The sequence below is a fragment of the Ursus americanus genome, unplaced genomic scaffold, assembly GCF_024610735.1.
Source record: "Ursus americanus isolate L20-20 unplaced genomic scaffold, mUrsAme1.1.p SCAF_83, whole genome shotgun sequence".
Classification (NCBI taxonomy): domain Eukaryota; kingdom Metazoa; phylum Chordata; class Mammalia; order Carnivora; family Ursidae; genus Ursus; species Ursus americanus.
Window position 1 is genome coordinate 193369 of NW_028273665.1, and position 72089 is coordinate 265457.

The 72089-nt window shown below is 38.8% G+C and overlaps 1 long non-coding RNA gene across 1 annotated transcript; it reads right to left on the reverse strand.

Moving 5' to 3' along the window:
* Positions 1 to 39370: 39370 nt before the first annotated feature.
* On the reverse strand, positions 39371 to 59439 carry LOC148106722 (uncharacterized). Its single transcript, XR_015723596.1, has 2 exons — positions 59378 to 59439; positions 39371 to 41413 (listed from the first exon to the last, which is right to left on the reverse strand). It is a non-coding gene; the product is annotated as an uncharacterized LOC148106722 (long non-coding RNA).
* Between the last annotated feature and the right edge of the window lie 12650 nt (positions 59440 to 72089).

The window sequence follows — 72089 nt, forward strand, 5'->3', positions numbered from 1 at the left end:
CCCCGAGCGCAGGGTGGCGGCGGGGCAGCAGCGTGATTCCAGCGCTGGGGCTCCGGGGTCCCCAATCCCCGGTGTTGCTACGCCAGACCAGTTGTGAGGTGCCCCTCGGGGACCGACCTAGGGTTAGTGTTAGCCCCAAGGAGGCCGGCAGGCACGATCCGCCAGCGGTGCGGCGAGCGGAGGGGCGGGCCGAGGTGATTGCGCTCACGAGGGGGAGCGTGGGCCCTAGCGTTTTGGCTCCAGGGGCCTTCGAAGGTCCCAGGAGGCTCGGAGGGCCCTGCCCGTTCTCCGGCCCTGAATGACCAGCGGTACCACTAGTGGCCCGGGTGGCGGTGGGGCGGCACAGAGAGCTCGGCGCTGGGGCTCGGGGGTCTTCAATCGCAGGCATTTGGGTGCCAGGCCCCTTGGGAGGGGCCCCCCGGGGGCCGACCTAGAGTGAGGGTTAGCACCAAGGAGGCCAGCAGGCCTGATCCGCCTGCTCTGCGTCGAGTGGAGGGGCGGGTCGAGGTGAGGGCACTGTCGAGGCGAGCGTGAGCCCAAGCGTTTTGGCCCAGGGGGCCTTCGAAGGTAATCGGGGGATCGGAGGACCCTGCCCGTTCTCCCGCCCTGAATGACCGGCCGCACCCCTAGCGGCCCAAGTGGCGGTGGGGCAGCAGGGTGAGTCCGGCGCTGGGGTTCGGGGGTCCCCAATCCCCGGTGTTGCGGCGCCAGGCCCCTTGAATAGGCCCCTCGAGGGCCTACCTAGGGTTAGGGTTAGCCCCCAGGAGGCCAGCATGCCTGCTTCTCCAGCTGCGCGGCGAGCGGAGGAGCGGGCCGAGGTGAGGGCGCTGGCGAGCGGGAGCGTGGGCCCAAGCGTTTTGGGGCGAGGGGCCTTCGAAGGTCGAAGGGGGCTCGGAGGGCCCTGCCCCTTCTCCCGCCCTGAATGACCGGTGGCGCCCCTAGCGGCCCAGGTGGTGGCGGGGTGGCAGTGTGAGTGCGGCAATGGGGCTCGGGGGTCCCCAATCCCTGGCGTTGCGGCACCAGATCCCTTGGGAGGGGCCCCTTGGTGGCCGATCTAGGGTTACGGTTAGTGCTCCATTCTAGTCGGCAGACAGTGACCCTAGGTATGATGAGAGGGAGGGGGTAACAGGGCATTTCATCTGATCGCCCCCCCACCCCTCTGGCCTCCTCTAGCTTCGGATGCGTCCTCTCTTCCTGGGACGAGATCGGCGGAGCCCGCGAGCAGCGGGGCATGTGAGTGAGCTTTGGCTAATGCAGAGGGCCCTTCCTTCTTCGAGAGGGCAGTGAGGGGACTGTGTTCTGGGGGCTGCTGGACCCTCATCCCACACATCTGCAATTCCTGTGAGAGGGTCCAGGTCTGAGGGCTGCTTCTGCAGAAGAGGAAAGGGGTCCTGAGGAGCCCTGGGTGGGCTGTGGGCACTGTGGGAGAGCAGAGGGGGCTGGAGGGCAGCCTCAGCCCCTAACAGAGTCATTCCCCATCCCCGCCGCCTCCCAGCCCTGTCTCTACCCCAATCCTGGGACCCAGAACAAAGGGCATGGCTTCCACACATCTGGTGGAACGTCGACACTGGGTGCTCAGCAGGTACTCAGGAGACCCAGGGAGAGCTCGGGGACTGGACGTCCCCCACCCAGTGGGAGATTAGCGTCCACGGAAGGACACCCTCTCCTGGCACCTACTGAACGAGGCAGCACGTAGGCACGGGAGGGGAAGTGGGAGGTATCGGGAGGGTCCTGGGAAGGCCAGGGATGGGACAGAGTCCCTTTGTTCCCTCCTTGGTTGGACAGTCACAGAGCACTAGTGTGCCCTGAGGGCAAACACCACGGCAGACACGCCACCCCTCCCTGCCCACATGCAGTGGAAGTCACACGGCAAGTGGGCAGGGAGACTGAGCAGGGCATCCAGCTTCCGCTTGGAGGACAAAAATGGTCACACCAGGGGTCAAGGGCTCCCACTCACAGAGGCTTTGGGTCAGCCCAAAGGTGGACATGGAGTAGGAATGGGCTCTGACAGCCGGGAGCCGGGGACCCAGGGGCCCAGGTTCCCACAGGGGTTCCCTGGGGCATCCGTGTGGGAGGTGCCCTGTCCTCTGACTCCTCTGCCCACCTGTCTGTCCCCAGGGCCATCTCCTCCATCCTGGGCACCTGGCTGGGCCACTACCCTGAAGATTTCTTCCAGCCCCCAGAATTTCCCTGCCTAAAGACACTACTGGCATACGTAGGGCTCAACGTGCCAGGCTCAGACCTGGAGCAACGTGCCTGGCTCCTCCTCTCTCGGCTGCGACACCTCGAGCCCGCTGAGCCGGAGGCTGGGGGTGAGGAGGACTGGGGGTGACTGATGGAGGGCTGTGGAGGGGAGAGAGTGGGCCACACAGAGCAAGCCTCCACAGACTGCAGTGTGGCTGGGAGCAAGGAGTGGTCTCAGATCACTGTCCCCATGGGCTACAGTTTGGGGAGACCACCCAGGGACGGGTTCTTAGACTCAAACAATATTGAGTGGTGGGCAAAGTTGCCTTCATTTGGAAGGGACATGGAAAGACAATCATGATGACCATACTTTCTCTTCTTGGAGCGACAGCAGCAGCCCCAGAGCGAGATCCAGAACCGCGCCGAAAGCTAGTCCCAGCTCCCACTGTGGTGCCTGCTGCAGCTTCAGAGCCTGAGCTGGAAAATCCCAACACTGTTGCTGGAGCTCAGCAACTCAAAAGAGCAGGGACGTCACCTGCCATGTCGGGCCCAGTGCAGCTGGTGGTCAGAGCTCTGATCCACCCTGAGGACGTGCAAGAGTCACCTGCGCCTTTGGAAAGCCAGGAGCCTCAGCAGGCCCCAGCACCAGCCATGGAGGTCCCTGAAGAACCCGTGATGACACCTCCCATTTCAGAGCCACGGCAGGATATACTCACAGCTCTGACTCCCTGTCGGGAGCTTGAAGACCCCCCTGCACCTTGTGCAGCCTCGGTGCCCGCGCACACTGCAGCACTAGCTATGGAGGTCCCTGAAGGGCCCCTGATGCCACCTGTCCTGTCAGAGCCAACGGAGGTTACACTCACAGCTCTGACGAACGGTCATGAGCTGCAAGAGCCACTGGCATCTATGGCAGCCTGGGCGCCCGCGCACGCTGCAGCACTAGCTATGGAGGTCCCTGAAGGGCCCCTGATGCCACCTGCCCTGTCAGAGCCAACGGAGGTTACACTCACAGCCCTGATGAACGGTCATGTGCTGCAAGAGCCACTGGCATCTATGGCAGCCTGGGCACCCGCGCACGCTGCAGCACTAGCTATGGAGGTCCCTGAAGGGCCCCTGATGCCCCTTGCCCTGTCAGAGCCAGTGGAGGATATACACAGAGCTCTCACTCCCTGTCAGCAGCTTCAAGAGCCACCTGCACCTTTGGCAGCCCCGGAGTCCAAGCAGGCTACAGCACCAATTATCGGGGTTGCCGGAGGGTGCTGGCAACCATTTCTCTCAGTGGAGCAACTGGCCTCGGCCCCGGAGCAGCAGTTCCTGCTCGCTGAATCCCCAAAGGATGGCTTTCCCTCCCCTGTCATTCCAGTGTTTCTAATTTTTGCGTTGTTCATGCACCTATTTCATAGCTTAATATATTCTGGTCTATAAATAAAGATAAATTGAGTTTTCATGGAATTTTACTCTGATCCTTTTAAATTGTACATCCAGGTGTCATTCGATACAGAGTGTTTCACAACCTTGTCCTTCTACAATATTTCCCTCCAGGAGACTCCCGTGCCACTCGTCAGATACTGCTCATTCTCTCAGCACAGTCCCTGCAGCCACAGCTCCCCTCTCTGCCTCTGTGAGTTACTTCTTCTGGGTTTTCATGTGTGTGGGATCAGACAGTGTGGCCTTTTTCTATCTAGCTACGTAACCTATGAGTGATTCATTTATTTTTTTCAGGTTTCTTTCTCTTAACAAACAAACAAACACACAAAAACAGAAACAAAAAAACCCACCATTTTACTACAAAGGAATATTCCTGATACAATACTGCGCAGGTGAAGCCCCAAAATGAAATGTTTTCATGATCTGGGATAGGCTTCCCTTTTGTAAGTGTGACCCAAGAGCCAGAAATACCTGGGTCCATGAGACACCTGCAAAATCTTTCATTTTCCAGGATAGGCCAGGTTTCAATGATTCTAATGTGCATATTATAAAAATATTGAGACTGCATATTAAATCTTCCTCTTTATTACAAACATATCAGGTAATTAAAAGGTTCTCTAAGGTTTTAGCCAGATTACGTTTTGTTAGTAAAATAGTGATGTAAATATGAAGAAAGGAAGACATATTCCTTCTACCTTCTACCATGATAGCCCATAACGCATGGCGTCCCTCTTCCAGTCCTTTCTCTCGGAGTGTATGGGTGAGTGTGTGCGGGGGAGGGGGTTTGCCTGTGTGTGGGACAGGGTGGGGCAGGGAGGGTTTCACAGCTGGGCTCTTGTTCGGCCTGAGGTCCCCACAGTGGACAGGCACTGCTACTCCTCTCCTGTCCCCTTCTGCATTTTCAGGGGCTACACATCATTTACTCAGCAGCACCACCTGCCGAACAATTGAGACCTCTCCAATTCTTTGAGTCTCATCCTTAAAGTGAAGGGTACAATGTGCCGTAAATCTCTTTGGCTTTAGGACTGTTTCCTAAAAGCACAATTTCTGGAACACACTTTAGTCCCATTGTTGCAGTATTGGCTGCAGGGTCCTCTATCTATACTCTCTTTCTTTCCGTGGAGCCTTGCTCGGGAAAGGAGGGTCCCCGGAGACTACAGAGGAACCCTGAAATCATGAGGAAGACAAGCCAGCAGTGAGGCCATCAGGCTACCTGGGCGGGACCCATGAAGCAGGGAAGAGCCTGTCCATACCGCCCTCATGGATCCTCCCTCCACAAGCATCCCTGCCCCACCACACACACACACACACACACACACACACACACACACACACACCCCGCCCTGGAACACCCCTCATCCAGACCCCGTCCCAGGACACACCCCAGCCACTCCAGCCCCTCCTGCTCTAGAACTCAGCTTCTAAGTAGAGCAACCAGGTCCTGCTTCCAGGCCAGCAGAGGGGCGTCGGCCGGGCCACACTTGTCTGCTTGCTCCGGGTCCATCCTTTTTGGGCCCTCTCCTCCCAGGAAGGAACCAACCTCTCATGGCAGCTCAGGTCAGTGAGTCACAGACATGACCTGAATGTGTTCATCCATATGTCCACTAGGTGGCAACAGCAAGAACTGCTTGAACCTCTGTGAACAGGAGGGACCTTTACTGAGGAGGGAAGAGAAGGCTAGCTGAGGACAAAGCCGGAACTGACACCCCACACCCACCCCCCACCATGGGGTGTACGTGACATTCCTCAGGCACTCCTGGCTGCCCTAAAGGACAAAGAAAGAGTTAACCTATAGAAACCACAATCCTGCAAGACTTAAGTCTCCCTCAGTTTCCCAATGTCTTAGCAGTTTACAAGAACCAAGCATTTCTATCAATAACTTAGCTTCCTGAAGGGAAAGCAGATACAACGAAATGTCCTTATAATCTGCAGCCTCCAGGAAGTTCCCAACCGTCTTAATGTTCATGCCTTGCTAGAGGGCAAAACCACTTTCCCTAGACAATGGCAGGGCCTCTGTACCTTGTGAGTCTTCTTTAACATATGCAAGTATTATCTCAACCTCCCTTTTTCCTTACCTTCCCCCAACCCCATAGTCTATCATCAGCCAGCCCTCACAAGCCAGGGCAGCAGCTCTTTCTGCCATCTGTCCTGTCATAAACCACCAATTTTGCACCAAAGACGTCTCGAGAATTCCTTCCTGGTCGTCGGCTGCGGATTCCACCCCACTGAACCTCACCTATATTCCACAACCTCCTCATTTCCAAAGCACACTGGGTGCTCATGGAAGCTGCAGGATGGACAGAGCCTCAACCGGCGGCTTTGGCACTGGGCATAGCCCCTCCACACCACTCAGGCTCCTCCAGCAGTGACCCCCTGCCCCTGCCAGCCCCAATTCTTAATAACCCTCCAGTTCAGTTGTTGTGACAGCAGTGCCTACGCTTCCTGCTGCAGACACAAGTGAGGAGAAGGGAGAGATCCCTCTCCTTGCACGAAGTCACTTGACGGGGAGTCCACTTGATCAGAAGCTCTCCATCTGGGAGCCCTGCAAAGGACAGGAATGCTGTGACCCTCCGCCTTCCCCAAGGAGCTTTGGTGTGGGGAGCACCGCAGAAGTCTACAGAACTTGGCGCACAACAGCATCACACCTCCACGCCTACAGATGCGGGCAGCCATTTTTATTCTCACCCTCTCAAGAGGTGAGGAAAGCCCTCTGGGCACACAAGACACACAGAACAACCAGCTGACCCTGAGCCCCACCGGGCCCCCTGACGGGGGCAGTGCATCCCCGTCTAGGCAAAACCACCTGAGAATCAGCGCACTGGGCCCCTGCCCCCCGAAAACGAGGTGAAAGAACAAGTGAACAGCAAGTTTACAGACCAAAGAGGACGGCCAAACTCCAGTGCTAGGGGAAAATAGCACCTAGAACTCGAGGCTTTTTCTCATGATTCATTTCTCTCTCCATTCAAAATTTTCCATTTCGTTTTTTTTTCTTTTTTCCCTTTCCAACTACCTTTTTTAATTTTAGCAACACTTCAATTTTCAATCTTTTCTTAACTTTCATTTTTTACATTGACATTTCATACATATTTTCTTCATTTTTGGATTCCTGTCGCTACATTCAATTTGATTTCTGTATAATATGAGTTTGGCTTTCTTTACAATTTTGGGATTTAGTGACTTCCAACACACAGACCAAAAGATACTCGGGACCATGTGGCTCACCCTGTTTTGTCCACCCCGTGAGATCCTAATCTCTCTCTCCCCCATCCATTCTTCTCTGGGAAAAGTGACTAGAGGGAGGGATTCACAGCAAAAAAAAAAAAAAAAAAAAAAGAGCCAGAGGTAACACTCTCTGCCACTGATCTAATGCATAGGGTTTTAAGTAAGAAGTCACAGCTGGAACTCAGGATGACAATTACAAAGTTGCTAGCTGGGCTTGAAAAAAGTATAAATGACATGAGAGACTCTCATAGTGCAGAAATGAAATCGAATCAGGCCCAAATTCCAAAGGCTCTGAGATGCAGTCTACATTGGATGTGCATGCTGTAACGGCTAGGGTCAATGAGGAGAAGACAGAGTCAGTGACACCAAAGACAAGCTGATGGAAAGGAAGGAAGCTGAGGAAAAGAGAGAAAGCCAATGAATGGACCATGGGTGGAGGAGTCGAAAAATCAGTGATGCCACAAAAGGAAACAATATTGGAATTACTTCTGGCCCCGAGGGAGAAGACACAGAGGGACAGAAGATCTGTCTGTGTAGATCATAGCTGAGAACTTCCCTAATCTGGGAGGGAAACAGGCATTCAAGTCCAAGAGGTAGAGAGGACTCTTCCCCAAATCCATAAGAATAGAGGAATACCCTAACATATACTAGTGACGTTTGCAATTTCAGACAGAAAGAGAAAATCCTGAAAGCAGTTTGAGACAAGAGGATCTTCACCGACAGGGGTAAGCACGTTAGACTAGCCACATACCTATCCACAGAGTCCTGGCACACCAGAAAGGGCTGGTGTGATTGAGTCATTGTACTAAGTGAGAAAAACATGGAGCCAAGAACGCTTTACCCAGCAAGGAGTCATTCCGAATAGGAGCAGAGATAAAGAGCTTCCAGGACAGAAAGAAACTCAAAGGATTTGGCCGCTAAACCACCCTGCAAGAATAGGAAGGGGGATCCTGTAATTGAAGACAGACTCCAAGAGGAACACAGACCAGAAAGAAACAGAGACCATCTACAGAATTAGGGACGTGACAGGTAATGCAATGGACTCATCTCCATCTGCTTTTTAGATTTTTTCTTTATCATTGGTCTTAAGCAATTTTATTGGGATGTAGGTTGATAAGGAGGTTTTTTTTCATAATCCTTATGTTTGGGGTTTTTGTTGCCTGGATTCCTGAATTCTTAAAAATATGGGTGTAGAGGGTTCATACAATTCAGATAACAATCAGAATTACTTCTTCAAACAGTTTTTTTCTGTACCTCAGCCAATTTCGTATCTACCAGGCCACTTGAAATTGCTACAAAGCTCACACATACTCTAGTGTTTGTGTGCAGGGCGTGGTTTGCACCCTTCCTTTTCTCTGCTTTATTCTGGACAACTGCTATGATCATACATTCAAGTTCTCTCTCTCTGTCTCTCGCTCTCTTTTTGCTATTTAGTGTCTAACGGGAAAGAAAGCCCATCTACTACCTTTTTCATCTTAGACGTGCCACTGTTCAGCTCCAGAAGTTGGGTTTTCCTTGTTTTCATATTTCCTATATCTCTGTTTCACTTCATCCTTTGTGTACATTCTTACGTATATAAAACGTCTTTCTAACAGTTGTTTGAATGTCCATGTGCAATACTTCCATCGTCTTTTTCATTTCTGGGTAGGTTTCTATTGTTTAATCTTTCTCCTCAGTACGAGGTGAACTCTTCTCCTTCTTTGCATCCTGGTAATCTTTTGTTGGAAGACAGGTATTGTGAATTTTAACTGTTAGATATTAACTATGGCTTATATTTCTACACATACTCTTGAGGATTGTTCTGATGGTGAGGTAGGTTCCTGGAAGACGATTTTATCCTTCCAGACTAGCTTTCCAAAGGTTTGTTAGGTGGTATCACAGTAGTCTTCAATGTATTTTGCTATTGTTCTGTTGGTATTCTGAGCTCTCTTTGCAATGTCCCACGAATTACGAGGTTTTCCACTCTGCCTGCTGCTGGTAGCACAGACTTTTCCTGATTGTGTGTGAAGGCTAGTGACATTTTCCTCTCTGCTTCCCCTGGGCTATGATTTTCCCCACACCACATAGGTTCCTCACACACGTGCCCTACTGAGGAATTCCATGAAAACTCAAAAGTGATCCTAGATGGCTTTCTGAGGTCCTCTTTCTCTGTGCAGCTCTCCTCAGTATTCTGTACTGTAAACCACAGCTATATTGACTTCTCCAAACTTCCATCTTTCTGTCTCCAACTCATGGAAATGGCTGAGCTTCGCCTGTATTCTTCATCCCTGACCCGTAGACTAGAAATGAAATCTCTTTAGGCAGTAAGTTAGGGAAATACAGAGTCCCCCATGTTTGTCTTCCCTCTTGCACTAGTCACTTCCCTGCATTGCCTGGAAATATATCGACAGTGTTCTTTTGCCAGGGTGCCTGGGTGGCTCAGTTGCTTAAGCCTCCTACTCGTGATCTGGACTCAGGTCACGAACTCAGGGTCTTGGGATCAAGACCAGCATTGGGCATCACACTCAGCACAGAGTCGGCTTGAGATTCTGTCTCCCCTCTCCCTCTATCCTCCCCACCCCCCACATTCTGTCTCTCAAACCAACATAGAAAATCTTTCAAATGAAATAAAATCAGTTACGTAACAGGCAGCCTCTGCAACGAGGGGAAGACCCCAGCAGGGTCCGTGCCTTGCCCAGAATCACAGGCTGGTAAGAAGGCAGAACCAGGCCTGAACCCAGCTCTCCGAGTGTCCTCAACGTTGGGGCCCTGGCTGAACCTAGTTACTCACTGGGAGCTCGGGAAGAGGTTGTGTTTTGGAACTGGCTTATACTAAGATTCAAATACTGGTCTAGCTCTGTATTTTTGTTTGTTTTGGGCATTTCTACCCTGGGAAAATAAGGAAACAGGTTTATAATTGGCTCCAAATTCACAGATTATAAGAAATATAAATTTATCTGTTAAGTTATTTTTTTAGTAAAATATTTCAAGTGAAAGAATGTTGTCATCTAAAAATGGTAAGATTTATCACTTTTATTACTTACATATTAACCAAATTAAGTCACATCTGCTTTTTAAATAGAAGTAAGTAATCTAAATATTAATATATCCTTGTTTAATCAACGTTTGACATCAGATTAAAAATAATGAATGTGAAAGATGACAATTTTTAATGATGCCTTCTCAAAATTTTTTAAGAACATGAAATATAAAGAGAATTGAGTGCTGGAAATATTCTTGAACAGAATAGAGAAATACTGAATGAAAAAAAAAGCCCCCTTCATGATAAAAATCCTCAAACTAAGTTTAGTGGAAATATATTTCAACATAATAAAGGCTATACATGAAAACCCCACTGCTAATATCATACTCAATGGTGAAAAATGGTGAGAGCTTTCCCCCTAGTTCAGGAACAAGATGAGAATGTCCACTCTCACCATTTTTATTCATTCTAGTATTGGAAGTCTTAGCCACAACAATCAGACAAGAAATAAAAAAACTTCCAGATTGGTAAGGAAGAAGTAAAACTTTCACTATTTGTAGATGGCATGATATTATGTATAGAAAACCTAAGATGCTACCAAAATACTGCTAATACTGATAAACAGATTCAGAAAGGTTGCAGGATACAAAAAAAAAAAAAGTACAGAAATCTGTGGCATTTTTCTATACTGATAATGAAGTAGCAGAAAGAGAAATTAAGACAAAAATCCCATTTACACGTGCACCAAAAATAATAAAATACCTAGGAATAAATGTAAACAAAGTGAAAGACCTGACTGAAAATCATACAATTTTGATGAAAAAAGTCACAGACAACACAAATGGAAAGATACTCCTTTCTCATGGACTGGAAGAATAAATATTGTTAAAATGTCCATACTACCCAAAGCAATCTACATATTTAATGCAATCCCCATCAAAATAGCAACAGTATTTCTCACTAGAACAAATAATCCTAAAATTTGTATGGAACCACAAAAGATCCAGAATAACTAAAGAGATCTTGAAAAAGAATGACAACCTAGACGCATCACAATCCCAGATTTCAAGATCTACTACAAAGTTGTAGTAATCAAAACAGTATGGTACTGATACAAAAAAAGACATATAGATTAATAGAACAGAATAGACGGCCCAGAAATAAACCCTTGAGGAGCTGAGCTTTCAAAAGGGATGTTCTCCACTTCTCCCAGGACATTCAAATACCCCCTAGACCTCACTCGTCTAATTAGAGATTTTTCTTTAGGCTCTCAGGACATTGTAATTCTTAGAGAAATTCTTCTCAGAGTCTGGAAGGTAATGTTTTTGCTCATTGTACTTCTTTAATTTAGCTAGATGCCCTTGTATTTGGAAGATATTCTTATAACATCTCCAAGATTATTTTTTAATAGATTTTCTTGTCTGTTTCTTTAAATTACTTTTGCTTACATAAGGGATATCAGAGAAGATATAAATATTTTATTCTTCCAGGAGACTCTGTGTGTGTGTGTGTGTGTGTGTGTGTGTGTGTGTGTGTGTGTGTGTATTTAGGCCATATATTTAGTTCATTAAGATTTGTACAGATTTCTAGAAGAAAAATAATCACATGATCACATGATTTAGGATTACTTATAATCATAAATAGATTTTTAAATTGGAGAGGAAAACGGATAGCTAGTAAAGCATGAAACCCTGATAGGAAACATACATACTGTGTGCTGGTTAATTGGTTATAGTCACTTCATGTATTATTATGACAGCTTCTGCCTGTGAACTTAGAAGATGCTGAGCTTCTCAATAATCAAAGAAGAGAACAAGTGTTCATTCAAAATGCTGACCCAAGCAGTGCCTGCTTTTCTGTTTTTCTATCTGAAGCCATCATTTAGAATTTGTACTCTTTCAACAGTAGGAAAGTCCATAGACCTCTAAAGCATGAGTAAAATTCAAATAGGGTCAAATTCCTGAGGGCAAAGCATTATTTTTCCTCCCAGCCCTGTTACATTTGGCCATACATACTTATTTCAACCCATGCAGCAGAGAATAAGGGCTGTGATTTTCATTATGATCACTAATTCCTTAAAAGTGCATCTAGGGCCTTCCAGAGTCATGAATTCAGCAGAATAACAGAAGGTAGCATGTCAAAAGACCATATGCAGGCCCTAGGCTGTATTTGCAGTACTAGTTCTGCATAATGTTTCCAGTTGGTATGCAATCATGCATGAACTCAAGCTTAAAAAAAACAAAAAGCTAGAATTTTTCATGCAGTGCTGTTACCTTTCAATGCACACCCAATTCAGCAAACTTAAATATTATCAAATATCCTTCCATAGTGATTGCAGTCTCCAGGGCTATCTACTGGTAATGCATAGCTTGGTTTTTAGATAATAAATAATAAAACTCTTCTAACAGGTGAATTTGATAATCAGTGTGCATCCAGAAGCATTGAATGTTTCCCATTAAATGACTGTAACCTTTCAGTTTGGTTTGCACCACCATATGCTATTGGCCTTGCATTTTGTATGTTAACTTTGCAGAGCTCACTACAAACACACTCGGAACCTCTAAATACTTGTTTCTTGTGCATACCATGAATTTGTATTCACATTTTTGGAGACAGGAGACAATGCTGATGTTTACTTGTATTTCAGAAAAATCAATCAGGTCAGCCTTGAGAGGTCACAATGACCAATACAGCTGATACACTGAGAGTTCACTAAATATTTTCTGAGACTTTGGTATCATTGTTGCAAGTATTCAGACAATTTTCTGGATCACATGCCCGTGACAGAGGGTTCCCTTACATTCACAATTCTGGAAGAAAACTCTTCATATTGCCATCCCAGAAATCCAGAAATCCTGCCAGGGAGTGAACATTTACTGTAAAATAATCTGTGCCACATTGCTCCTCTTTTTATACAGCACCATGACCCACTAAGGAATAAGAAAAATCCCTGAGCTATCTCTGTATGTTTTTAGCATTATGATTTCATACACATTTAACGGAATTAATTTAAAAAAGACAACCCTAGTTCTAAGATTAAAAAATCTTCATAAAATAGTCAAATGGAGCCAATGTGCTAAATATTTTTTTTCTGAGGGACCTTAAATTTCCAAGTCTTATACTTTAAATATGGGCTTAATTTGAGAACAGTCATTTTAAAGTTGGCCTAACTCATTTGTCCAAACTCAATTTAAAAATTCACAATTCCTGAGGAGTTAAGATGGCGGAGGAGTAGGGGACCCCTTTTTCACAGGTCCCCTGAGTCGAGCTGGATAGGTACCAGACCAGCCTAAATAACCACGGAATCAGCCTGAGACGCAGGAAGATACATCTGGATCTCTACAAATGAACATCTCCAGCACTGAGTATTGAGGTACCAAGAGGGGTGCCGTAAAACCGCGCAGATATCGGAAGATAAACGGAAGGGGGAGGGAGCCGACGCATTTGGGCGCCGGGAAGCAGCAGCCACCTGCATGGGGGAGCGGGCAGACTCACAGAGGGCACCCGCGAGAGAGCGGACTGAGACCGGTGAGCCGTGAACGCGCGCCACAAGGCATCTCCTGGAACACCGGAATCCCGGTGTGATCACGGGATCCAGACTGAGACCGGGAGCTCCCGGAGCGCGCGCGGTGCGGCTGGCGGCTGGCGGGCCACCTGCACGGGGGAGCGGGCGGACTCGCGGTCGGCACCCGCGAAACAGCAGACTGAGACCCTGAACCGGGTGCGCGCGTCACCAGGCTTCTCACGGAACTCCGGAATCGCGGTGTGCTCACCGGGCATAGACTGAGACCAGGAGACCCGGGAGCGCGCGGGGCGGCGGTGGCTGGCGGCATTAGAAACACAAAGGACAGAGAGGCGCCTGCCCTGGAAGTGAGGGCAGGGACGCCGGGTTGGTGCACACATCCCGGGTCGCTGCAGGGTTGAGCAGCACCAACAGTAACAGAGTTAAAGTGGGCAGAACATCAGTGGAGAACGGGCCACAATCCCTCTGTTCTGTGACAATGCAGCCTCTGCTGCTCTGACTCTCAGAAGAGGCATAGCCGACCACCAGGGAAAGCTGCCAGAGAACAAAAGCCTGGAAATACCGGCTCACAGCATGCCCATCTCCATCCCCCCTCGCGGGGGACACGGAGACTCTACCCAAACAGGGTTGCCTGAGTATCGGTGCGGCAGGCCCCTCCCCCAGAACAGAAGGCAGGCTGAAAAATCAAGAAGCCCACAACCCGGGCGCCTGGGTGGCGCAGTCATTGAGTGCCTGTCTCCGGCTTAGGGCGTGATCCCAGCGTTCCGGAAAGGAGTCCCTCGTCGGGCTCCTCCGCTGGGAGCCTGCTTCTTCCTCTCCCACTCCCCTGCTTCTGTTCCCGTTCTTGCTGACTGTCTACCTCCCTCTCTCAGATAAATAAATAAATAAAATCTTTAAAGAAGAAGCCCACATCTCTAAGATCCCTATAAAACAAGGGGCACGGCCTGGGACCCAGTCAATAATTTGGGCTCTGGACAACCCCGCAACCTCTCCTCATCAGAATGACAAGAAGAAGAAACCCCCCCCCAGCAAAGAAAAGACAGTGAGTCTGTGGCCTCTGCCACAGAAATAATGGATATGGATGTAACCAAATTATCAGAAATGGAATTCAGAGTAACGATGGTCAAATTGATGAGCAGAATTGAAAAAAGTATTAACGAAAAGGTTTCTGAGAATATAGAATCCCTAAAGTCAGAAATGAAAGCGAATTTGACAGAAATTAAAAATTCTATGAGCCAAATGCAGGCAAAACGAGAGGCTCTGATGGCCAGGGTCACAGAAGCAGAGGAACGGGTTAGTGAATTGGAGGATGGGTTAATAGAGGAAAAAATGAAAATAGAAGATGCTTTTAAAAAAATCTAAGCCCACGATTGTTGGCTACGGGAGATTACTGACTCAATGAAACGATCCAATGTTAGAATCATCAGCATCCCCGAGGGGGTGGAGAAAAACAGAGGTCTAGAAGAGATATTTGGACAAATCGTAGCTGAAAACTTCCCTAATCTAGCAAGGGAAACAAACATTCGTGTCCAAGAGGCATAGAGGACCCCTCCGAAGCTCAACCATGACAAACCTATGCCACGTCACGTCATAGTGCATTTCGCAAATATTAGATCCAAGGATACAGTATTGAAAGCGGCCAAGGCAAAGAAATTTCTCACGTACCAAGGCAAAGGCATCAAAATTACGTCAGACCTGTCTACACAGACCTGGAATGAGAGAAAGGGTTGGGGGAGCATTTTTAAAGCTCTTTCAGAGAAAAACATGCAGCCAAGGATCCTTTATCCAGCAAGGCTGTCATTCAGAATTGATGGAGAAATAAAGACATTTCAGAATCGACAGTCACTAGCCAATTTCGTAACCACGAAACCAGACCTACAGGAGATATTACGGGGGGTTCTATAAAAGTAAAAAGGCCCCAAGAGTAATACAGAACAGAAAGTCACAGCCAATACAAACAAAGACTTTACTGGCAACATGGCATCATTAAAAGCATATCTCTCAGTACTCAGTCTTAATATTAATGGCTTAAATTCTCCCTTACAACACCACAGGGTTGCAGATTGGATAAAAAGAAATGACCCATCCATTTGCTGTCTACAAGAGACTCATTTCGAACCCAAAGATGCATTCAGACTGAGAGTAAGGGGATGGAGTACCATCTTTCACGCAAATGGACCTCAAAAGAAAGCTGGGGTAGCAATTCTCATATCAGATAAATTGGATTTTAAACTACAGACTGTAGTTAGAGATGCAGAAGGGCACTATATTATTCTTAAAGGAAGTATTCAACAAGTGGATATGACAATTATAAATATATATGCCCCCAACAGGGGAGCAGCAAGATACACAAGCCAACTCTTAACCAGAATAAAGAGACATATAAATAAAATACATTAATAGTAGGGGACCTCAACACTCCACTCTCAGAAATAGAAAGAACACCCTGGCAAAAACTAAGCAAAGAATCAAAGGCTTTGAATGCCATACTCGATGAGTTGGACCTCATAGATATATAGAGAACACTACACCCCAGAACCAAAGAATACTCATTCTATTCTAAAGCCCATGGAAAATTCTCAAGAATAGACCATGTTCTGGGACACAAAACAGGTCTCAGCCGACACCAAAAGATTGAAATTATCCCCTGCATATTCTCAGACCACAATGCTTTGAAATTGGAACTCAACCACAAGGAAAAATTTGGAAGAAACTCAAACACTTGGAGACTAAGAACCATCCTGCTCAGGAATGACTCGATAAACCAGGAAATCAAAAATCAAATTAAACAATTTATGGAGACCAATGAGAATGAAAATACAACAGTCCAAAACCTATGGGATACTGCAAAGGCAGTCCTAAGGAGGAAATACATAGCCATCCAAGCCTCACTCAAAAGAATAGAAAAATCTAAAATGCAGTTTTTATATTCTCACCTCAAGAAGCTGGAACAGCAACAGAGGGACAGGCCTAATCCACACACGAGGAAGCAGTTGACCAAACTTAGAGCTGAAATCAATCAAGCAGAAACCAGAAGTACAGTAGAGCAGATCAACAGGACTAGAAGCTGGTTCTTGGAGAGAATCAATAAAATTGACGGACCACTGGCAAGACTTATCCAAAAGAAAAGAGAAAGGACCCAGATTATTAGAATTATGAATGAAAAAGGAGAGGTCACGACGAACACCATTGAAATTGGAAGGATTATTAGAAATTTTTATCAACAGCTATATGCCAATAAACTAAGCAATCTGGAAGAGATGGAATCCTTCCTGGAAACCTATAAACTACCAAGATTGAAACAGGAAGAAATTGATTTCTTAAACAGGCCAATTAATGATGAAGAAATTGAGTCAGTGATAAACAACCTTCCAAATAACAGAACTCCAGGCCCGGACGGTTTTCCTGGGGAATTCTACCAAACTTTCAAAGAAGAAATAATACCTATTCTCCTAAAGCTATTTCAAAAAATAGAAACAGAAGGAAAGCTACCAAACTCATTCTATGAGGCCAATATTACCTTGATCCTCAAACCAGGCAAAGATCCCCTCAAAAAGGAGAATTACAGACCGATTTCCCTAATGAATATGGACGCCAAAATCCTCAACAAGATACTTGCTAATAGAATCCAACAGTTCATTAAAAGGATTATCCATCACGATCAAGTGGGATTCATACCTGGGATGCAAGCGTGGTTCAATATTTGCAAATCCATCAGCGTGATACATCATATCAACAAGAAAAGACTCAGGAACCATATGATCCTCTCAATCGATGCCAAAAAAGCATTTGACAAAATACAGCATCCTTTCCTGATTAAAACCCTTCAGAGTGTAGGAATAGAAGGTACATTTCTCAATCTCATAAAAGCCATCTATGAAAAGCCTACTGCAAATATTATTCTCAATGGGGAAAAGCTGGAAGCCTTTCCCTTAAGATCAGGAACACGACAAGGATGCCCACTCTCGCCACTATTATTCAACATAGTACTAGAAGTCCTTGCAACAGCAATCAGACGACAAAAAGGGATCAAAGGTATTCAAATCGGCAAAGAAGAAGTCAAAATGTCTCTCTTCGCAGATGACATGATACTCTATATGGAAAACCCAAAAGAAGCCACTCCCAAACTATTAGAAGTTATAGAGCAATTCAGTAATGTGGCAGGATAAAAAATCAATGCTGAGAAATCAGTTGCATTTCTGTACACGAATAGCGAGACCGAAGAAAGAGAAATTAGGGAATCCATCCCATTTACATTAGCACCAAAAACCATACGTTACCTTGGAATTAACTTAACCAGAGACGTAAAGGACCTATATTCTAGAAACTATAAATCCCTCTTGAAAGACATTGAGGAAGACATAAAAAGATGGAAAGATATTCCATGCTCATGGATCGGAAGAATTAACATAGTTAAAATGTCCATGCTACCCAGAGCAATCTACACTTTCAATGCTATCCCGATCAAAATACCGAGGACATTTTTCAAAGAACTGGAACAAATAGTCCTTAAATTTGTATGGAACCAGAAAAGACCCCAAATCTCCAAGGAACTGTTGAAAAGGAAAAACAAAGCTGGGGGCATCACAATGCCGGATTTTGAGCTGTACTACAAAGCTGTGGTCACAAAGACAGCATGGTACTGGCACAAAAACAGACACACAGACCAATGGAACAGAATAGAGAGCCCAGAAATGGACCCTCAGCTCTTTGGGCAACTAATATTTGATAAAGCAGGAAAAAACATCCGGTGGGAAAAAGACAGTCTCTTCAATAAATGGTGCTGGGAAAATTGGACAGCCACATGCAAAAGAATGAAACTTGACCACTCTCTCACACCATACACAAAAATAAACTCCAAATGGATGAAAGACCTCGATGTGAGACAGGAATCCATCAAAATTCTAGAGGAGAACATAGGCAGCAACCTCTACGACATCGGCCAAAGCAACCTTTTTCATGACACATCCCCAAAGGCAAGAGAAACAAAAGATACAATGAATTTATGGGACTTCATCAAGATTAAAAGTTTCTGCACAGCCAAGGAAACAGTCAGAAAAACTAAGAGGCAGCCCACGGAATGGGAGAAGATATTTGCAAATGACACTACAGATAAAGGACTGGTATCCAAGATCTACAAAGAACTTCTCAAACTCAATACACGAGAAACAAATAAACAAATCAAAAAATGGGCAGAAGATATGAACAGACACTTTTCCAATGAAGACATACAAATGGCTAACAGACACATGAAAAAATGTTCAAAATCATTAGCCATCAAGGAAATTCAAATCAAAACCACACTGAGATACCACCTTACGCCAGTTAGAATGGCAAAAATAGACAAGGCAAGAAACAACAAATGTTGGAGAGGATGTGGAGAAAGGGGATCCCTCCTACATTGTTGGTGGGAATGCAAGTTGGTACAGCCACTCTGGAAAACAGTGTGGAGGTCCCTTAGAAAGTTAAAAATTGAGCTACCCTATGATCCAGCCATTGCACTACTGGGTGTTTACCCCAAAGATACAGACGTAGTGAAGAGAAGGGCCATATGCACCCCAATGTTCATAGCAGCAATGTCCACAATAGCTAAATCGTGGAAGGAGCCGAGATGCCCTTCAACAGATGACTGGATTAAGAAGTTGTGGTCCATATATACAATGGAATATTACTCAGCTATCGGAAAGAACGAGTTCTCAACATTTGCTACAACATGGACGGCACTGGAGGAGATAATGCTAAGTGAAATAAGTCAAGCAGAGAAAGACAAGTATCATATGATTTCTCTCATCTATGGAACATAAGCACTAGGATGATCAGTAGGGGAAGAAAGAGATAAAGAAAAGGGGGGTAATCAGAAGGGGGAATGAAACATGAGAGACTATGGACTATGAGAAACAAACTGAGGGCCACAGAGGGGAGGGGGGTGGGGAAATGGGATAGGCCCGTGATGGGTAGTAAGGAGGGCACGTATTGCATGGTGCACTGGGTGTTATACACAACTAATGAATCATCGAGCCTTACATCGGAAACCGGGGATGTACTGTATGGTGACTAACATAATATAATAAAAAATCATTATAAAAAAGAAAAATAATAATAATTAAAAAAATTAAAAAAGGTAGTAAGGAGGGCACGTATTGCATGGTGCACTGGGTGTTATATGCAACTAATGAATCATCGAACTTTACATCAGAAACCAGGGATGTACTGTACGGTGACTAACATAATAAAAAACATTAAAAAAAAATTAAAAAATAAAAATTCACAATTCCTTATCAGTCACCTTTAGGACAATTTCTCATACTCTCTTCTCTCCAAATATAACCATATTTTAACTTAATGCAAAGAAATTTCAACTTACAATTGCTATAACATCTTTAATTTCCAATGTTTTCCTTTTGGATATAATCTATATAAAGGAATGAATTTTTTATCTCTGGCTTAAATCGCAAAAACCCACAAAGATTTTGACGGAACTTTTTGGCATTCAAGACCATTTCTAGTGCTGTGCAAAGCAGTCAGTGCTTTCTGGGGAGCAACTACTTAAAATTCATATGGACATATTAGATGTAATATGTATATTTGGAATAACCATTGAAATATTTCTCTATTTAATTAGAGTAGTCTATGCTAACTCACAGGGTGGACACTGTCAGCTATTTTCAATCTACCAATTATTTCTTTGGGGGACATAGTAAAATCTCTGTTTCAGTAAATGTTTTCACTTTCTTCATGCACTAGTTTTCCCTTCTTCTTCTTCTAGCTCTGTCTCAGTGGGAAGAGAGAGCAAGAAATGCTAGCTATCATAATGCAAGCACGGCAGAAGGGGACACAAAATTTTCCCTTGCAACAAAGCAAGCTTTGATACTCAATTCCAATATTTGCTGAATGGTTATAAATGCACCCATTATCTTTTTTTCTGGTGTCCTATAGAGTATGTGCCCTCAAACAGTCAGGAAATGAAGGCATTACTGACTTTCTGTTCATGGTGCTAGGAATACAGGATTGCACTCTGTGGACAACCACTTATGTCTGCCCCCCTCAGCTCCTAGGAATCTGCAGATTTACCCCTTTCTTGATGCACTCAGTACTTCTACAGAGTCCTGGACAGGATCTTAGATGAAACTCAGACCAGCACACTATCTCTCTTCCCCTCTCCTCTGCCACATCTTGAGTCAAGATGAAGTGGTGATCACTGGTGAGGACTTCAAAAGCAAATCAAAGAACAAGGGCTATGATCAGAAAGAACGATTACCCAACATTTGCAGCAACATGGACGGAACTGGAGGAGATAATGCTAAGTGCAATAAGTCAAGCAGAGAAAGACAATTATCATATGGTTTCACTCATTTGTAGAACATAAGGAATAGCAGGGAGATCGGTAGGAGAAGGAAGGGAAGAATGAAGGGGGGTTAAACAGAGGGGGAATGAACCCCGAGAGACTATGAACTCTGGGAAACAAACTGAGGGCTTTAGAGGGGAGGGGGGTGGGGCATTGGGCTAGGCCGGTGATGGGTATTAAGGAGGGCACATATTGCATGGAGCACCGGGTGTTATACACAAACAATGAATCATGGAACAGTACATCAAAAACTAAGGATGTACTGTATGGTGATTAACATAATAAATTTAAAAAATATATTAAAAAATTAAAAAAATTAAAAATAACCCCCCCCAAAAAACAAAAGCAAAAATAAACAAACAAAAAGAACAATGGCTATGGGCTCTAGGGACAGATGTCAGCAAGTTACAGCCAAGGATTAAATGTGACCAGTGGACATCCTCCAGAGTAGGTACTGACTATGCACAAATATTCATGACCTCCCAAAATTCATATGTTGAAGTCTTAATCCACAATACGATGATTTTTGGAGATGGGGACTTTGGGCGATAACTAGGTTTGGATGAGGGTCTAGGAGTGGTACCTCCATGATAGGATTGGTATAAGAGATTTTCATCTCTTAAGAGATGAAAAGACCTCAGTTCCTTTCCCTCTCACTCTACCATGTGAAGATTCAGCAAGAAGGCACTGTCTGTAAACCAGGAAGGATGTCCTCCCCAGACATCAAATCTGCTCACACCTTGATCTCAGATTTCCCAGCTTCTAGTTTGCTGTATAAGCCACCCAGTCTCCAGTACCTTGTTAAAGCAGCTCAAAGAGAACATCCAGGACTCTGGACTAATCCAAGGAGCCACCTACCTCCTGACATAGACGTCGAGTGGATCCATCCTATGTATCTTTGGCCCTCAAAAAATTCCTCAAAGCACAGTAGTGAGACAAGAGCATTCCAACATCTCTTCTTAAAAAAAAAATCCTTTCTAATATTCTCTCCAACATTTTTAAAAGAATAGAGGCAGGTAGTCTTCTAAAGTTCATGAAAATTATGACAAGGTCTGCTTCAGTGAACTCATATCCTCTTTTGCAATGTGGGCATGACTGACCGTTACTAGCTTGAGGCCTCAGCCAAAACTGAGAAAAGGGATACTCATGTTAACATACACTACAACTAAGGTATCCGCAGAAAACACAGTTGTTACTCTCTAGCATGGCCATGCTCTGCTTATGAGACCACCTTTCAGCAGGTGGCTAGATTTAGAATTGCCAGTTAATAGAGTTTCTTTCAGTCTGAATTGTCTCCCTTCACTTTAAATATTGAACATTTTAAAAATACAACTCCCTATTAGATTTTAAATGATTACTGTGGAATAACTGACGTTTTTGTTGTTTTTGCTTTCTTAGGTAAAATATTTAATAGTTTGCTTTTTTTCCTCACTTCCCTTTTCTGCCCTAGGAGGGTATCTGTGTCCATGAGGCAAACTCTATGTCCGTGGCAGGAAGCTAGTGCGTCCTGGTATACACCCAGCATCTTTGCCGGGGGGGGTGGGGTGGGGAGGGAGGGTGTTTACTCTTGAGTTACTACATTGGTATCATTTAATCCTTTGCTGTGATGTACAGGCATCTGCCCCAGGAGCTCACGGCCATACGTTCTTTTTTTTCCACATACATTTTAAGTTATTGCCAGTAGCATCTCTTCATCTTGACCCCAGGCCTTTGCTGGTTCAACCATGTGCTCATCAGGTCTGTATCCTTCAGGAGGACATCTGCGATTTTTTGAAACATTTAATATTTACCATCTTAACCATTTTTAAATGTGCGATTCAGTAGTGTTAAGTTTATTCACAGTGTTGTGAGGCAGATCGCCAGAACTTTTTCATCTTGTAAAACCAAACCAAACCAAATGAAAAACAAAACCAAAAACAAACCAAACAAAAATGCTCTATACTCCTTAGATAGCAACAGTTTCCCCTTTCCCCCCTGACCCCTAGCCTCTGGTAACTACCATTCTACCTTCTGTTTCTAGAACTGGACTACTTCAGATACCCTGGATCAGCGGATCGTCCAGTAACTGTGTCGTTGTGAACAGCCTGTTTCACTCAGCATAATGCCTTCAAGGTGCATCCATGTTGTGCATGTAATAGGCTTTCTTTTTTGAGGCTGAACAATATTCTGGTGTTATATATACACTGCATTTTTAAAATCCATTTATCTTCTGATAGACATTTAGGTTGATTCCACCTCTTGTTTATTGTGACTAGTGCTGCAATGAATGTGGGCATGCAAATCTCTCTTCAAGATCCTGTTTTCACTTTTTGTTTTGTTTTTTCCTTTTTTTTTTAATAGTAGCCATTTTATTGGGTGTGAGGTGATATCTCAGTGTGGTTTTGATTTGAATTTCTCTGATGATTAATGATGTTGAGCATTTTTTATATGCTCATTGGTCAAGTGTAAGAATTTTTTCATTGTACGACAGATACCATTGCATTGGCAAAATTCCACACTGTGTGTAATTTCCTCTAAAACCAAACCAAAACAAACTGAAATCTAACTCCAAGTTGTCAGAATTACTGGTTTACATCCCAGTTCTTTATAAATCTCTGGAATTAATTGTGTCCAAGTTTTCTTTTCCTTCAAGTTGACCACTCTCCTCAAATTGGTAGCCTCTTTCTTCACTTTGTTAGAGGCTAAGGTTTCAACTGAGATATGAAATTATGTCACAGGCTTTCCCTTGGAGTTGAATTCCTTAATTCACAAATAGAAATACGAGCGGGCACCCAAGAGGTGAGAGGAAAGAATTCTATTTCTAGAGCACTAGAATGTGGAATCTGTTAATATATGAATTGGGACAACAAACATCCTGTCAATCTCAGTTGTTGTAATATTTAAAAAAGGAATAATCAAAGTCCTACAATAACAAATAAGAATAACAAATAGCAAATATATCACAAGTTTCTTTAAATCGCTGGTAAAATATGTGGAGTGCCTTCAAAATCTTGTAAAAATCCCACAGTGTTTTATAATTTACAAAGAACCTTCACATGCAGATTGCTCGTATGATTTTTACAATAATGTTTTCAGGTAGGCAGAATGAGAAATTACATTTACAAAGTACCTATGCATATATCAATAGTGGTAACTGATATCCCCATTTTACATTTAAAATTATGACTTTTCCTAGATCTCAGAGTTTGTAAGTGAGCCCATATCATCGTATAAGTGTTTTGCTTTCTTGTCTGGTGTGCCTCACTATTTCCTCGGTCTTTCTATACATTTTTTTAGTTCTTATCATTTGTTATTCAAGTAGAAAGGTACTGCTGGGGTCACAGGGAATATAAAACTTAGTTTCATCTCACGGAAATATATATTTTTTTAAATCTGCTTTAAAATAATCAGCATTATCTGAATTATTTTTGTCTTTTTTCATTTTCCTGTTACCAACTTTTTATTAAGCAATAGGTCTGTGGTAGGCAGAGTAATGGCCCCAAGGATGCCCACATCTTAATCCCTGGGATGTATGAATACGATACTCTATATGGCAGAAGGAACTTTCAGAGATAATTAAAGTTATGGACCTTGAGATAGGAAGATTATCTTGGATTATTTGGGTGAGCCCAATATAACCACATGGGCTCTTAAATGTATAAGGAGGCAGAAGACAGAGTCAGAGGCAAATGTGGCCATTTGAGAATGGCCAGATACAACATTGATGGCTTTTAAGATGGAAAAAGAGGGCCAGGAGCCAAGGAATGTTGGTGGCCTCTAGAAACTGGAAAATGCAAGGAAATACACAACCCTATAGTCTCCAGAAAGGAATACAGCCAAACTAACATGACGATTTTAACCCAGTGAGATCCTTGCTGACTTCTAACTTATAGAACTCTAAGATAATAAATTTTTGTTGATTTGAGCCACCAAGTTTGTGGTGATTTGTTATGGTAGCAATAGAAAACTGATAGAAGGACCACTCATGTAAATTTAATTATATACAGGAATACGTAATACATACGGGAATAATTATCTATTTCTCTTTTGCAGTCAAATCTTACTTCTAGCTTCTCAGCACATCTTTTTGGTTTTTTTAGGGCTACTGTACCAATTCCCATACACTCATTTTTCCCCGTTACCTCTCTCAGGAATCTGGAAAGAATTGTATGTGCTTTGAGACACATACCCTAAATGCACAACCCATAAAGTACTAAATACTTTTTGATAAAGCTGTCTAGATGAAATATTTTACAGGTAATATGAGCTATATGAAATGCTTTCTGGAAAACACTCTAGCGAGTGGGCACCACCAGGTTAGAAGACGCTCTGGTAATCAAAACTGCTAAATGTTTACCCACCAATAAAGGAAAATATCCTCTTGGGGATTCTAGGCTTGTTACCACGGATGTTGTTTGCTAACTCTGATTGTTTTCCTACCTGCTTATAGAAACTCCGTGCTGTCACCCATCTGTTCTCTCATCAAAGCAGCTTTGTGGTGGCAGTTATTTTAGACATTTTTTTTTTATGATTTCAGATGTCTCTGCATTGAACTATACATTCTACTTGAGAACATGATGATCAGAGCTTTAATGCAGGTAGAAACACACAGCTCCTACTTTTCTCCATTTAGTAATAGGAGAGAAAGTTATAATATCTGAATTATTTAAAAATTGTTAGAAACCTTGCTTTCCCCTTTGGGATACTCATCACACCAACGGTTTCTTATTTAAAAATGTTATTCTTCATTATTAATTCCTCAATTTTATAGGTGACCTTTTAATTGCTACTTCCAACTGGCTGACACGATGTCTAGTACACAGTAGTCAGTGAATGTTGCTTGTAAATGTTTTAATGACATGCCTCTTATCACTGTCACTTATTTTAGTTTTAAAACTTAGAAAACATTCTTTTACCCTATACTGCTAAATAGTTAATCCTCGTCCTTGAAGACTATCTCCATTCTTCCACACATCACTGCCAATTGTTCCTCTGGCCTGAGAGAGATTACCATTTTCCCTTCGTTCTTGGCTCAATCCCAACTTCTCCAAGCTGGATATTACATCCTGCTTCCTTCAGAAACTTGACTCGTTCATTATATTCTTTCTTCCAAATCTTCTATCTTTCCTTCATTGCTAGATTATCCTACTCAATAAAGAAAGAAGATAATTTTTTAATTATAAAAATTTTGTCTTTCAACTTTTTACCTTACCAATTACAAACAAGCTGAAGAATAACCTGTAATGCCTCGCTTCCTCATTTTTCATTTAATCCAACTTCCAGTCACTTACAGGAAGTCCCCTTTCCAAGGTCACTGATATAATGTCCATCTATTCCAAAGAACATGTGGCAGTTTACATGCTACTCATTACATTTGATACTGCTTGTCACTCTTCTGAATACTCTCATCTTGTTTGACCTCTCAGATCCTTCTTTATGTTCCCTTTCCTTTGCCCATGCTTGCAAAGTTTGATGTCCGGAATTTCTCCTCTGCTTATTCTATGCAATTCATCTAAATGGTTTCATCTGTTGCCATGGTTTCAACTACTGCTAACATGTTCATTACTCCCAACTGTCTTTCCATAGCCTCAGAGATTGAGCTGCTTTTTAGGGAATTGCCATCCGGTATCCCAGAGGCACTTCCATCTCAATAGATACAAACGGGATACCTTGTCCTTAGGTTATGATGCTGGCTCCTTCTTGTACATTTTCTAAATCAATAAATGATACCATCTCCTGTTCTGTTGTTGTAGGCAGAGTTGTGGTTGATTAATCTTTTCTTACTCCTCCATGTAAAAAGCACCATCTCTCATTCACCATCCCCCCTACCTACATCATAAATATCTTTCTAATTAATCATTTTGTCTTTTCTACCTGTCATTAACCATATGGTGTCCTACCTACTCTGGGGCACTGAGTAGGACAGGACTAGCTGGAGAGCACATACACGTCATTCAGAAGATAATGCGTATGGGGCAAAGCCAAAGCCAAGAACCATGTGCAGCTAGGTCTGGGGAGAGATGCAGCAGCTGCGCATGAGCTAACAGAGAGAGACGGAGCAGGCGGGGTGTGAGGGCAGGGCAAAGCACACTTACTTACAGGTCCAGAAAGCCCACATGCGCTGCTTTCGTGAAGTGCACAGCATGGCTATCATATATATCGAGGGAGTGTGGACACTTAGATATTTTTCACCCTCCACCTAGCTCCTGGATATCTGATGATGTTTACAACTTTTCTTGCTGCCTTCCTAATTGGTCTCAGCCTTTTGATACTCTCACTGTTCTCTGAATGACATTTCAAATACATTTCACTCAGTGCTGGTTTTACAATCAGACTTTTTTTTTATAATGATTTTTTATTATGTTAGTCACCATACAGTACATCCCCAGTTTTCGATGTAAGGCTCGATGATTCATTAGTTGTGTATAACACCCAGTGCACCATGCAATATGCGCCCTCCTTACTACTCATCACCAGCCTATCCCATTCCCCCACCCCCCTCCACTCTGTAGCCCTCAGTTTGTTTCTCATAGTCCATAGTCCCTCATGTTTCATTCCCCCTTCTGATTACCGCCCTTTCTTTATCTCTTTCTTCCCCTACTGATCATTCTAGTTCTTATGTTCCATAGATGAGAGAAATCATATGATACTTGTCTTTCTCTGCTTGACTTATTTCACTTAGCATTACCTCCTCCAGTGCCGTCCATGTTGTAGCAAATGTTGAGAACTCGTTCTTTCCGATAGCTGAGTAATATTCCATTGTATATATGGACCACAACTTCTTAATCCAGTCATCTGTTGAAGGGCATCTCGGCTCCTTCCACGATTTAGCTATTGTGGACATTGCTGCTATGAACATTGGGGTGCATATGGCCCTTCTCTTCACTACGTCTGTATCTTTGGGGTAAACACCCAGTAGTGCAATGGCTGGATCATAGGGTAGCTCAATTTTTAACTTTCTAAGGGACCTCCACACTGTTTTCCAGAGTGGCTGTACCAACTTGCATTCCCACCAACAATGTAGGAGGGATCCCCTTTCTCCACATCCTCTCCAACATTTGTTGTTTCTTGCCTTGTCTATTTTTGCCATTCTAACTGGCGTAAGGTGGTATCTCAGTGTGGTTTTGATTTGAATTTCCTTGATGGCTAATGATTTTGAACATTTTTTCATGTGTCTGTTAGCCATTTGTATGTCTTCATTGGAAAAGTGTCTGTTCATATCTTCTGCCCATTTTTTGATTTGTTTATTTGTTTCTCGTGTATTGAGTTTGAGAAGTTCTTTGTAGATCTTGGATACCAGTCCTTTATCTGTAGTGTCATTTGCAAATATCTTCTCCCATTCCGTGGGCTGCCTCTTAGTTTTTCTGACTGTTTCCTTGGCTGTGCAGAAACTTTTAATCTTGATGAAGTCCCATAAATTCATTGTATCTTTTGTTTCTCTTGCCTTTGGGGATGTATCATGAAAAAGGTTGCTTTGGCCGATGTCGTAGAGGTTGCTGCCTATGTTCTCCTCTAGAATTTTGATGGATTCCTGTCTCACATTGAGGTCTTTCATCCATTTGGAGTTTATTTTTGTGTATGGTGTGAGAGAGTGGTCAAGTTTCATTCTTTTGCATGTAGCTGTCCAATTTTCCCAGCACCATTTATTGAAGAGACTGTCTTTTTCCCACCGGATGTTTTTTCCTGCTTTATCAAATATTAGTTGCCCAAAGAGCCGAGGGTCCATTTCTGGCTCTCTATTCTGTTCCATTGGTCTGTGTGTCTGTTTTTGTGCCAGTACCATGCTGTCTTTGTGATCACAGCTTTGTAGTACAGCTCAAAATCCGGCATTGTGATGCCCCCAGCTTTGTTTTCCTTTTCAACAGTTCCTTGGAGATTTGGGGTCTTTTCTGGTTCCATACAAATTTAAGGACTATTTGTTCCAGTTCTTTGAAAAATGTCATCGGTATTTTGATTGGGATAGCATTGAAAGTGTAGATTGCTCTGGGTAGCATGGACATTTTAACTTTTTAAATGCCTTCAAAGGCTCTCTAATTAGGTAGAGGTTAAGTCTTAAATCTTTGCAAGTCTTGCAAGGGAGTCTAAGATTGGCCCTTGACTTCATTTCCAACATGCTTTTCTCAAATCATTTTTGGAACTACCCTGAGCAACATTAAACACCTTTCAGTGCCTCTGCTGTACTGTATTTTCTCTACGTTTTTGTAATTTCCACCCTTTCTCTCTGCAATGCTGTTATCATCCTACGAACCTTGCTGGGATCAACTCTTCTAAAAGAAAGCCATACCCCATTCTCCCCGGGTCCCACCCCAACTAGGTTAGGTTCACTCTTCTGAGTTCTCATTCCTCATTCTATAATCTAATCTATTCTCTAGCCATATTGTACATTATTTGAGGACAAAGATTATATTCTGCTACCTATTTATCATCTATTATTATTTGTATTTCTATTGCCTTGCACAGTGTGTAATGCACAAAAGGCACTCAATATATGTTGGTAAATGGTAATTAAATATCCTTAAAATTTTTCTATTTAGTTAGGTCTTCAGGGAATAGCAAGTTAAGTTTTTGGAAGGCAGGGATGAGTCTTCATTGCATTTTTCCTTCTTATAGAACTTAACAGGACTTCATGCGTAAAAATTACTAAATAAATAAAAATATTAAATGTAATGCTAGAATACGACAGCTATTAGAGTACAGGCTTCAGTGGCAGAAATCTGAGTTCAAATCCTTTTCTTCAATCTTTGGAAGATGAATCAGAGCCACAAATCCTCCATAGAATAATCTCTATCTCTTTCTTCCATATAGGCTTCATTTTTCTTCTTTACTTCTACTTAGCTAAATGCTTTTTTCTGTTTCACTGCTTTTTGTTTTTGCTTTTGTTTTCATCACTTGTCTCCCCTTTCTCTCTCTTCCTCTGAGTACATGTGCAGATTCACATGTGCACCATGTGTGTTTGGGAGTACGTTAAGTGTGGGTGGTTTGCCAACCACAAGACCCTGTGAGTGTAACAGAAAAGCTATAAGCCAAAACTAAGAGTGAATACAAATGCAGACCAACAATGCAAACATAAATAAAACCATGCAAAGCATAAGAGCTGCACAGAGACAACACTAAGATTGTTATAATTTAACTTTTTCTTCTTTTAACCTTTGCACATTTTTATTGTCCTATTTTATTCTTTGCAGTTTCCTCTGCTCCCCCTCTCTGCTTTTTCACCAAGGAGGAGGAAAAAAGGAAAATGTGGAGAGCAACTTTCTTTAAAGAAGAAATACACTAAAGCCTTTTAACCTTAGAGGGAAATTCATTATTTAAATTGGGAACTACATGGACTCCCAATACCCTGTCTGCTCTTCAGCCAGTCACCTTATAGGTGAGACCACTATGATTACCCCTGCTCATTTACAGAGAGCGGCTACCATGGTCCTCATTCTGGGAAAGTCCTGTGAGGAAGCCAACCTCTACAGTAGCCAAGGAAACCTCTACCAGTTGCATATACTGTAGATTTTAATCACCTGGTAGTAAATGTGACCAACTGGCCAGGAAACACCAAGTGCTTGAGAAAAACCAGTGGTATTAAAGAAAGAATCAATATTTTAAAAAATGGCACAGCACATAATCACCTAGGCTATTATTTCCTACCCTGAGTTGAAACTGAATAGTTTGATCTAAAAGCAGATTTCACATTCTAGGGAAAAATAACCACAACAGTTCAGTCAATCCCTTTTCTCTTAGGACTCCTCTGATGATTCTGATTATCAACTTAATTCCAACCAAGCCCCCAGACAAGGTGTCAGCTTCTTGGGGCACTTAATTGCATTCATAAGAGTTTATGAGCAAGGGGAATTTTCAGCCTAATGCCAAGTAATTGACAACTAAATTCTTTTCCTGGTTTCAACCCAAATATTTATTCTTAACATGGCAAAAGTTTAGGATCTGTAGTATTTCCATAGCTTCCAATTATCTCCATTGCTGCAGGACACGGACCATATATAAGTCTCATGTGGTAATCACTAACATTTATCTTTGTTATTGTCACCTGGTATCTTCCTCAATGTCAAAAGAGTCTTAGAAAATGAAGCTCTGCAGTTTTACTGACCCAACAACAGAGGTCTTACTGAAGAAACTCTATCTCTGTATGACAGAGAATGGGCAGCAGAAACATCTCTGACAGCTGTTGCATGATGGGGTACGATAAAGGTCATTTCCTGCAAATGTTAGGGGTTTTTAAGAATCCCACAGGCACTGGAGAAATAATTGGACTCAAGCAATCAATAATACCTGAAGCATGTGAAGTATATCTAAGGACCAAAGGTCAGGATTTAATGCCCAAATTCATCCAATTGTCTGGAAATAAAAAAAAAAAAAAGATTTAACTTCACAGAAGGTTATATGGAGGAATTTAATTGAAGTTAAATATAAATTAATTAAATATAGATTTTTTTCTTTCTTTGAAAATCTTTGTTGATAAGGACTAATATGATAAATTAGAATCTAAGTGATCTCCCTGAAACTTTATTATTCAAGTAATTAATAAAAGCATACTGAAGTTTTTAACTGATTTTTCTTAAGAAGTGTTACTTTTGTCATAAACTAAAAGTAATTTAATATATTGGTTTTAATTGACATTAATAATTTTAAGAATGAAATTTAAGAATAAACTATGGTTTAACATCCTAAGATGTTTAGCTGGAAATTTAATTTTAAATCACCTGGTTCTCTTCTAGATTCATATATTATTAAATGCGGTTTTGCTTAAGCTATGATAGTGTTAGGAAAATAATGAAATTTAAAAACTGTAATCCTGTTCAAGACCTTAAATCTTTTTATTGAGTGTGACAGACTTCTAATTGTCCCTAAATACCCAATTCCCTCTTCTTTCTTTTAAATGCAACTTTTTATTTTGAAATATGTTGGCTTCCTGAAGTTTCAAAATAGTAATGATCATTCTGGTATATTTTAAAGCAGCTTCACCCAATGATCATATCTTCCATAACCACAGTACATGGTCAAAAGCAGGAATCTCACATTGGTACAATACTTTTTTTTTTTTAATTTTTCTTTTCAGAGAGAGTGCACATGCACGAGTTGGGGGAGGGGCAGAGAGAGAGAGAGAGAGAGAGAGAATCTCAAGCAGGCTCCACCCCCAGAGTGGAGCCCAATGCGGGGCTTGATCTTATGACGCTGAGATCACGACCTCAGCCTAAATCAAGAGCGAGACACTTAACCAACTGAGCCACCCGGGTGCCCCAACATTGGCACAATACCCTTAACTTGCAAATATACTTTATATAGATTTTAAATGCACTCTTCTTTTGCTCTCTTTTATGTGTATAGTTCTTTGAAATTTTATACCAAGTGTAAATTTGTCGAAGCATCACCACATGGTACATATTACCATTAGGGTACAGAACGGCTCCATGGGCACAAAGACACTCCCTTATGTTACCCATTAACAGTTCTGTCCTCCTCCCAACCCTAACCTCCGGCAGCAACTGACTACTTATCACTATGATTTTGCCATTTCAAGAATGTTATAGAAACAGAATCATATCATATCCAATTTTTTCAGATTGGCTTTTGCACTCAGCATAAATCCTTGACATCCTTCTAAATCATTCTTTGTATCATTAGTTTGTTTCTTTGTATTTGTTGTATCACACTTTATTCACCAGTTGAATTTTGGGTGCTTTCCAGCTTTTGGCTACTATAAAGTGACTGAACATACTTTAGCTCGCTAGGATAGAAACCCAGGAGGGCAGGGCTGTATCGTGGTTGTTAACTTTAAGAAACAGCTGAGCTGCTTTCCAGAATGGCTATGACATTTTACGTTTTCATCAACAATGTTTGAGAAATCCAGTTGCCCTCTATCCTTGTCAACACTTGATACTGTATTTTTTAATTTTTTTGCCGTTTTAATAGGTATGCAATGGTATCTTACTGTAGCTTTAGTTTGCATTTCCCTAATGACTAATGATGGTGAACATCTTTTCTCTCGTGTGTATTTGCCATCTCTATACCCTTTTGGGAGAAATATCTGTTAAAATGATTTGCCTATTTTCTGATTTTTTTTTAATTGCTGAGATTAGAGAATTCTTTATATATTCTGGATAAAAATTGTTTCTCAGATATGTGATTTGATAATGTGTCAATGACAAACTTGATACTCTAAATAGACCTTGATCCTCTTAATAGGGATCACACAACAGAGCAAAAGTTTTTAAGTTTGATGGTCTATATTATTTTATTTCTTTTATGGATTGTACCTTTGGTGTCATGTCTAAGAGCTCCTTGTCTAACCTAAGCAAAGGAAAAATTTTTCCTGTGATTTCTTCTAGAAGTTTTATAGCGTTTTTTTAAATGTCTCATTTAGATCTATGATCCATTTTGAGTTAATTTTTATATAAGATGTTAAGTTTAGGTTTGGTTCTAGAGAGTTCTGTTTGGATATTGATGGGAGAAGGACAAATTTCAGAAGGAAGAATACTGATGAGTGAAAAATGATGTCAGTGTGTACTGAACAAAGTTTCAAGATAGTGACAGAGGAATAAGGAAATTGGACAGTAGTCAAAATCAAACACACTAGAATACAGAAAGAAGAGTGAAGAGAATGACAGAGTTCTGAAAGAAAATGAAAAATTTAAGAGTAGGTTCAAAATATCAAAAAGCTTTCTAGTTCTTAGACTTGCCCACAGTTGGACTAGGCTATCTTGGTTGAGAGTTTATAAAGATGTTCCTATATATATTATCGATAATACTTGAATAATAGCATTCTGGCTATAAAACCTCTTACTTGCTCAAAAGAGTCATCCCGATGGTGAAATTTTAAATCTGTTAAGGAAGTTTATTATAACTTGAAAACAGCATAATAATTTAAGGTGTATTTCTATGCTTCTGAAATTCTTTTGTATGGCTTTTTGTTCAAGTGAGTATAACTCAAAAGCTAAAGAAGGACAACATTTTTCTGATATTCCGAAGATACTTAGTAGCATCAGAAAGGCAAAGGATAGCTTACAAAATAACAACAACTCTTAAAATTGGGCTAAAAGGCAATCTTAAACAATGAAATTTAACAGAGAGGCCATGAAGAAGTCACATTTAAGAGGAAGATAAAGCACCACGTAAAACTTGGAATTTGTTAAAATAACAACAAATAGAAAAATGAAGTAAATATTTCATTTCAATTTTAAGATTTCCCAAGACCCATTAGCAACATGGCAAGTGTAAATTGAGAACTGGTTTTTATGGGAAAAATGATAATAATTTCTACTTTCACTATCTTTTCCCTAAGTAGATTTACAATGATGTGTGTATTTCCATGAAGAGTTGCTTAATCCAATAAGCTTTCCATTGACATCCCATGTCAGATAGGAACACCACTGTATCACTTACTGATTTCACCAGTATTAGCTTTTTCCTAGAAACTAAAACCAGATGTTACTGAAATTTACACACATGTACATGCACACAGAGTCTATTAAAAATCAATTATTCATCTTTCTGCCTACAATTTTCAGAAGGAAGAAAAGAAAGATGTGCTCAAAGACAAACTATTATTTATCAGAAAAAGCATAAAGATAACTCTCAACCTGAATATTTCCAGTAAGTGTCTTGCTGAAAATTACTGAGGTGATTCTACAAAAATATCTTAGTTTTTAGAGCACATAGAAAGCCATTTCCACAAATTTGATTTTTTTTAGTTTTATCAAGATAATTGGCATACAGAACGGTATAAATTACATAATGACTTGACCCACATATATTACAAAATGATTAGCACATAAAGCTTAGTTAACATCAGCTCACATAGATACACAAAGAAAAGAAAAATGTTTTTATCCTTGTGATGGGGTCTTTTAGAATCTAGTCTTTTAGCAGCTTTCAAATATACCGTACAGCAGTATTAGCTATAGTCATCATGTTGTATATGTTACATTCCTCGTATTTATTTATCTTATAGCTGGAAGTTTGTTTCTTTTCATTAACTTCCTCCAATTCTCCTCATTCCAACCCCCCCATCCCCACCTCTGGTAACAGCAAATCTGATCTTTCTCTGTTTTGTTTTTGTTTTTGTTGTTGTTGTTGTTGTTGTTTGCTGTTGTTTTAGATTCCACGAGTAAATGACATCATATAGTATTTGTCTTTCTCTGACTTATTTCACTTGGCATAATGCTCTCAATATTCACCTATGTTGCCACAAATGGCAGGATTTTCTTCTTTATGGCTGAATATTCCGTGTGTGTGTGTGTGTGTGTGTGTGTGTGTACATTTTCCAGATTTTGCTCATCCATTCACCTCTGATGGACATTCCATTATTTCCATGTCTTGGCTGTTACAAACAATGCTGCAATGAACATGAGGCAGATATCGCTTCTACAGTGATGTCACTTCCTTCAGATGTATACCAACAACTGGGATTTCTGGATCACATGGTAGTTCTAGTTTTGATTTTCTGAGGACATCCATACTGTGTTCCAGTGCCTGCACCAGTTTACATTCCCACTAACAGTGCACAGAGGTTGCCTTCCTTCCACATCTTCACCAGCCTTTGTTACTCGTCTTTCTGATGATGGCCATTCTAACAAGTATGAGGAGAAGATAGTTCACTGTGGGTTTGATTTGCTTTTCCCTCATGAGTGATGTTGAGCACCTTTGCATGTGTCTATGGCCATCTGAATGTCTTCTTTGGAAAAAAAGTCTATGTAGGTCTTTGGCCCTTTTTTAATTGGAGGATTTTTGTTATTATTGAATTGTATGAGTTCTTTATATACTTTGGATATAATTTGTAAATATTTTCCCCCATTCTGCAGCCGCCTTTTCATTTGGTTGATCATTTCTTTTGCTGTATGGAAACTTTTCATTTCTATTTATTTTTAAATATTTATTTTAGAGAAAGAGAGAGCATGACCCCGAGTGTGGGAGGGGGTGGAGGGAGAGAGTCCTCAAGCAGACTCCCCACTGAGCATGGAGCAGATCCCAAGACCCTGAGATCATGACCCAAGCCGAAACTAAGAGCTGGCCGCTTAACCAACTGAGCCACCCAGGCACCCCAGTGTGGAAGCTTTTTAATTTGATGTAGTCCCACTTCCTTATTTTTTATTTTGTTGCTTATGCTTTTGCTACCATATCCAAAAAAAATCATTGCCAAGATCCATGTCCAGGAGCTTTTTTCCTGTTTTCTTCTAGCAGTTTTATGGTTTCAGATCTTAAAGTCTTTGATACATTTTGAGTTAGTTTGTGTGAGTGGTGTCCACAACTTTTTAATGTTCGTAATAAATTTGAACATACAACATATCATCCAAATTTATTAGACAGCTTGAAGTATAGTAGTCAAATATCTAGCATAGATTAGTTGAAATGGGTAGCTCTCTTAAGACTTTAAAATTTGTCCTTCTCATAGATCTGAACTCCTAAATGTGTAAAATGAAGCATTAATTAATGTTAGCAACACTTTTCAAAATACTATTTAAGTTCCAGAACAACCACAATGCTCAGAAATGGTCCCTTTCCAGGTTATTTCATGCTCTCTGTAAGATTTCTGGATTGGGTATGAGTTATGTCAAGTATGAGTTAATATTGATATTATTTCTGTCTTTTTCACAAATCAAGAGCACACTTCTAAAGTTGTCAATAGTATGAAAAAAAATAAGCAAATTTTGGAATAGGTGACTTCCCTACATTAACTCAAGTTGACTTTGTTCTTCTGAATGATGATAAATACTATCTTGGAGTAGAATAACATGGAAATTCTGTAAACATGTTTAGTTGAAAGTATCCCAAAGATACACAATAATTCAATGGAAGATATAAAAGTAGATCTCAGAAACAGATTTTAGGTTCACTTCTATTTAATTATCTTAATTTTTCTAGTATAATTAAGATTCTGCCTTGACTATGTAAGTGGCTTATGAAAGAGTTATAAAAGTAATATGTAGGGACATTTGAAATATTTTCTTTTTGCTCACTTTGAAAAGATTTCCAGTTTGCTTCTAAATGCATATCAAATTTGAAAGGCCAAGTGATTTAAGGCAGGTATATCATTACTTTCCTCTATGGTTTGTTCAAGCAGGTAAAAAGTATGCAAGAATCTGAATGTTCCTTGCAACAGTAGCTTCAATTTTCATCAGCCAAGACCCAATTTGTGTCAGAGGGTAAAACTTGCCTGATTAGATCTGTTCAAAAAGCCATTAAACAACTTTCAATGTTCTTGCTCTCTCACATTTAGGACACTAAACTTTTACAGAGACAGGCTGTTTGAAGCCTTCCTAATTATTTCCATTATTATCCAAGAAGGATTACTGATGTTCAGCCTCCATTGGAATTCTCAAAAGTTCTCAGTGCAAATTATATGGCAATCTAAAATGCCTTTCTCTGGCTTTATGGCCTGATTATTATTTAGAGTCTCTCCAGCAGTGAACTTGAAGATCATGCAAATGTGCTCTTTGGGAAAGTCACTGTATAGCTGAATAATTTGTTTTGTAGGAAGCCAGCTCAAGTTTATCATCAACCACGAAAATTCTTTATCAATGCTTTTCTATAAAGTAGGCCTATTATTATACCAGTTCCACTTTAACTCTGACAGAAAGCTGATCGGGAATGCTATTATTAAGTCATAAATGCCTATTTTAAAATATGTTGCCTCATATTATTACACTGTATCGTTTCATTAATTCGTGTAATATTTCCTTTGGTTTTTTGTATCTTCTATGTCATAATCAAAACTAAAATAACTCTAAAAATGTAAAGTCTATAGCATAGATTTAAAGTCAAGAGTCCGTATGCGTCTACAACTTAATATGTATAAATACATACAAATTTAACTAGACAGAAGTGACCATGTTCACTCACTACATGCAATATTTACAATGCTGAATAACAACTGTATTTGCCAAGATATTCACAGTTCATAGTATTGTGAGATAAAATGTAGCTATAAACATTAATCAATGGCATGTTTATTAAACCTATATTTCTTAGATCATAAGATATACTGATGAACAAATTTCACTGTGTAATAACAAGGAGCCTAGAGCCAAGTGGGAACAAAAATACCTAAGTAATTTTAATTTGTGAGATAAACTATCAGTATAGGGATTTATTCAGGATACCACTGGCACACCTTACACCCATTCAGGAAAGTTGTTAACAAGCGATATTCAAATAGGACCTAATTAGGCATGAGGTCCTAGAATAGAGAGAGTGTGCCAGTCAGGAGAAGACATGTCTACATGGACAGTAGGAATATGTTACAACAGAGGTTTAAAGTCATATTAAATCAGACTTAAAATGGAGTTTGGTCTTCATCTTGATGTTGAGATAGATCACTGAAGGAGAGTGATATAATCACATTTCAGTTTGGAAAGATCATCCTGGCTCAAGTATAACGAATGTTTTAGAGGGAATAATGGAATTAGACCAGTTCAGATAAGAAATGATACTGTCTTACCCTGTGGTAGTGATGGAAAAGAAAGAAAAAAAAATAAAATAAACTTACTTCTCAACTTATTCTGTTATGACTATTGTTTTGTAATAGACTTTACAGATGTTACTTTTAAAATATTCTGTTAGTCTGAGGAGCCATTTATTTATAGATCTCCTTGTATTATTTGTAACAATATTGTATTTATTTTTTTTAAGGTTTTTTATTTTTATTTATTTGACAGAGAGAGAGACAGCCAGCGAGAGAGGGAACACAAGCAGGGGGAGTAGGAGAGGAAGAAGCAGGCTCCCAGCGGAGGAGCCTGATGTGGGGCTTGATCCCAGGACCCCAGGATCATGCCCTGAGCTGAAGGCAGGCGCTCAACGACTGAGCCACCCAGGTGCCCCTGTATTTATCTCTTAAGCACAGATTCTCTACACATCATCTCAAGTTCCCAGATTGTTTTATTAAAACACTTATCTTCAATCATCCAAATGTGACTAAACACTATCTGAAAAGTCCCATAGTATTCCATACCTGTGAACACATTTACATTTTTGTGCTGAAAGATACATGAAAACAAAGGCTTAGATATTTGATCTTACTGATTTGAAGAAATGATAACATGAAAAGAGAGGTAAACGGAGGCTAAGAAAATGTAAAGTGTGTATTGTGGAAACAGACATGTTATCTGAAAAGTGAATTGTCTGAGGGAAATATAGATCTAAGAGGCATGCATGAAAAATGCAAAAGGAGAGAGACGTGATTGCATACAAATCTAAACTATTTTAACTAGTGCCTACTCATAAAAACACCATCATTTGAATCATATTATGGATTTATGATCTTCCGAAACTGAAATGTGATACCGCTCTCCTTCAGTGGTATGTCTCAGCATCACGACGAAGGCTATATATGTAGATACACACACATACACATTTATATACATACACAGATATATGTAAACTTATGATCTCATCGCTGTAACACTATATGTATATGATGAGACTGTTATTCTAGAAAGCAATAGAACACAGACATTTTAGTCAATTAGAAAAGAGAAAATGAGGTTCAGATACCAATTTCCGGGTTTCAGGCAAGACACATAACCTCTTTGGGCATCAATGTCCTTATCTGTAAAATGACAAAACATACCCTACTATGTATCTCTTGTGTAAATGTATAAAAAGGAGATGGTAGTTTTGAAAGTGGTTTTGGAAAACATGTGCAAGGGGTTCGGTAATGATTCACTGTAGGGAGTGACATTTCTGAAGGAGTCAGAAAGATAGGGGTAACAAAATTCATTCAAACTTAATAGGAAAAGTAGTATTTACTAACTGGCAGGCTTTTAAGATTACGGAAAGAACCAATTTTACATGAATACTATATCTATTCCTCTGAAAATGCTACAAAAATATAGGAATCCATAATGTTAGATATTTTCAAGTTTTGTAGTCAAAATAACTTCCTTAATATTTCTTACACATTTCTCATACACATATGCTTCACACATGCTCCCTATTTTTCAGACAAGGTCAATGTTTTCACTACAATTCATTTATATTGTTATTAGAACTATTTTCTAGGTCTGTTGATAAAATTTGGCCTCACACATTGATAACACATTTTTCTAATTACACTGTAATTTTCACTAGTAATTCTAGCTTTTTTGAATATACAAATCATTTCAACTTATTATATCATTGCTTTAACACTTCATACACATCTTGAGACATTTAGGCCACAAAAGATTATATTTAATATTAAAAGGATCAAATGTAAATAATTCTCAATTACTTATCCAAAGTGAAAACTTGAATAACGTGTATAGTCTAAATGTGCAAATAATCAGAAGATACAGATTTTTTACCCTCCTGCTACCGAATGTTTCCCTGAGTTGCTGTCAGAGACAATGTTTACAGTGTTGTGCTTTAATTCCTACTCTCTTGTCAAGACACCAATTGAAAGCAGAATGCTAAGAACTCAGTGAGAACTAAGAGTGATAAATGAAGTGCCAGCATAATTTGGAAATTGGAAAATGTGCCCTTGAAAACATATTAGTTCGCTCAGTTTGTAACGTGTAACAGCAGTATTGGTTTTCTCTCTTCACTGCTAGGTCAAGACACTGATGGAAGTAGGAGTCGGCCAAGCCAGAAACAGATCTTCAGCTGGGGTCCAGTAAAGAGTGTGGGAAGGCTTCCCCGAGGCTGGCAAATATCTCGCCCCAGTGGCTAACACCCCTTGCTCTGTCATTCTGCCTGAGATTTCACCCAAAATAACATTCGCTTATGTGGTTAAGCTCAAGTATTTCCAGGAAGCTTAAGCAAGCTACGGTAGCCATTCCAACTTCCAGAAAGTCTCCCTCTTTGCTGTGATTGATCAAAAAAAAAAAAAAAGAGGTAATTTTTGGTGGAAAGCAGAAATGAATTTGGAGCACTGGGATATTTTTCAGAGAAGAGAGGCCTGGTAAATTTTAGTAGCCAACAGGAAACATGAAACATAGAAGTCAGGGGAGAATGAAAAAGGTGATACCAGGACATAAATAAACACAGAAATGGGCAGAGGAATAAAATAAATAAATAAATAAATAAATAAATAAATAAATAAATAAATAAATAAATAACAATAAGAACAATTATAATAACAACTCTCATGTCTTAAACTTTGCCCAGAGCAGTCCCAAAATATTCTATGTGGAGAAAGTGTAGGAACATGTCCAATGTGTAACTAAGATCAGTGCTCCCCTTGTGCGATGCCATGATCTTGCCTGGCTCGTGGCCTAAACAACTGGGTGAATCCTGAAATCTGCTCCACTCAGGAGAAAAGCTGGAGTGGCACATCGAATGTGCACATCTTCACAGCCTGGAACCTCAGGGTGGTTCCAGAACACTTTTCTCCTTTGCTTCCACATTGGTCCAGTTATGTAGTTCTATCAATACAGATAACAGAATGTACTCAGAGAATCAGATGAGCATGGACTCTCCACCAGGAAGGTAAGTCAACGTAACACAAAAACAGATATGGCTGTCAGAGTGGAACACGTGTCTTTTCCTAGCTGGGTATTTTGTCTCTCACAACACAACCTTGCAGACTATCAAGGATATAACAATTTTTGAAAGGGTCATGTTAGGAAAAGAAAATTATACACAGATGCAGCATTTTCCAATCTCTGTGCCATAGATAAGGTAGCTCTGAGAGTAACCAGGAAGGGGCTCGAATAGCGTGAGCCACTGGATCACTGTCACACACACTATAAGAAGCATGTCCTTTTACAGTAGGCTGTCTTACAAAAATGTCCATTTTCCGGGAGTGGCATAGTACCAACAAAAGATGTCTTTGTTCTCCATTCCCACACTGTTTAAGAAAAGGTGAAAAAACATGGGTTACTTAAATTATAGCACATCCATAGCACACCATGGAATACAAACAAGGACGAAAACATCCTTGAGGGGGCTTAACTAAAATATGTGTGCCAACAATGCTGCCATGCCTGTACAATAAGCACATAAAAATACCAAAACTAATTTATTAAATTAAAACACACAGAACTGTACACAGTACAGAACTTTTGCCAAAGTTCAAGGGTAACACACGTGAAGAGTTAACACCTTCCAGAGAGTCTTTCAGTAAATCCTGAAAATTCCTATCCTCAAGTCCCCTGCCTTTGAGAGTGCTTACTTCTAACTTCTGCCTTAGAATCTCCAGCCACCATTAGCACAATCTCCTCCTTACTAGCGAGGTTAGACCTTCCCTGACACAAATCCCTCTTGTCTTTAGGATGTAACACTAGGTCTGCATTATCAGTCTAGAAGGACCCTCTGGTGGCAGTTGTGGTGCAGGCTCCTAGTGGGTCATTTTGTGTTATCTCTGGTCCTTCGCGTACCTCCAAATAATATTAGCCGTGAGGCCATGGGTTTGACACTGCTAATTTCACAGAAGCATCTAAGGCATGAAAGGCTTCTCTTTGAGTATAAGGGTAAGTTACAGACCTTTATCTTTTATTTATTGGTAACGGTTGAATCAGATGTACGTGCATATATATTTACACACACACACACACACACACACACACACACACACTCCTCTATGTCCCAAAGATTAACGCTGAGACTTATCTTATCCTGAAGTCTCCAAACTGCTTACTGAAATCAGGCAGATGAGATGAGAAGAGATGAGAAGGGGAGGGGAGGGGAAAGAGAGGACAGGAGAGAGTGGAAAGGGAGAGAAGAGAAAGAGGAGAGGAGAGGAGAGAAAGAACACCACAAATCTCAGTGGAACAGGCCATGCGTAAGAAGCAAGCTATGTGGTGAGAATGAAGAAGTGAGCACTAAAATTCCATCAAGAAACGATTCTTCAGCTCCACTGCCTGCCGCCACATGGGAACGAGGACCAGGTTTCCAGAGCTTCCAGTTCTTACACAGAAGCCAGGAATCCTCATGTACAATTTCTTATATGTTGACTTAAAATAGTTAAGTCTTGTGCAGACCAAACAAAAAATTTCCGTGAGAAGGATTTAGTCAATGAGCAGTGAGCGTGACCCTCAGTCTAAACAAATAAGAAGATAGGGAAACATCTGCCTAACTTCTTGATCACTGGCCGTTATTTCTCAACACCCGAGTTAGTACTTCTGGATTCTAGAGCATTGTTTCTTCCCCTTCTTCAATCAGACACTTTCAAATCATGCTGCCTCCCCTACACACACACCCCAACACACAAAGTGAGACTAAGAAAGGAGTCTACTGCTGAGCCAGGAACATATCTCTAAAAGTTACCCTATCCCAGTTACAAAGAACCCTGGAGGAAACTTCCTCCACCTGACCTGTTCGGACTTTTTATCTTATCCAAGACCCATTTCCCTGCCAGGCTCACTGGGGAAGTAGAAGGAGGATTCCTCTATTAAGTGTGTACTAAAACTATTGTCTCCTCCCTCGATCTACTCTTTCGATATGAGTTCAAGCTCTCATCACTTCTCATCCGGCCCACTTGTCAATTTACATGAAGTTCATCGCCGCCCTCTAATCCAAACTTCCCACTGTTGACAATATCCTTGCTTATGCCTTAGACACCATCAAAGACACACCAAAGTCACTCTGCATTGCCTTGGACTTTCTTATGGTTACCAACTGTGACCACAGGCTCTCATGTACGTTCTGTCCTCCTATTATACTCATCCCCAGACTTAAATCCCCCTTAACACTGATCCTTGAAATTGGTGTTTCAATCAAAATCCATTCAACCACAGTCAGGATTATTTAAATTGAAAATAATGTAATAATGACAATTTAGTGAAACATGTTAGAATCAGAGACTTGATTTAAGACAGAAGGTAAGATTTTTAAAATGAGAGATTACTCAACATTCTTCAAGCCACATTTCTTTATTTTTTATTCTCATTCACATAGGATTGATGTTATACCTAAGATAGTTGTAAAGATTAGAACTTAGAAGGAGGAATATATGCATGTATTCTTTTAGGAGTTATCTTCTGAAACCTTTGACTATCACCAATATTGAAGATAAAGAAATGTTTTGACAGGCTCTTGGATTTCTCATGTTGTATTTCTATCAAGAATTATGCTTAACTTGTATGCTCATGCTACAAGTTAACTGCCTTTTCAACATTCTTTACAGTCTTCTGCATGACAAAAGATACCACAAAGGAAATCAAAGACAAGCAAATTAATAAGGAAATGACAAAACAGTAAATAAGGTTAAATGGATAAAGATACAAATAGCAAATTCACAGAAAAACCTATACAATGGGACACAAAATTATGAAAAAATCCTTATGAAAACATGTGCAGTCCCATTAATAATCAGGATTGTACCATAAAACAGCAATGGGATTTTTTTAAAAAATCAACTAAATACTATTTATTGTTGGATAATTTTAAGTGTAAGTGAGAGTATAAAGAAATGGACATTCCTAAACTGGGGATGAAAATGCAAATTGGTATACAACCTGTTTGGAAGGAAAATTAATTAGGGAAATTAAATATGCACATACTTCGTGATGCAAGATTCCATTTGCCAGCATGTACACCAGAGAAAAGTGTGTTACATCTTCAAATAGGCAGACACTGAGTGCTCTGCATGGCTGTCTGTAGGAGGATAGTGCATTTAGAAAAAAATGGGACAGAAACAGATAGGGAGTGATAATTTCAAAAATCCAGATACAAACTATGGGTGATTTGCTGCCATTTATGTCACCAATATTTAGTGGAAGAACAAAGACTTAGGGTCACCTTAGAAACCATGAAATGTATGTAAATATCAATCTTAAAGCTTTGGGAATATTTATCGATCTTTATAATTTATAGGTAATGGGCACTGGATGCTTGATCATCTGATGATGTTAGTTCATCAGATTCTCAAACAGTTCATGACTCAGAAGATGAACAACGTTTTTAGAGTTAATAAAAAAGGATTACTGAATCTATTATATATATTTTGATTTTAGGATTTAAAATGCTTTTTGTACTTCTCACAGTCAACACCGAGGTCTATGATACAAAATACATTGATAATAATATTTACAATATAGGATTGTTATAGGGGTTTCTTGAGGTAATGTATGTAAGTACCCTACGGATATGCGAACCGCAAGGCTGGTCTGTGGGAGGGACTCATTATGTTGGTCAGTCATGCTAGTATTCCACTGACTCAGCAACTCTCTCTAAAATAATGGTATTTATGAATTCAAGACATACTTTTCATGAATAGCAAGAACTTGCTCTATGACAAAAATAAACATAACAATTTTGTTTCTGTTGAACACCAAGCCAACTCTTTCCTTTCAAACCATGTTTACAAGGGAAATACTCATAAAGCTGAGATGGCTGGTGGTTCTAGGGATCACCTAGAAAATGGATTGTCAGAGATTGATTAGACACTGACTGGAGACACCAAGTAAGACAACAGTAACAAAGTAAGCAAGCTATCTGTGATTCAGAAACTGATAATCAAAAGTGCAGTGATCAGCTACTATTACAGCAACCAAGTGATTTCCTCCAGTTCGGGCTTTATTTCTGATATAGCGTCATATGTTATCAATGAAAAAAATAATAACTAAATCTCCCTTCTCCTAATTTCCAGTTCCCTTCAAGGGAAACAATAATTTTATCGCCCCATTGCTAAAATGAGGTTGCATTAAATACATCTGCTCTCTAAACTTTCTGATGTGGTACTGTAAAAGTAGTTAGGTTTCCACTGTAAGACTGAATGAAATCAGTGGCCGTAATTAGGACCCAACTTACGTCATAACAGTACCTGAAAGGGGGGGGGGGGAGTATTTATCTCAGTGTTCCTGCTTTTCCATTCTTGGAAGCCGGTTTGGATGGATCCCAATGCCCTATAAGTCCTCCTGCGTTTGACTATTATCGGTCTCCTCCCCAGGAATCATTCTGCCCAAACCAAAACTCCACTCAATAGATAAATGCTACCAACCACGGAAAGGGAAAATTGAAAACTTGTAAGTATTCCCCAATATTAATGTGCCTGAACAATCATATTTAATTGGTTCTCAGGTCTATTATTTGTTCTGTCTACCCAAAGAAAGTTCTATTGTAGTTATTTCAATGATAAACTTGCTTCTTCTCAAAAAGTTTTATTATTCTGAGAAATTGCTTGAAAATAGCAGAAGTTGTAGTGGGGTAGTGAAGGCCTGATAATACATTCTAAAGGTTTTTTTAATAGTGTAATTTATGTTAAAACTTGTCCTAATACATTGCAAGATCACTTAGATATTTTATTTTAAATACTGTATGTAGCTTTCTCACAGCTCTAGTGCCATTTCCAGTAAAATGAGATTTTCATGAAAGACATTAAAAATCATGTTGCACTTAAATGGTGATATTGTTTCAATCTTTCATCAGGCGAGGTCATTTTCATTCAGAAATTTGACATTCATCTAGAACATTCTGTATCTAAGAAAAATGAAATGCCTACAGTTGCTTCAATTTCCAGACTTAACTACTTTTACATAAGAGTCGAGTTCCTCTTCAGCCCACTAAGGTACTCACACATCTTCTTTATTCTTTAAGGCCAAACTGTCCTGAAACAGCTCCCCTGGAAATCTGACATAGTTACAGAAAAGAGCCATAAAATGTCTTATTAAGGGATTCAAGCTCGCAATCATTAACATGTAGATATGTATTTCACTTGGGTATAGAAATTAACCTACTATGCTTTATTTATTTTTAAATTTTATACATTGATACCCCTTGTACATTAATACCCCTAATCTGGGATTCAGGGGAGCTAATAAACACACATTTCCTCCTGTTCCTTTTCTTCCTCCTCCTCACTCATTAGTTTTCTTCTCTAAGAATACACATTAAGAAGTTAAATGCTAAAAACTGAAATTCAACAGGAGACTTTTGCATGTTTGCAAAGACCTCTGATGTTTCTAGTTAAACACATACCTTATCTCCTTACTCTCACCTAATTTCTTTTTTTTTAAATTTTTTTATTATATGTTAGTCACCATACAATACATCATTAGTTTTTGACATAGTGTTCCATGATTCATTGTTTGCGTGTAACGCCCAGTGCTCCATGCAATACGTGGCCTCCTTAATACTATGCTTTTTTTAATACAAAAGGAGGCAGTCTGGAGAGATTTGAAGGAAACACAAAGGCACAATTAAATATTAACAGTTCTTGATAGATACAGAAAGAGAAGCAGGTACAGTTAAACTTTCATCTGATACAGGCTGGGATGAGGATATCTGTGCCTAGAGGCAAAAGTAAGGAAATAGGAAAATGTACCGATTTTGCTGATGATGTATCCTAAATACATGCTTTATTTTGGTTTCCTTCTGAAAAAATTTACTTTTCCTATAATTTACACTTGTATTCCTTGTTTGATTACAAAACAATTTTACATAAGTTATGTCTTTGGACTTTTACAGTATTGTATGTTAGAGCAAGTTTTGGCTATTTAACAATGAGGAAATGGAACTTAAGTGACCTCCCATAGGTATATATGTAATAAGTTGAAGAGCAGGGTCCTATACCCTATGTCTTGTGTTTCACTAAGTTTTTTAGGCATCATGTTATTGTCTTAGGGGAAAAAAACCCTGCTTTATGAGCCTATAAAGAACATTTTGACACCCTTTGATTTATAAGATTTGTTAGTTGGGCATGCATCAGATTTTCTTTAGTGCACAACAAAATAAATTTAGAAGAGTAAGAATAATTAAAATTCCTAAAGACAACATTGAGTAAATATTTTTAAAAATCAAAATACTATCAAAGTTAACACACACACGCACCCACACACATACGCACACAGCACAAATTTCAAGATACACAGCACAAGAATTTAAAGTCTATCTCCCTTCTGTCTCTTGCTGCCAGAAGTATCCCAGCCAAACAATTATATCTCCCAAGCGAAGATACTGAAGCATGATTTCTTTTTGCTTCCCTGCCCTTTATTTTTAACACAATGATTCTGTCCTACAAATTAGTTTCAACTTTTATCACTTAGCTCCATGGACAAGTGTGCTTGCACGCGCACACACACACCTGGGTACGCACACACTCTTCGTTCCGTATCAGCACAGGATCTTCCTTATTTTAATGGCTATAGAAATGTGTTATAATTTATTTGACCAGTTGGACATTTATTTCCAAATAAATCTTGCACAGATGTCATTTAGATAGCATGTATGTCACTGGATAAATTCCTAGAAGGGGAATTATTAAGCAAAATGAATTATACATTTCAATTTTGAGAAATATTGCCAAACTGCCTGTTGTATTGTATTAATCTATATTTCCACCAGCAATGCATGAGAATGCATGCTTTCCTGACACCCCATTGACACATTGTGTCAGTAATTTTTTTTTTTAAACTATAGGAATAGGATAGGATGGGGCGCCTGGGTGGCACAGCGGTTAAGCGTCTGCCTTCGGCTCAGGGCGTGATCCCGGCGTTCTGGGATCGAGCCCCACATCAGGCTCCTCCGCTATGAGCCTGCTTCTTCCTCTCCCACTCCCCCTGCTTGTGTTCCCTCTCTCGCTGGCTGTCTCTATCTCTGTCGAATAAATAAATAAAATCTTTAAAAAAAAAAAAAGGAATAGGATAGGTATGTTACATAGCTGAGTTTCAATTTGTATAAGTGAGGATGAGATTTTTCCCCACATGCATGTCATCTTCCCAATCCTTCATTGGACATTGGTCTTTTCCCAACTGATTCACATGGATGCTGGACATGTTAAGAATATGAATTACTTAACTGTTAAAGGAATTATAATTTTTTCCAGTTTTATCTTTTGTTTGTAGAAGTTTATATGCAGTTTTACTTTAATGTAATTAAACACAGCTATTTATATATTTTTGAGCTCTTTGTCATTTTAAAAAAGCTTTCTCCAATCCAACACCATAGCATTTGAGTTGAGCTTTGCCTTGATAAGTTAACTAGTGGTATGTTTTATATAAAAATGTATCATGCAGATGAAGGAATTATCCTATTGGAAAAAAATATCTCTTATTTAAATTTTGGAGTTTGAGATAGTCAACATTTTGCTTTTTGCATGGTTAATATTCAAATGCACAGGCATTGGAAAACAGGCCTAATTGTTTCTAAAGCTATTTCTGGTTCTAAATGATAAAACCACATCTTTGACACAAACAAAGATACTTTGTTCTCATTTCCAGTAGAAACTGACAGCCTCCAAGTCATCTAGTAGTTACCCTAAAGGATCCAACTATAATTAAGATGTAGGAGATGTAGTTTACATCCCTTTGACCAGAATTAGAATTGTATTTGTCAAAATATTTTTCTTATGTTTATTCTAGCTGAAACTAGAAGCTACTTCTCATGAAGTAGATGGTGTAAAAGCATTTGTGGTTTTGTATCTTTACTGAGATTTTACAGTTTTCTGGTGATATTTCTATCTGTGGACTCAAAGCCTCGTAATTAATCATATATGTTGAAAACGCCTTACGTATGTTCTTCATGACATGAAACTGTATTTTTTGAGTGACTTAAATGGGAGTATCTACACATAAACCTATTGCTCTTTTTATATTGATATATACATTTAGTCCAAAAAGTATACAAGTATACTGTTGGATAACAGTAATATTTTGAAGGGATATTCTATAGATTCATGGCTTTGTTCTTTTGTGAGAAAAGATTTTCCCTTTTTAAAAAAGAAAACTATACTCACATTTCTCGGTAAGGCAATTCTGTGTAGTTAAATCAGAGAAAGAACGTTTTGTAAGGTTTAGAGAACGCTTTCAGGAGAAACTACAACATAGACTTGCAGTTAGTATACGTGAGTTAGTATAAGTGAAGTAATTATTTAAAGTCCAAGGACTTCATGTGAATCTCCAGAGCAAGTCAAAGCATACCAAGAATTCTCAACATAAAAGAGAGGAGTTGGGTTTGTACATGAATAAGATAATCAGATTTTAAAATTCCAATGTAGTTATCTAAACAGTCCGCCCGTACCAATTGTAAATTGTATTTACTTACTTAAAATGTGTAATTCTACCCAAAAGTTCATTTGTCCCTATAATTTACTTAAATGATGTACTTTTAACCAAGATTTCAATTTCATTGATGTCCCTATAATAACGTGGAAAGTAAAATGGAAAATTCGAACATTTATCCCACATGGAGCAATATGGAAGACTCTAAATAAGAGACTTCAAATAAATACCTTTTTATACAATGAATTGCTTTGAATGAACCAAATTTCCAGTGTTAGTGACATATAAATGGAGATGAAGGAAAATCTTGTCTTTTACTTCTATTTTTATTATTACATACAGAGATAAGATTTTAAACAACAGAAGGAATAAAATCAAATATTTCAGAAAAATAGAAAGTTTTGAGGAGTAATTGTATATGGCATTGTTTATCCATGAGTATGATTTGGTAGCTCTTTCAACCCAGGTGGGAAAAGCAGGAGAGCAGCCCTGTGGGTGGGAGTGTGGGGTAGAGTGGGTGGGTGATTGGCACCTACAACTCCCAGACATATCCTGTGCAGGATTTAATACTGTAAGTGTGATGGAACTTCACTTTAACATTCCATAGCAGAGTGTAGCTTTGACATAAAGTGACTCTACCTTCGATCCACAGCAAGATGGTTAATTGCAAGTACAGAAGAACCCTATTAGGCAGTACTTCCTTAGACGATGACTACGGAGTAGTTTACCTGCCTCTTGGCCACAATTTTTGTAAGCGAAAGGCCGCCTAACTCCCTAAAGTTGGCTAGTATCCATTGCTTGCTTCTAAGCCAGTGCATTTCTTCTGCTCAATTTCCCAATTAAATCTGGTCTTTCTTTGGGATCAAGTAAGTGAGCTGTAAGTAATAAATAAAAATACTAGCTAGAGAACAGGTGGATAGGTAGTGAAGGTAAGAGTTTGCCTGGAAGGAATAGAAAGAAAATACAAACATATTAAGAGTCTCTAAAAAGTTAATACACATTGAATGTGAATGTAACTACTCATTTTTTTAAAACTGTGACTCTGTCTAAAATAAAAGAGATGCTTTTCTGTGTGACTTTGGGATAATTATCTTTTATTAAAAAAAAAATCAAAATCTGTCCATGCGTTCCCAAGAACATGTACTTTGGCAATTAAATGCAGCAGTAGGGCTATCAGAATGGGAAGTATTTTAGCAATTATTAGTTCATAAAATAACCTTGATTTCTTTTTGAGTCAAGTTCATATGTTTTAAGTGGGATATGCATGGAGCACTTTACTGTGGTTTACAAAAAAAACTATTTCATATGGGAATCTGATCTCCATCAAAGCATTAAATCCTAGTCAATCACTAAAACCACTAGATCTCAATCACGACATCACCTTTTAGGTTTACAGTTCTTCCTCCTATGTTGGAGGTTCTCAGAATAACAAAGTTTTTCAACTAGATCCAGGAGAACTATGGAGGTCCTCATGTCAGACAGGTAGGTAGCAGAATTTCAAAAATCACATTTGGACAGTCAGGTGCCTTTCTCAGTTTGCTACGTAAATTTGCCACAGCCTAACAAGTCTACCATTTTATGTTGCAACCATGTAAGTTATATACTATTTTCCAAACTGAACTTTTAAGAGTAAAAGGGACACCGATAATAAGGATACCAGGAAAACAAACATAATCTGGGCCTATTCCAGGCTAACTGGAACTTAATGGCCACCTTACCAGGGAAGTGTTAGGGTCCTTTGCTTCTATTTCAAGAATGCAAATATTGACTTTGATATTTATATTGATTAAAGCAGGAAAAACATTACATCTCAATTTCTTCTGATGAAATGTGGATACACCATTTAGAATGATGGCTCACCCTTTCACATCCTATGATCTACCAATCTCGTTACCACTTTTTAAAGCTGGTTCGTACAGAGAAAACCCAAAACACCACTTGTTTTAATATTGTAAATAAAAGACTTGAAACAGGGTAACAGGATCTCTGAAAAGCCAGGCCTTAAAAGGCATAAAATTGCAAGTCATTGTAATGTTGATCTTTATCCCCAAGATGATTTTGATGATGATAAGGTTTGTTATCATTCCTTGGATGAGTGCTGTATGCCAGGTGTTTTGCTATGTGCTTTTCATATATTAACTTTCCTCGCCTATCCAACATCACTCTCAATCTGTCCAGATTTGCTTTATTCTAAGAAGAAAAATCAGTCATAGATAAGTTTGATTGATTTGTTTAAAGAAGCCCAGCTAGTCACCCAATGGAAGCTTCTGTGTTCAAACTGGGATACAATTCCAATCCCCATGCTCTTCTTGAATAAGCTACAATACCTTTATGTCATCTTTCTTAGGAATTTTAGGATTCCTCCTGACATAGTACTGTGGTCAGCCTTGTTCCCACTGCTGACTTTTACATTAAGGAATTAGTGGAGACATTTGAGGCCATCAGGAAACAGAACATGATGTACATTTGCCAATGTGTAAAGAAGGAAAATGTCCACATTACTAGCAAAATAATAAAAGCCACGTGTACCTAATCCACAGCAAATAATATTGACCGGAGACAATAAACCGTGGGAACTGACATGGGATTGGAAGATAAGAAATTCTTAGTAACTGCTTTGTCAACGCCAAATTCCCCATGAACTCCTCTTTGCAGCCCAGTAATAAGGGGCTCCTCTACCCTGCCACCTACCAGGCAGTCACATGAGGAGAGATGGGAGGTCTACCCAGTACACGTTCCATAGCAGGCACCAGAACACCTACGTGCTGGTAAATATCTGTTAATTGCAAGAAGGACCTAGAATTAACTAAATCAGGGCATTAGTCAAATGGATAGGAGTATTTCCCATCTGCAAGGCCTCTTTTTTCATTAAGTTAGTATTAATATATGACTATTATCATTTCCATCTCTCAAATCAGAAAACCAGGCACAGCAACGTTACTAATTAGATCACACCCTTTCTAAGTGATATAATCAATTAAAAGATCTGGGTATTTTAATTTGAATAAGACTGTAGGCTTAAGTACTATGCCCCACTCTGCTTTTACTAAATTCTACAAATAAAAATTTAATTTGCAATACTGAAGAAAAATCATTAAAGTACAGATATGTTCGATTTTTAAAATGAAGTGCTTCTATTATTTCAATCCACATTATTATAAAGCTATATTTAAAAAAAAATTATCTTCAAAATGTTAACAAGGTTGCCCAGGTCTACTCCTTAAATGATCTGAGCTAATCATCCTGCTTGGCCACTCCCTGACATCTCGATTTCAAGAAATAAAAGTTCTAGATGAAAACATGTGCTGAAGTGGTGATTGGAAATCAGGCATATTTCACTTCATCAGCTACACGAAGTATCAGGGATTATGTGATGTTTCTACGTACACCTTGTCCTGATAGAAATAAAGTTGCATTTTTACCTATATTGTGATTTTACGAAAGGATCACTATTTGTCTTTCTCTCTACTCTCAGCTTCATTCTAGCAACTAATACTAATTACAGGAAGGTTGAATCGCCATCACGTGTGATTAACTTCAATGGCGTCCCTTTCTCCTCCACTTCAGACATCCTCTCCTTTCATGGAGTTCTTCTCAAGGCCACTTAGGACATCGGTGACACCTACAGAGAATACTAAAACCAAACTTATTATGAAAAGTAGTAGGGAGAGCCACTTTAGACAGGAGGAGGCATCTGGGGAAACCCAACAATAACAACAAAGGTAGAGCTGGAGCAAATGAAGATTGCAGCTGTGTCCCTACATCCCTTAGCACTATGGGAAAGATGAAGTAGGAAATGCTTTAAAAAAAAATTACACCGAATTTTAAAAAATTGTTTAACACTGTTTAATCCTGTTTAAAGCATACAAGAGAGTATCATTAAAAACTTCTCGAGAAACAGCTGTGTTTTGATGCTTTGCTACTTAGAAATGTAACAATGGAAGATGTAGGGTTGGAAGGGTTTAGATTTCATGTGAGCATTCAGGGTAAAGAGAGCGGAGCACTGGGATAAGGCACAAAGAGAAGCTGGAGAGAGAGACAGCAAGAAGATGGCGGACTTGGTATGACATGCCAACCTTAGTGGGCTCGGCTACCACCCTGAAGGGCAGCTTCTTAGTCAGACGACAGGAGAAGAATGAGACACAGCTCAGTCCCTACAGATTCAGTGAGGACTTGGTCTCAGTTCTGAGATTCAGAGGTAAAACTGGTACTGCTGTGCTCTCTGTGGGTGGGTTCTGGCACTTGGCTAACAGCAGAAGAACTACTGCATAGGGGAGAGAGACAAGACTTGCCCCAGGGCTGTATATAGTCAAGGTGTACTTGAAAGTAAATCTGTCTTCATAAACCAGTAAGAAAAAACAAACTTCACTCATAGTGGGCAAGTTAAAACTAGACTTATATCTTTTTATTTTCACATCTTGCTTTCTTTTATTTTTAAAAGACTATTTGAGAGACAGAGAGAGAGTGAGCAGGAGGGGCAATGGGAGAGGGGGAGAAGCAGACTCCCCACCGAGCATGCAGCCTGATGTGGGGGCTCGATCCCAGGACTCAGAGATTGTGCCCGGAGCCAGTCAGATGCTTAACCAACTGCGGGGTGAGGCGCCCCTCACATTTTGCTTTAACGTCATTTTGTCTTGTAATGGAAATGTATATATGTTTTATCCATATTTGCCTTTATATTTAATAAACAGCTATTTTTATATAGGTAAAACACTTTGAATTTTAGTAAACTATGACCATATAAAGGACGCTTTCTCAGAGCACTGCTTTTGTCTGTCAAGCAGCTACGTCATTTAGTGGAAACTAAGCCAAACTGTAGCCATAAGCACAAGCATGGTACTCCAATATATATGCTCTTTGAATGCATATTAATCACATATTACACTCTCAAATGGCTACTTGGACCAAGCAAGTAATACATGAATGAAACGAGCCAAGATAAGAAAAATCATAATTGTTGGGGCGCCTGGGTGGCACAGCGGTTAAGCGTCTACCTTCGGCTCAGGGCATGATCCTGGCGTTATGGGATCGAGCCCCACATCAGGCTCCTCTGCTATGAGCCTGCTTCTTCCTCTCCCACTCCCCCTGCTTGTGTTCCCTCTCTCGCTGGCTGTCTCTATCTCTGTCAAATAAAATAAATAAAATCTTAAAAAAAAAAAAAAAGAAAAATCATAATTGTTGAAATCTATGGTAAACTGATGTGTATTTGCCATGGCTAAAAGGACTCGACTCCAGAAGATTTCTTCCCTGTAGAAAGTGAACTCCATGTTGGCAAATCCCACAATTTTCAAAAGCCAGGTTACATGAAATTTCCCGATTTTTAAAAGTTATTCAATTAAAAAATACTACAGAGGTAAAAACAAAACAATACCACTCACAACAGTCATTGCAATAGAAATACATCTGCTGAATGAATTTGGCTTACAGGCTGCCAGTTTATGACTTCTGATCAAATTTTTGAAATTATCTTTGGGAGGGTGGGGAGGGGAAGACTCAATTTGAAAGGAGCCACATGTAGTTTTGCAAGAGAATTTGTAGACGTCAAGTATGCACTCAGAACATTGCCCAAGGGAAAACGAAAACTAAAATAAGACACATTAAGGTTAATACTCAAAGGAAGGCAAAGTCACTCCTTTGCTATCATGCAGACGTACATTCACACATGATTGCTGGCTGTAAGACCAAATCAGTCTGTGAGACTAAACCAGAAAAAGTAAAAAGAATATAAACAAGCAAAAATAAAAGAAATATAAAAATCTTTCAATTTCTCATAGACAAGGACTAGAAATCCAATGTCAATAAAAACAAACAAACAACCCCACCAAACAACTTCCCTAGGTATTACCTGGCAAACATGGGCATTAATCACAGTTTCACACTAAACTGCAGATTTTATAGCAGTATTTGCTGCAATAAAACTTGCTTAGTCTTAGCGCTAGTTGTAATTTATGTTTTGTTTAGATGAATTCATGAGTTCTCTGTACCTAAATTTAATTAAGGAATGAAAATAAATAGTTTAGCTTATGTGCTTGCTTTGAAAAATAGATATAAATAAAAGGTAATAGTACATGGGTGATGGACACTGGGGAGGGTATGTGTTGTAATGAGCACTGGGTATTATATAAGACTGATGAATCACAGACTGTATCCCTGAAACAAATAATACATTACATATTAATTGAATTTAAATTAAAAATGTTTTAATAAAAAAATAAAATGTAATAGTACATTTAAAACCACATTTTTCATGGTAAGTATGTCCTATCTACTGGTGAGTTGATTACCAGAAAACATAGCAGGTGCCAATGGGGAATGTAAATATAGTTATTGACCTACTGTGTCAGTGACAAGAGATTAGTCTCTTTTTCCAGGAGGTTGTAATTAGCCTTGCAGAAAATATTCATTCCATACCAAATTAGACTACACATTGTATTTCTGTCACTGAATGTTTTCCTTGATGGTTGTCTGAGTAAAACAAATTGGATGTAGGTTGAAGGTATATCATTCAGGCACCTTCTTTCAAAAGTAATTAGGGTCTTACTCACTTGAAACCAGATAACTACATTTAATGTAATCTTAAAAGGGCCCCTAAGGATTGTTTTCCATTGGTAAATGAATGAGAAGTGGAACAAATTGACTTTCATGATCACTAAAGTTTAGAAGAACTAGGAAAAGAAAATAATGCTGAATCGAAAATTTAGTCTCATAAGACTAATAAAGGTAAAATACTTTTTTTCATTTATTCTCATGTAACCCCCAAGGGATTTTTGTCCAGTGAAAGTGGCACATGGAAGGATGTTCCACAAAGACTCATTCAGTGATCAGCTCAGCATGGTTCCACACTAGACCTCCAACCAAATGAGAGCTAGACACTCATCCCCTTGGCTTCAATTCATTTAGGAAAAAAAGTGTATCTTTGGATAGCTCACTGTACTCCATGCTAGCACACCAGGATGATAAGACTTCATTCCTGACTCAGAATATAGGTGGAGACCCATCACTGTCTGACCTAAACCAGGCCACCTGTAATTAGAAAATAAATTCACTACCAGACCAAGAACTAGGTTAGTAGATACACAAAGATTTTAGGAGTAACATCATAAAATTAGAACAGAGGAGATCTTGAAGGGAAAAAAAGGGTTTGGTAATTATTAATGGGCAGAAATGCTAATGATTTTAAAAATTCAGCAATTTTCAGAAGAAATCTTTCCCCAATTTCAAGTATTTCTAGAAAATGAATCTAGATGCAGTTTTGAATAGGTTTGTATACCAGAAAACATAATTATATTTGATTTTTCTTATTTTTCTATGTCCAGTGTAAGAAAAAAATTGTACTAAATCACTGCAGGTACTGTCTAAGTCATATTCAACAATATATTTTAGTCTTCGAATGTACCCTACTAAAAGAAATACAATTTGTGAATCAAATAAAAGCTATTTTAAATTTCACTCTGCCAATTTCTAAAATGTATTCAGAAATTTATATGAAAATTATTTCAATGACCACTGTGCTTAAATCTCTTATTTTAAAATATACATTTTCTTATTAAATCTATTTATTTGAATTTTAATTAACATTTGAATATGTTAATTTGTAAAGATACTTAAATATGCCAATGCTCCTATTTCCTTCCTCTGGGTGGGTATTTGAAACACATTTCTGTAAATTTAAAGGACCCTTTAAACTTTGAAAACATAGCTATTATTTTGTACTTTCAAAACTTGGTGTTGCCTATGACCCTTTTTAACTGAATGTCTTCTAAGCAGTAAGCCTGCCACACTTCACCCATGTAATGGACACCCTGTGGATAAAATCATGATGCTTCATCTTCCTGACAGCATTCTCTTCTCTCCTGAGGGAACTTCTAATGGGATGACTCCAGTGTCTTGAATGTTTCTTTCAATTTCCTTCATATGATACACAGCCTATTCTTATTATGCTGTTTTTTTTTTTTTTTTTTTTTTGTAAAAATTCTCATCTAGAATTTGGCCTACTGTAGTGTATTGCTTATAGGACTCTCTTTTCAGCAACTTTGAACAGATTATTGAGGTTTAATTGACATACAATTAACCACACATGTTGAAGGATACAATTTGATAAGTTCTGAGTATGTAAATAAACATATATTGGTCAAATTCTAAAAAGATATGTTGAAATATTTGTTTCTTCAGGATGTGAACTTATTTGGAAATAGGGTAACTGCAGATGTAATTAGTTAATATGAGGTCGTATTGGAATTCCAATATGACTAGTGTTTTTTTTTTTTTTTTTATGTTAGTCACCATACAGTACACCATTAGTTTTTGATGTACTGTTCCATGATTCATTGTGTATAACACCCGGTGCTCCATGCAATACCTGCCCTCCTTAATACCCATGACCGGGCTAACCCATCCCCCACCCCCCTCCCTTCTGAAACCCTCAGATTGTTTCCCGGAATTCATAGTCTCTCATGGTTCGTCTCCCCTCTGATGCCCCCCCCTTCATTTTCCCCTTCCTTTAAGAAGTGGGAACTTTGGAAAAAGACACAGATGCAGGGAAGATGGCCATATGAAGATGGAGGCAGAGACTGCAGGGATATTGCCCCAAAGCCAGAAACACCCAGGACTATTACAGACTGGAAGAAGCAAGGAAGGATCCTCCCGTAGAGACCTCAGAGGAAGCATGACCCTGGAACACATTGAGTTTGAACTCCTAGTCTCCAGAACTGACGTCATAAAATTCTGTTACTTCAAGCCAACCAGTTTGTGGTAATTTATTATAGTTGCCCTAGGAAACTAATAAAATTTGCAATCAGGAAACCGACAACAAAAATAGCAAACAAATGCATCACCTCAAAGAGTTACATGATCCCCTTGCCATTGACATTTCCCTAACACTCACCCCATCCCCATGAAACCACTGAACATTTTTCTGTCATCCTAGATTGCATTTTCTACAATTTTACATATATTTTACATAAATTTATAAGAATTCTAGAATTATATGAAATATAGACATATGGCATGCACTGGATTCTTTCAGCGTAATTATTCTGAGACTCATTCATGGTGTTGTTCATTTACGTGCACATTCACTTGTTGCTCCTTTGTGTTAACAAACAGTATTCCATTACATGACTTTACCACCATCAGTTCATTCACTCACCTGCTGACATACATTTAGATGGTTTACAAAATCCTGGCTATCTGAAATACACCAGCTATATACATCATCCGAGTGTACAAATATCTGTATGGAGTTACACTTTCACTTCCCTTGGGTAGAGAGACCCCTAACTGTGGAATCACTGGGTCACAAAGCAGGTAAATGTTTACATTGTAAAGCAACTACCAAACTGTCTTCCCAAATGTATGAGAATTCCAGTTCCTCCACACCCTTGTCAACACTCAGTATGTGTATTAATTGTTCTTGGTTATTTTCTGTATATTATGACGTTCTGACCTCTCTTGGGAGCCTTCAGACCCGGGAAGAGACTACCCTTCCCGGAGCTAGAGGATATCTGAAGATAATGACAACCTTCCCACAAGCATGTTTTCACGTACACACCAAGCAGTGCACTGTCCGTGCCCCAACTATGTCTTACCCAGCTCTCCCTCCCACGCCCGTACGGTCGTGTCCCCTTGCTGGGGAGCACACGTGCCAGGACCGCAGCGGTGCCGGAAACCGTGGAGAGTACCGAACCCCGTGGACATGACGCCCTTTCCTATGCCTAAGCCCCTCTGACAAAGCTTAATGCCTACAGGAGGCACTGGAAGAGACACAGCAGTACCCAGTAAAAAAAAATAGCATCATTATAGCAATATACGTTCACAAAAGCTCATGAACGAATGTGGTCCCCCTCTCCCCAAATCCCTTATTACAACGCACTCACCCTTGTCTCTGTGACGTGCTACGAAACATCCACAGCAGGACAGGAAGTGGGACGAACCAGACGGGCGCGCCATGTGAAGCAGCTTTGGCAACCGGCTATTTACGCTCCGACCGGAAGGAGGTGGAGCCACAGCTGCTCCCTGATGCAGGTGCAAGTGCGGAGCTGAAGATGCGGAGTCCGGTGCTTTCTCTGCCCTGAATGGGTTTCAGGCAACTAGAGACCACCTCTGTGGCCCCAGACGCACCAGAGTAATTCGAACCAGCTGAGCCTAAAGTGTTGACTCCTTCTTGCCTTGTCTTTCCTGGGGGAATTCCAAGGCGGCTCTGGCACAACTGCCTTCCTGGTTGGATTTACACTCTATTATTAAAGAAAGTCTTTCGTATTGATTTGTTTTTTCAAAAGTCTTCCCTAATTCATCTGTCTGTTCTGCCTCATCATTCCTTTTTGATAGGCATCGAGCATTCTCGCATCTGCAAGGATGAAAATACGGTAGCTATTTATGAGACCGCCATGAAATTGGAAAGGTTGAAAATCAGTTTTTGATACAGATTTCCATAAATAATTTTATTATTATATGCCTAATCTCTAACTGCTGAATGCTAGATGAATCTCTTACTTTGTTTTCTTGAAACAGAACATAATTTAAACTATTTTTGGGTTTTTTTGGTTTTGGGGGTTTTTTTGTTTTTGTTTTTTGTTTTTTTTGTAGCTGGTCTGTGATGTCTTTTAGCTTGAACGAAGTTTTGTTTAGAGAAAACATTTCTTCCTTTATCTGTATAGTCACACAGATTATAGTTTTAAGGGTGGCGGAGGGGCATAGGAAGAAGGAGACCGAGAATCTCAAGCGGACTCCATGCTGAGCACAGACCTGTCACAGAGCTTGATCTCACAAGCTTCAGGTCATGACCTGAGCCCAGATTAAGAGTAGGACGCTTAACTGACCGAGCCACACAGATGCCCCTCTTAGTAGATCTTATTAGGAGTGTATCAAATCTATTAGTCTATAATTTATAGAGAAATCAACTTTTGGCTGTTTAATACTTTAATTGACTATTTAGTGTTCCATAGATTTTAAATTTTAATTTCTGCTCTTTATGTTTTTCTTCCATTTTCTTAGAATTGATATTATCTAACTCCTTTAGAATAATCATTTTTAGCCTTTCTTTTTTTGTATATATACATTTAATGTAATACCTTCTGTCTAAACAATTTTGCCTGCCTCTGCAGGCAATACTAGATTTTTAAAAAATTGTAATTCAGTTCAAAATATTGTCTGTGGATTATTTAGTAATATATAGCTTTACTGTATAACGCTTGATCTGTGGATTATTTAGTAATATATAGCTTTATTTTCAAATATAAGGACATATTCTAGTCATCTTTTATGACTGAATTCCAGTTTAACTACATTGTGATCAAAGGACTTTCTGAATTATCTAGTACTTTAACATTTGTTGAGATTTTCTTTTTACTCCAGTCTATATAAAATTTTTTTACAATACTCTTTGATAAATGTTCATTTGAATGTCAAGAGAATCTGTGCTTTCATCTATTTTGTTCTGCAGCACTTCATATATATCAATTAGGTAAATATCTTAATAACTTCTATAGATCTTCTATGTGCTTATTGAATTTTTTTCCTGCTTGGACTTAGTTATGAGAAATGTGTGTTAAAATCTTCTTCATTGTGGATTTTTGCACTCCACCTTTTACTTTTGCCACTTTGTTCTGTATATATTTGGAACTTAAATTGTTGGATGCACACAATTTTAGAATTATTAAATCTTCTTGGTAGATTGACCTTTTTCATTATGAAATGTTTTTCTTTTATTTATTTTTTTGCTCTCTCTTTATTTCTAGTGATACTTCTTGCCTTAAAATATTCCCTATTTGACATTGGCATAACTACATAAGACTTCTTTTGGATACTGCTGAAATAACATGTTTTTCCATTCTTTAGTTTTTTTAGCACTTTTACTCTTTTCTGTATTTATTTCTAGGAGTATTTTCCTTCTTCTTGAAGACTTCCTTTTAGTATCTATCTACTACTAGTGAATTCTCTTCACTATAATTTTATGGACATGTCTTTATTTCACCTTTACTTTGAAGGATATTCTCAGTGGGCATAGAATTATATATTTTAAATTATTTTGTTTAAAATGATAATTGCCATTTTTAAAAAAAATTTATATTAAGAATTCCACTGTCAGTCTTATTTTTAGTCTTTTGGGTTGCAGTTAAGAAATACACCCTTCCTATAACACTAACTTGACTACTAAGATAAGGAAAAACTGAAAAGCGGGAAAAGTTCATAGTGAGGAAAAAAAACAACTATAAGGGGAAGAAACACCATAGAAAATAATTTATTAGACAATTAAGTGACACTTACTTTTGACCAAAGTTTGTAGACTGGCTGGAATTTGATTATTAGCGGTCAGATGAAAACAAGTAATGCTCCACTCTTTGTCAGAATACCTTCCAGAATGTCCTTTAGTAGAACCTGGATGTTACATGAAACTAATTGCCACAAATGAGGTTATAGTTTTAGTAAAATCCAGCATGGATGTAAATTTTGACTCGTACTCCAAACCTAAAATGAAAGTAGAACTATGTTAATAACAGTCATATTTGATGAAAATAATTAATTCACTTATTCATTGATCAATATCATATACCAATGAGGTGACAAAAGTTAATTTTCTTTCATTATAATTCACTTGATATATTTTGTTAAAGATATTTATAATATCAGTCAATAAAAATAAATACTGACTTTCAGTGAAGACACGATGCTGACATGGGTATTACATGAGAACATAAACCCTATGAGACTGTGAACTTTGTGTATCTTGTTCTCTGTGGTATCTCTTGCACTGAGATTAAGGTTTATTTCATAGTGCTCAAAAATATGTGTTGAGGGTGCAGGAATGCATTACACAGGTGATGGGGATTAAGACATGCCCTGGGGATAAGCACCAGGTGTTGTATGTAAGTGTTGACTCACTAAATTGTACACCTGAAACTAATATTACACCGTATGTTAACTGGAATTTCAATAAAAATTTAAAAAATATATATGTGTTGAACAAATGGATCAGTTTTTCTCTAAAAGTTGACTTAAAAACATCTTAAGGGTGATGATAATAAGCAGTATAATCTAGTTGGAGAGGCATCTAACAGAAGTCTGTAAACATCAATCTCTTATTCACTCTAAACACATAGTCCAGATAGTATTTACAAATGAGGCAAATCTTGAATGTCCCCTGAGATTGGCTCCATCACTATTTTTAGGGGATACTGAAGTTACCACGTAGTGTGATCTGAGATGTCTTCAGGCTTAGTTTGCTCTAAAAATTATTAACACCTTTCAATGGTATAAACCACCTCTTGAAACTTTGAACTCTTCATCGTTTGCAGCACTTCTGGCGAGGCTACCAAGCTCTGTATATATTCAGTATGTTTTGATGGTAACAATAGTTTGAAAAGAAAAATATGGAAAATAACTACATATATTTGGGTGAGAAAGATAACTCCAAGTTTAGACATATGAGACAGGCCTACGTTTCTCACCAATAGCATTTCATGATTGTCTACAGTTCCTGCCTGGCTTGAAGATCTTTAATGTAAAATACTTATTTGGTTAGATAGTGGTGAGGCTCTTGCCTCCAGACTTATTTAGCAACTACCATAACTTTTACTCTCTTAGCATATTATTAGATTCTATGAGTGGTATAAAAAGTGCATAACGCAGTCTGTTTTTATGACCATCACAATTTTGTTTTCTGCAAGGAAAAAATAGAGATATCTGCATTTGCTTGAACATGTATTAGAAATTCTGAAACCTCATATTAGAAGTCTGAAACTTCATAGTGGGATTATATATTTGAGGTCTAAATCTTGACTTAACTTTCCTAAAGATATCCATGGTTGGCAAAGCTGGGAAGTTGTGTTATGTAAAACCTTCCTGGTCTACTACTTCTGGGTTAAATTGAGAGTGTTATCACCCATCCTTGGAAAGAGAAAAGTTTCCTCCCCCCCCCCCCCGGAAAAACCGGATTACTTTAACCTTTACAAATGTAAAATAATGCCACCTAAAGGAGCTCCACTGATACAAAACAGAATTAGCATGCAGAATCTACTTTCATGTGAAAAACAGAGCAAAGAAACTATAGTCTGCGTCCTTCACCACTACTTCCCTGGAATAATGGAAAGATCACAGCCTTTTGAATGAGATAAATCTGGATTTGAGTCATGTTTGTGAATTAGCACAGGTTTCTTAGTTTCTCACCTACAAAATGGCCTTAATAATGTCGCCACAGAGCATTCTTGTGAAGATTAAATAAGAGAATGCATGTGAAAGCTCTCAGCAATTAGATTTTCAGTAAAAATGAAGTCTAGTCTTCTGTTGTTCTTATTGTTGTTTCCACAGAGTTTAACAGAAGTTGTCTTTCATTTCATACATTAGCTTTGTCTTTCTATTGGGTTAACATATAATTGAGGAAATGGCCAAGAGTTACGTGGAAAAAAATCACTAATCATCAGGGAAATGCAAATCAAAACCACAATGAGATATTACTTCACATCTGTTAGAATGGCTGTCATCAAAAAGAAAAGAGGTAACAAGTGTTGGTGAGGATGTGGAGGAAAGGGAAGCCCCCCATACACTGTTGGCAGGAATGTAAATCGGTTCAAACACTATGGGAAACAGTTTAGAGTTTCCTCAAAAAACTAGAAATAGAACTACCATATGATCCAGCAATTCCACTTCTGGCATGCAGCCAAAGGAAATGAAATCTCTATCTTAAAGAGATATTTGCACTCCTGTGTTCATAGCATCCTTATTTACAATAACCAAGATATAGAAACAGCCTAGAGCAATGAGAGATGAATGGATAGAAAAATAGCAAATATACATATATATTTATATATTCCATATATATTCCATATAAATAGATGAATGGATAGAAAAATAGCAAATATACATATATATGGAATATATATATATATACACATATATATGGAATATATATATATTCCATATAAATTGATCAATGTGGAATATTATGCAAACATAAAAAGGAAAGAAATCTGGCCATGTATGACAACCTATATGGACTTTGAGGACATTATGCTAAGTAAAATAAATCAGACAGGGAAAAACAAATACTCATATGTGTAATCTGAAAAAGCCAAATTCAGAATCAGAGAATAGAATGGTGGTTGCCACAGGATGGGAAATGGGCAGAGTTGGTCAAGGAGTACAGACTTCTAGTTATAAGATTAATAAATTCTGGGCATCTAATGATGATTACAGTTAGCAATACTGTGTTATACACTTCAAAGTTGCTAAGAGAGTAGATCTTAAGTGTTCTCACCACAAAAACAAAATGGTAATTATGTGAGATAATGGAGGTGTTAACTAACTTTATTATAGTAGTCATTTCACAAAATATGTGTTCAAATAATCACCTTGTACATCTTAACCTTATACAATGTTATATGTCAATTATATCTCAATACAGTTGGAAAAAATACAATAATAAGGTCTTAGTCTTCTCCTTAGTACCAGTTTTCAGTCAGTTATAACACTGTGGTCTGGAAATACTACTTACCAGTTTGAGAAATAGACTGGTTCTCTCATTGTTTCATTTATGCCTATCTGTCTATCTATCTATCATCTATCTATCTATCCATCCATCCCAGATCTTCTATACCTGATATGGATACAAGTGAACTTCAATATTTCTGTATTTATTGTTAAATTTGGTATTTTATTCCTTAAATACTTGAACAAAATTATAGTAAGTGCTATATAAATAGTAGATGCCATTATTATAGCTCACTCAGTAAATACTTCATTTTACAATAATTCATTCAAAAAATTATAGGAGAAAAGATATAAATTTCTTCTGAAAACATGGTTAAAATCAAAATTCAAGTTCTAAGCTGATAAAATTCTTAGTAGTAACAATAAAGCTGACAATACTTACTCAACCAGAAAAGTAGTTGACTTATCCCAATCTTACTCAAAGATTTCTGTTAGGTGACTTTAAATATCTCTTCTCACATACAAAAATGTGTACCTCATTTAATTGAGATAAAGATGCTTTCAATTTCCATTTATAAAATAATGGCCCTAAAGACTTTAAAACAAATAGTTAACACCAGTATGATTTATGGTGGGGATTTCAACAAAACTCCATCACAGATAAAGGTCAAAGCGATAAACTTATATTCCTAATGACAGAGAGTTCCAGAAACAGAGGTAAATCGAAGGTCTGTATACATAATCATGGAATGATAATGTACTAGAGAACACCTGCATTATAACTCTGGCAGAAACCCTGAATCCTAAATGGCTAAGCAGGGAGCAGAGAATGAAAAGATGTTGATCACAACATAATTACCAACACTCCCTTCACTGCCCCCCCCCCACCAAAAAAAGGAGTAATCCAGATTTATCAGGCAGTCATGGACATTTTTTTAAAAGGAAGTTTTTTTTGTTTTTTGTTTTTAATTTATTTATATTGCATTTTCTTTTAATTTCTGGAAGGATGAATGCACTTACAATAAGTTTTAACAAACGTATATGATATTTGTAATTCTGTCTTCTTTGTGTAGACCACTCATTATACACATTGGCATTGCCCAGGTGTGTCTTCTTCCCTTGACTACTTGTTTTTCCCATTCTGTGGATTTAACTATCACTTTAGCCATATGTGTGTGTGTGTGTGTGTGTGTGTGTGTGTGTGTGTGTGTGTGTCTATACATACAGATATAGAATATATCAGAATCCAATGTCTCTGTAAGGTATCATTCACAATGTTGGATATAATCCCATATTATTAGCTATACAAAGAAACCTTAAAATGTAACTAATACTCAGAATAAAAGGCAATCAATGAACAACTCTATAAATATACTAAAAACCACTAAATTATAGACTTTAAATGATAAATTCTATCATATGAGTAATTTCTCAAACTATTTCAGCAATAACAAGCAATCACTGGGGTTTCTGAGATGATCCATATGTAATTAGCAGACAAGATTTTAAAAGCATTTATAATAACTAGGCTCAGTATGTAAATTAAAATACACACATAATGATTAAACACATAAATCTTAGCAGATAAACTGAAATGTTCATTGAAGAACCAAATGGAAATTCTAGAAAAAAGTATAGATACATAGATCTTATGTATATGTATACTCCATGTACTTATATCTACATTTATAACTATCTATAGTAAAGTTTTCAACCATAATCATTCTCTACTTGAGACTTCTGTAATAGATACAAGGGTCCAATGGCCATCTTCACTTTGTCTCATATGCACCTTGAAGTCAACACATTTAAAACTGAGCTTAACATCTTGTCTAAAACTCCACCTTCTGTATACCTCCACAGAAACAACAGATTCCACCCATCCCATCCAATATGGAAACTGAGATTTACCTTTGAACTCACATTTTTCTTCTCCACTCACATCTAAACAATCACCCAGTGAACACAGATTTTACTTTCTTAGTTTCCCTTTTCTTTCTTCTGCATCACTACTAGATCTATCATGGGTAATTGGGGGGAAAATCTCCTTTGTTCTCTTCTGCCTCTGGTCTTATTTCTTTAAATCCATTCTCTAAACAAAGCATAGTTACAAACTGAAATATAACTAGGGGCGCCTGGGTGGCGCAGTCGTTAAGCGTCTGCCTTCGGCTCAGGGCGTGATCCCGGAGTTATGGGATCGAGCCCCACGTCAGGCTCCTCCGCTATAAGCCTGCTTCTTCCTCTCCCACTCCCCCTGCTTGTGTTCCCTCTCTCGCTGGCTGTCACTATCTCTGTCGAATAAATAAATAAAATATTGAAAAAAAAAAAGAAAAGAAATATAACTATACTATGGTTATGATCAGGTATTTTCAATGACTCTACATATCCTTTGAATTAACTCCAATCTTCCTATATTATGTGCAAAAGAGAAGATACTTCCACATCCCCTTCTTCAACTGGAAGAAAAAGATGGGAAAGGGAAATTTTAACTTTAAATCAACTAGGAATCTTGACTATTTTATGGGACTGGGCATTTTAATAATTGACTGAAGGAACTGACTGGAAAAATCATGAGGGAAACCCCATCTGAGTTTCAGCTGGAGAAAAGAGAAATGATTAGCCTCATCAAATGAATATAAAGAATAATAAGAGGAGGATCAGGGTCATGTATACTTTCATTCCAAGGAGGATGGATTTGATACACTAGTTATATGTGCAATTTTTTATACTCGATACAAGCTCTGTACTTCATGTTCATTTAAAAAAAGAGAAAGAAAAGCTTTATCCTTAGTTTAGAATGCCCTATCTCCTCCTTCTGCCTTACTTGAATAATTACTCTTCATTCTTTAAAACACAACTGGTGATTTTACTTAGCAATTCCTGATTATTCAAATCTTAGTTTGTATTCTGCATCCTTGTTCCCATCATACCCCTTGATCTACACATGCCATCATCCTTACAGTATTGGATTTTGACCATGTGTTTTGGTTCTGACTATTCCATGAATTCTTTAAAGCCAGAGAATATGGCCCATTCATCTTTGTGTTTTCAAAACTGCAAACTGGACCTGAAATATTAGGTTATCGATAAATAAATGAAATGATGTTGCAGAGAAGGAGAGACAAATGGAACTATCAACAACAATAGAGAAGTAAGTATGATTATTTTTGAGAGGGGATGAAGAACTCCATCTGGGGAAGTTCATACTGGAATGGCAAAAGGTCGTTTTTAAAAATAGAGCTTCCTACAGACCTAATAAGCACTAGTTGAAGTTAAAACAGCACAAAAAGCTAGTTACCACAATATCATTGGGATGCTTTGAAATTGCACTCTCTTTAGATACAGGAATCTGAACTGGAAATTCTGGGAGTTACAAAAAATAGAAGGTATGGTCCCTTCACTCCTTAACATCTCTGTAACCATGCACCACCTTTGGGGAATAATCATCTTCTGAGAAGATCCATCTGATGACTGAGATACAGAGAATACAAGTGATTCTCTCAATTGCTTAATAACGAAACTAAGACAAAACAAAAAACCTATCTTCTCTAAGGAAAATAACCCAATGCTTTGTGTGAGAGAAAATAGAACTAAGGAATGATTTAGCTATAGAAAACACAAGTATGATGATTATTTCAGTTCCTCTCAGAAGAAAGGAATGTCTTATGATACCACATACAGAAAACCCAAAAGACTACCAAAAATCTATTGGACTAATAAAGGAATTCAGTAAGATCACAGGATATAAAAATAAATATACAAAAATCCATTACATTTCTATACACAATAAAGCAGCAGAAAGAGAGATTGAGAAAATAATCCCATATACAATTGCACCAAAAATAATAAAATATCTAGAACTAGGGACCCCTGGGTGGCTCAGTCAGTTAAGCGTCTGTCTTTGGCTCAGGTCATGATCCCAGGGTCCTGGGATGGAGGCCCACATCGGGCTTCTTGCTCAGTGAGGAGCCTGCTTCTCCCTCTACTTCTGCTCCTCCCCCTTGTTTGTGCTCTCTCTCTGGCAAATAAATAAGTAAATCTTTAAAAAATATATCTAGGAATAAACTTAACCAAAGTGATGAAAGTCTATACTCTGAAAACTAGAAAACATTGATAAAAGATATCAAAGACAACACAAACGGAAAGATATTCCATGTTCATGAATTGGAAGGACAAATATTGTTTAAATGTCCATACTACCCAAAGAAATCTACACATTAAATGCAAACCCTATAAAAATACCAACAGCATTTTTTACAGAAGTAGAACAAACCAACCTAAAATTTGTATGGAACCACAAAAGACCCTGAATAGCCAAAGCAATCATGAAAAAGAAAAACAAAGAGGAAGTATCACAATCCCAGATTTCAAGTTATACTACAAAATTGTAGTAGTCAAAACAGTATGGTATCAGCATAAAAATAAACACATAGATCAATGGAACAGAATAGAGAGCCCAGAAATAAACCTGTAATTATATGGTCAATTAATCTTTGACAAAGGAGGCAAGAATATGCAAAGGGTAAAAGAGAGTCTCTTCAACAAATGATGTTGGGAAATCTCTATGCAAAAGAATGAAACTGGACCACTTTTTTACTTGGTACACAAAAATAAACTCAAAATGGGTTAAAGACCTAAATGTGAAACCTGAAACAGAAAAATTCTAGAAGAAAGCACAAGCAGTGATTTCTCTAACACTGGCCATAGCAACATTTTCTAGATATTTCTCCTAAGGCAAGGGAAATAAAAGCAAAAATAAACTATTGGAACTACATCAAAATGAAATGCAAAGGAAATGACCAACAAAACTAAAAGACAATCTAATGACTGGGAGAAGGTATTTACAAATGACATAATCAACAAAGGGCTAGTATCCAAAATATATAAAGAACTGATACAACTCAACACCAAAAAAACAAATAATCCAATTAAAAATGGGCAGAAGACATGGGAGGTTACTCAAAAAATTAAAAATAGAACTACCATATGATGCAGTAATACAAAACCACCAATTCAGCTAGATATATGTACCCCTATGTTTATTGCAGCATTATTTACAATAGCCAAATATCGTAAAGTGTCCAACACTAGATGAATAGATAAAGAAGTGGGATATATATACAATGGAATATTACTCAGCCATAGAAAAGAATGAAATCTTGCCATTTGCAACATGAATGGATCTAGAGAGTATAATGCTAAGTGCAATAAGTCAGACAGAGAAAGACAAATACCATATGACTTCACCCATATGTGGAATTTAAGAAACAAAACAAAGGAAAAAAGTAACTAACCAAAAACAGACTCTTAACTACAGGGAACAAACTGATGGTTATCAGAAGGGAGTTGGGTGGGGGGATGGGTGAAATAGGTGACAAGGATTAAGAGTACATTTATCACAATGAGCACTGAGTAATGTATGGAATTGTTGAATCACTATATTGTACACCTGAAACTAATATAACACTGTATGTTAACTATATTGAATTAAAATAGAATAAAATAAAAAGTCACTTTCATATTAAAAGAAAGGGGATGTCTTAACATGGGTTTTAACTATTTTTTTTACTTTATTTTTATTTTTTTTAAAGATTTTATTTATTTGAGAGAGAGTGAGAGAGAGAGAAAGAGAGAACATGAGCAGCGGGAGTGGGAGAGGGTGAAGCAGACTCCCTGATGAGCAGAGAGACTGATGCAGGGCTCGATCCTGGGACTCCAGGATCATGACCTGAGCTTAAAGCAGATGCTTAACCAACTGAGCCACCCAGGTGCCCCTTAACTATTTCTTTTGAAAAAACTCTACAAAAAAAAACCTATTACCTTTTCACCTAATATAAAAAAGTGAAAAATTACCATATAAATAAAATTAGGTGCATATGTTTCTATTTTCTTTTGAAAATATATCCCAGGGTAGAAAATGTTGCTTTAATAATGTTATGACTATCTATCATCTATCTATCTATCATCTTTGTGTATGTATGCACACACATTATATATCAAGGATTATCCCTTTTTTAAAAATTTTCTTATGCTACCCTTTAGTTACTTATTTTGAACATTAAGATACTAAATTTTTGAGAACTTCTTTTAATGAAAAGTTTCAAGTTTATTAATTTAGTTTTTCTAATAAAAATGAAGAAAACAAGGCATTTTACAGAACTGACTATAATCACTGTTATATAGCCAATGGAAGGGAAAGGGGATAAAAAAAATATCTTATGGAGTTAACAATGGTTAATTAGTATTTCATGTTAAAGTAAAGGCATTCAATTTAAAATAATATTAAATGGCTCAAGTGGCATAAAAATGCTCCCAAGTTTGAGTAACAAAATCTAACAGATTGATTAGAGTTGGTTTGGGTCTTCAGAGTTCAACTCTAGAGGCCTTGTCTCTGCCACCTTACTTTTACAATGACATTTTCAGTGCACAGTGATTACTCATTGGGTTTTCCTTTCCCTCTGAATGGTTTATGGCAACAGGAGTCATCGGCCATGAAATTGCAGGAGGTCTCCGAATAAATACTGTCATTGACTGAAGGGAAACAGCTGCACACATTTGTAAAGATTTCTATAACACTTAATGTAAAACAAGGCATCACACTGGACCTGGGGAGGTGGTTCTCCTCCTTCTTCTTCCCCTCCTCCTCCTTCTTCTAATGGAAATATCCTGATTTAGGCAGGCAAAGGCTGGATATGTTTTCTTAAGTGAAAAGCAAAGGAGACATCCTGGAACTGCTGCAAAGATTAAGCCCCATTCATATAAACACCCATTTCCTATTCCTTAAAGTAAAAAAAAAAAAAGCTATAAATTAACTTACTGAAGAAAACCACAGGCAAGTATATGCATATACATATATGCACATATATCTGCATATTTAATTTACCTATTGGAAATCTTTTCCCCATTTAAATACAAACAAGTCCCTTAATGAGTCTTCATCTGTCCCTTCATTTGTTCATTTGTCATGAGTCCCCAGAAATGAAAGACTCCATTTTATGAATGAAGATAAAATGTTCCTTGAATAGTGAATCTTTCTTAATAAAAGGAGAATTCAGGTTAAAGCAAGGGGGATAATCAGTACTTGAGGGCCTTGGGTTATTTTTTCTAAAGTTTTAATTCATTTATATCTTCACTAAAAAGAAAAATGTAAATTAATCTCTGGGT